Below are 72,089 nucleotides of genomic sequence, written 5' to 3' on the forward strand. Positions count from 1 at the left end.
ATAGAATTGGATTGGATCGGATTGCATTGGACTGGACTGGATTGGATTGGACTGGTTTGGATTGGATGGGATTGGATGGAGTGGATTGGATTGGATTGGATTGGTTTGGATGCCGATCCTTGGATTGGATTGGATTGGATTGGATGCCGTTTCTTGGAATGGATTGGATTGGATTGGATCGGCTTGGATTGGATTGGATTGGACGGCGTTCCTTGGATTGGATTGGATAGGTTTGGATTGCATTGGATTGGATTGCATGCCGTTCATTGGATTTGATTGGATTGGACTGGATTGGATTAGATTGGATTGGATTGAATGTCGTTCCTTAGATTGGATTGGATTAGATTGGATTGGATCGGATTGGATTGGACTGGATTGCATTGCATTGGATTGGATTGGATGCCGTTCCTTGGATTGGATTGGCTCCGATTGGATTGGATTGGATTGGATTGGATGCCGTTCATTGTATTGGATTGTATTGGGTTGGATTGGATTGGTTTGGTTTGGATTGGATTGGAATTGATTGGATGCCGTTGCTTTGATTGCATTGGGTTTCATTGGACTGGATTGGATTGGATTGGATTGAATTCCGTTCCTTGTATTTGATTGGATTGGATTGGATTGGATGCTGTTCCTAGGATTGGAATTGATTGGATTGGATAGAATTGGATTGGATCGGATTGCATTGGGTTGGATTGGATTGGATCTCGTACCTTGGATTGGACTGGACTGGACTGGACTGGACTGGACTGGATTGGATTGGATTGGTTTGGATTGGATGGGATGGGATTGGATTGGAGTGGAGTGGATTCGATTGGATAGGATAGGATTGGATGCCGATCCTTGGATTGGATTGGATTGGATTGGATTGGATGCCGTTTCTTGGATTGGATTGGATTGGATTGGATCGGATTGGATTGGAATGGATTGGATGGCGTTCCTTGGATTGGATTGGATAGGATTAGATTGGATTGGATTGGATTGGGGAGGATGCCGTTCGTTGGATTGGATTGGATTGGATTGAATTGGATGCCGTTCCTTGGATTGAATTGAATTGCATTGGATTGGATTGGATTCGATTAGATTGGTTTGGATTGTATTGGATGCCGATCCTTGGATTGGATTGGATTGGATTGGATGCCGTTTCATGGATTGGATTGGATTGGATTGGATTGGAACGAATGTGATTGAATTGGATTGGATTGGATGGCATTTCTTGTACTGAATTGGATAGGAGTGGATTGGATTGGATTGGATTGGGTTGGATGCCGTTCGGTGGATTGGATTGCATTGGATTGGATTCGATTGGATTGGATTGGATTGGATTAGATGCCGTTCCTTGGATTGAATTGGATTGGATTGGATTGGAATGGATTGCATTGGATTGGATTGGATTTGATGCCGTTCATTGGATTGGATTGGATTGGATTGGATTGGATGCCGTTCGTTGGATTGGATTGCATTGGATTGGATTGGAATGGATAGGGTTTGATTGGATTGGATTGGGGTGGATGCCGTTCTTTGGATTGGATTGGATTGGATTGGATTGGACTGGATTGGATTGGATTGGATTGGATTGAATGTCGTTCCTGAGATTGGATTGGATTTGATTGGATTGGATCGGATTGGATTGGACTGGATTGCATTGCATTGGATTGGATTGGATGTCGTTCATTGGATTGGATTGTATTGGGTTGGATTGGATTGGATTGGATGCCGTTCCTTTGATTGCATTGAGTTTCATTGGACTGGATTGGATTGGATTGTATTGAATGCCGTTCCTTGGATTGGATTGGATTGGATTGGATTGGATTGGATTGGATTGGATGCCGTTCCTAGGATTGGAATTGATTGGATTGGATAGAATTGGATTGGATCGGATTGCATTGGACTGGACTGGATTGGATTGGACTGGTTTGGATTGGATGAGATTGGATGGAGTGGATTGGATTGGATTGGATTGGTTTGGATGCCGATCCTTGGATTGGATTGGATTGGATTGGATGCCGTTTCTTGGAATGGATTGGATTGGATTGGATCGGCTTGGATTGGATTGGATTGGACGGCGTTCCTTGGATTTGATTGGATAGGTTTGGATTGCATTGGATTGGATTGCATGCCGTTCATTGGATTTGATTGGATTGGACTGGATTGGATTAGATTGGATTGGATTGAATGTCGTTCCTTAGATTGGATTGGATTAGATTGGATTGGATCGGATTGGGTTGGACTGGATTGCATTGCATTGGATTGGATTGGATGCCGTTCCTTGGATTGGATTGGCTCCGATTGGATTGGATTGGATTGGATTGGATGCCGTTCATTGTATTGGATTGTATTGGGTTGGATTGGATTGGTTTGGTTTGGATTGGATTGGAATTGATTGGATGCCGTTGCTTTGATTGCATTGGGTTTCATTGGACTGGATTGGATTGGATTGGATTGAATTCCGTTCCTTGGATTTGATTGGATTGGATTGGATTGGATGCTGTTCCTAGGATTGGAATTGATTGGATTGGATAGAATTGGATTGGATCGGATTGCATTGGATTGGATTGGATTGGATCCCGTTCCTTGGATTGGACTGGACTGGACTGGACTGGACTGGACTGGATTGGATTGGATTGGTTTGGATTGGATGGGATGGGATTGGATTGGAGTGGAGTCGATTCGATTGGATTGGATAGAATTGAATGCCGATCCTTGGATTGGATTGGATTGGATTGGATTGGATGCCGTTTCTTGGATTGGATTGGATTGGATTGGATCGGATTGGATTGGAATGGATTGGATGGCGTTCCTTGGATTGGATTGGATAGGATTAGATTGGATTGGATTTAATTGGGGAGGATGCCGTTCGTTGGATTGGATTGGATTGGATTGGATTGGATTAAATTGGATGCCGTTCCTTGGATTGAATTGGATTGCATTGGATTGGATTGGATTGGATTGGATTGGTTTGGATTGGATTGGAGTGGATTGCATTGGATGGGATTGGATTGGATTGGATGTCGTTACTTGGATTGGATTGATTGGATGCCGGTCCTTAGATTGGATTGGATTGGATTGGATTGAATGCCGTTCCTTAGATTGGATTTGTTTGGATTGGATTGGATCGGATTGGATTGCATTGGATTGGATTGCATGGCGTTCCTTGGATAGCATTGCATAGGATTGGATTGGATGCCGTTCCTTGGATTGGATTGTATTGGATTGTATTGAATTGGATTTGATGCCGTTCCTTGGATTGGATTGGCTTGGTTTGGATTGGATTGGCTTGGATTGGATTGGATGCCGTTGCTTGGATTGGATTGGATTGGATTGGATCGGATTGGATTGCATTGGATTGGACTGCATGGCGTTCCTTGGATTGCATTGCATCGGATTGGATTGGATGCCGTTCCTTGGATTAGATTGGATTGGATTGGATTGGATTGGATGCAGTTCCTTTGATTGGATTGGATTGGATTGGAATGGATTAGATGCGGTCCTTGGATTGCATTGCATAGGATTGGAGTGGATGCCGTTACTTGGATTAGATTGGATTGGATTGGATTGTATTGGATTGGATGCCGTTCCTTTGATTGGATTGGATTGGATTGGAATGGATTGAATGCCGTTCCTTCGATTGGATTTGTTTGGATTGGATTGGATTGGATTGGATGCCGTTCGTTGGATTGGATTGGATTGGATTGGATTGGATTGGATAGGATGCCGTTCCTTTGATAGATTGGATTAGATTGGATTGGATTGGAATGGATTGGATTGGATGCCGTTCCTTGGATTGGATTGGATTGGATTGCATTGAATGTCGTTCCTTAGTTTGGATTTGATTGGATTGGATTGGTTTGGGTTGGATTGGATTGGATTGGATGACGTTCATTGGATTGGATTGGATTGGATTGAATGCCGTGCCTTAGTTTGGATTTGATTGGATTGGATTGGTTTTGGTTGGATTGGATTGCATAGGATGATGTTCATTGGATTGGATTGGATTGGATGCGGTTCCTTGCATTAGATTGGATTGGATTGGATTGGATCCCGTTCCTTGGATTGGACTGGACCTGATTGAAGTGGATTGGATTGGATTGGATTGGATTGGATTGGATTGGAGTGGATTGGATTGGATTGGATTGGATTGGATTGGATTGGATGCCGTTCCTTGGTTTGGATTGAATTGCATTGGATTGGATTGGATTCGATTAGATTGGTTAGGATTGTATTGGATGCCGATCCTTGGATTGGATTGGATTGGATTGGATGCCGTTTCATGGATTGGATTGGATTGGATTGGATTGGATCGAATGTGATTGAATTGAATTGGATTGGATGGCATTTCTTGTACTGAATTGGATAGGAGTGGATTGGATTGGATTGGATTGGGTTGGATGCCGTTCGGTGGATTGGATTGCATTGGATTGGATTCGATTGGATTGGATTGGTTTGGATTAGATGCCGTTCCTTGGATTGAATTGGATTGGATTGGATTGGAATGGATTGCATTGGATTGGATTGGATTTGATGCCGTTCATTGGATTGGATTGGATTGGATTGAATTGCATTGGATTGGATGCCGTTCGTTGGATTGGATTGCATTGGATTGGATTGGAATGGATAGGAATTGATTGGATTGGATTGGATTGGGGTGGATGCCGTTCTTTGGATTGGATTGGATTGGACTGGATTGGATTGGATTGGATTGGATTGAATGTCGTTCCTGAGATTGGATTGGATTTGATTGGATTGGATCGGATTGGATTGGACTGGATTGCATTGCATTGGATTGGATTGGATGCCGTTCCTTGGATTGGATTGGCTCCGATTGGATTGGATTGGATTGGATTGGATGCCGTTCATTGGATTGGATTGTATTGGGTTGGATTGGATTGGTTTGGTTTGGATTGGATTGGAATTGATTGGATGCCGTTGCTTTGATTGCATTGGGTTTCATTGGACTGGATTGGATTGGATTGGATTGAATTCCGTTCCTTGGATTTGATTGGATTGGATTGGATTGGATGCTGTTCCTAGGATTGGAATTGATTGGATTGGATAGAATTGGATTGGATCGGATTGCATTGGATTGGATTGGATTGGATCCCGTTCCTTGGATTGGACTGGACTGGACTGGACTGGACTGGATTGGATTGGATTGGTTTGGATTGGATGGGATGGGATTGGATTGGAGTGGAGTGGATTCGATTGGATTGGATAGGATTGGATGCCGATCCTTGGATTGGATTGGATTGGATTGGATGCCGTTTCTTGGATTGGATTGCATTGGATTGGATCGGATTGGATTGGAATGGATTGGATGGCGTTCCTTGGATTGGATTGGATAGGATTAGATTGGATTGGATTGGATTGGGGAGGATGCCGTTCGTTGGATTGGATTGGATTGGTTTGGTTTAATGCCGTTCCTTGGATTGGATTCGATTGGATGTCGTTACTTGGATTGAATTGGATTGAATTGGGTTGCATTGGATGATGTTCATTGGATTGGATTGGATTGGATGCGGTTCCTTGCATTAGATTGGATTGGATTGGATTGGATCCCGTTCCTTGGATTGGACTGGACCTGATTGAAGTGGATTGGATTGGATTGGATGGGATTGGAGTGGATTGGATTGGATTGGATTGGATGCCGTTCCTTGGTTTGGATTGAATTGCACTGGATTGGATTGGATTCGATTTGATTGGTTTGGATTGTATTGGATGCCGATCCTTGGATTGGATTGGATTGGATTGGATGCCGTTTCATGGATTGGATTGGATTGGATTGGATTGGATCGAATGTGATTGAATTGGATTGGATTGGATGGCATTTCTTGTACTGAATTGGATAGGGGTGGATTGGATTGGATTGGATTGGGTTGGATGCCGTTCGGTGGATTGGATTGCATTGGATTGGATTCGATTGGATTGGATTGGATTGGATTAGATGCCGTTCCTTGGATTGAATTGGATTGGATTGGATTGGAATGGATTGCATTGGATTGGTTTGGATTTGATGCCGTTCATTGGATTGGATTGGATTGGATTGGATTGGATTGGATCGAATGTGATTGAATTGGATTGGATTGGATGGCATTTCTTGTACTGAATTCGATAGGAGTGGATTGGATTGGATTGGATTGGGTTGGATGCCGTTCGGTGGATTGGATTGCATTGGATTGGATTCGATTGGAATGGATTGGATTGGATTAGATGCCGTTCCTTGGATTGAATTGGATTGGATTGGATTGGAATGGATTGCATTGGATTGGATTGGATTTGATGCCGTTCATTGGATTGGATTGGATTGAATTGGATTGGATTGGATGCCGTTCGTTGGATTGGATTGCATTGGATTGGATTGGAATGGATAGGATTTGATTGGATTGGATTGGATTGGGGTGGATGCCGTTCTTTGGATTGGATTGGATTGGATTGGACTGGATTGGATTGGATTGGATTGGATTGAATGTCGTTCCTGAGATTGGATTGGATTTGATTGGATTGGATCGGATTGGATTGGACTGGATTGCATTGCATTGGATTGGATTGGATGCCGTTCCTTGGATTGGATTGGCTCCGATTGGATTGGATTGGATTGGATTGGATGCCGTTCATTGGATTGGATTGTCTTGGGTTGGATTGGATTGGTTTGGTTTGGATTGGATTGGAATTGATTGGATGCCGTTGCTTTGATTGCATTGGGTTTCATTGGACTGGATTGGATTGGATTGGATTGAATTCCGTTCCTTGGATTTGATTGGATTGGATTGGATTGGATACTGTTCCTAGGATTGGAATTGATTGGATTGGATAGAATTGGATTGGATCGGATTGCATTGGATTGTTTTGGATTGGATCCCGTTCCTTGGATTGGACTGGACTGGACTGGACTGGACTGGATTGGATTGGATTGGTTTGGATTGGATGGGATGGGATGGGATTGGATTGGAGTGGAGTGGATTCGATTGGATTGGATAGGATTGGATGCCGATCCTTGGATTGGATTGGATTGGATTGGATGCCGTTTCTTGGATTGGATTGGATTGGATTGGATTGGATCGGATTGGATTGGAATGGATTGGATGGCGTTCCTTGGATTGGATTGGATAGGAATAGATTGGATTGGATTGTATTGGGGAGGATGCCGTTCGTTGGATTGGATTGGATTGGTTTGGTTTAATGCCGTTCCTTGGATTGGATTCGATTGGATGTCGTTACTTGGATTGAATTGGATTGGATTGGGTTGCATTGGATGATGTTCATTGGATTGGATTGGATTGGATGCGGTTCCTTGCATTAGATTGGATTGGATTGGATTGAATCCCGTTCCTTGGATTGGACTGGACCTGATTGAAGTGGATTGGATTGGATTGGATGGGATTGGAGTGGATTGGATTGGATTGGATTGGATGCCGTTCCTTGGTTTGGATTGAATTGCACTGGATTGGATTGGATTCGATTAGATTGGTTTGGATTGTATTGGATGCCGATCCTTGGATTGGATTGGATTGGATTGGATGCCGTTTCATGGATTGGATTGGATTGGATTGGATTGGAACGAATGTGATTGAATTGGATTGGATTGGATGGCATTTCTTGTACTGAATTGGATAGGAGTGGATTGGATTGGATTGGATTGGTTTGGATGCCGTTCGGTGGATTGGATTGCATTGCATTGGATTCGATTGGATTGGATTGGATTGGAATGGATTGCATTGGATTGGATTGGATTTGATGCCGTTCATTGGATTGGATTGGATTGGATTGGATTGGATGCCGTTCGTTGGATTGGATTGCATTGGATTGGATTGGAATGGATAGGATTTGATTGGATTGGGGTGGATGCCGTTCTTTGGATTGGATTGGATTGGATTGGATTGGACTGGATTGGATTGGATTGGATTGGATTGAATGTCGTTCCTGAGATTGGATTGGATTTGATTGGATTGGATCGGATTGGATTGGACTGGATTGCATTGCATTGGATTGGATTGGATGTCGTTCATTGGATTGGATTGTATTGGGTTGGATTGGATTGGATTGGTTCGGATTGGATTGGATTGGATTGGATTCGATTGGATGCCGTTCCTTTGATTACATTGAGTTCCATTGGACTGGATTGGATTGGATTGGATTGAATGCCGTTCCTTGGATTGGATTGGATTGGATTGGATTGGATTGGATGCCGTTCCTAGGATTGGAATTGATTGGATTGGATAGAATTGGATTGGATCGGATTGCATTGGACTGGACTGGATTGGATTGGATTGGACTGGTTTGGATTGGATGGGATTGGATGGAGTGGATTGGATTGGATTGGATTGGTTTGGATGCCGATCCTTGGATTGGATTGGATTGGATTGGATGCCGTTTCTTGGAATGGATTGGATTGGATTGGATCGGCTTGGATTGGATTGGATTGGACGGCGTTCCGTGGATTGGATTGGATAGGTTTGGATTGCATTGGATTGGATTGCATGCCGTTCATTGGATTGGATTGGATTGGACTGGATTGGATTAGATTGGATTGGATTGAATGTCGTTCCTGAGATTGGATTGGATTTGATTGGATTGGATCGGATTGGATTGGACTGGATTGCATTGCATTGGATTGGATTGGATGCCGTTCCTTGGATTGGATTGGCTCCGATTGGATTGGATTGGATGCCGTTCATTGGATTGGATTGTATTGGGTTGGATTGGATTGGTTTGGTTTGGATTGGATTGGAATTGATTGGATGCCGTTGCTTTGATTGCATTGGGTTTCATTGGACTGGATTGGATTGGATTGGATTGAATTCCGTTCCTTGGATTTGATTGTATTGGATTGGATTGGATGCTGTTCCTAGAATTGGAATTGATTGGATTGGATAGAATTGGATTGGATCGGATTGCATTGGATTGGATTGGATTGGATCCCGTTCCTTGGATTGGACTGGACTGGACTGGACTGGACTGTATTGGATTGGATTGGTTTGGATTGGATGGGATGGGATTGGATTGGAGTGGAGTGGATTCGATTGGATTGGATAGGATTGGATGCCGATCCTTGGATTGGATTGGATTGGATGCCGTTTCTTGGATTGGATTGGATTGGATTGGATCGGATTGGATTGGAATGGATTGGATGGCGTTCCTTGGATTGGATTGGATAGGATGAGATTGGATTGGATTGGATTGGGGAGGATGCCGTTCGTTGGATTGGATTGGATTGGATTGGATTAAATTGGATGCTGTTCCTTGGATTGAATTGGATTGCATTGGATTGGATTGGATTGGATGCCGTTCGTTGGATTGGATTGCATTGGATTGGATTGGAATGGATAGGATTTGATTGGATTGGATTGGATTGGGGTGGATGCCGTTCTTTGGATTGGATTGGATTGGATTGGACTGGATTGGATTGGATTGGATTGGATTGAATGTCGTTCCTGAGATTGGATTGGATTTGATTGGATTGGATCGGATTGGATGTCGTTCATTGGATTGGATTGTATTGGGTTGGATTGGATTGGATTGGTTCGGATTGGATTGGATTGGATTGGATTCGATTGGATGCCGTTCCTTTGATTGCATTGAGTTTCATTGGACTGCATTGGATTGGATTGGATTGAATGCCGTTCCTTGGATTGGATTGGATTGGATTGGATTGGATTGGATGCCGTTCCTAGGATTGGAATTGATTGGATTGGATAGAATTGGATTGGATCGGATTGCATTGGACTGGACTGGATTGGATTGGACTGGTTTGGATTGGATGGGATTGGATGGAGTGGATTGGATTGGATTGGATTGGTTTGGATGCCGATCCTTGGATTGGATTGGATTGGATTGGATTGGATGCCGTTTCTTGGAATGGATTGGATTGGATTGGATTGGATCGGCTTGGATTGGATTGGATTGGACGGCGTTCCTTGGATTGGATTGGATAGGTTTGGATTGCATTGGATTGGATTGCATGCCGTTCATTGGATTGGATTGGATTGGACTGGATTGGATTAGATTGGATTGGATTGAATGTCGTTCCTGAGATTGGATTGGATTTGATTGGATTGGATCGGATTGGATTGGACTGGATTGCATTGCATTGGATTGGATTGGATGCCCTTCCTTGGATTGGATTGGCTCCGATTGGATTGGATTGGATGCCGTTCATTGGATTGGATTGGATTGGGTTGGATTGGATTGGTTTGGTTTGGATTGGATTGGAATTGATTGGATGCCGTTGCTTTGATTGCATTGGGTTTCATTGGACTGGATTGGATTGGATTGGATTGAATTCCGTTCCTTGGATTTGATTGGATTGGATTGGATTGGATGCTGTTCCTAGTATTGGAATTGATTGGATTGGATAGAATTGGATTGGATCGGATTGCATTGGATTGGATTGGATTGGATCCCGTTCCTTGGATTGGACTGGACTGGACTGGACTGGACTGGATTGGATTGGATTGGTTTGGATTGGATGGGATGGGATTGGATTGGAGTGGAGTGGATTCGATTGGATTGGATAGGATTGGATGCCGATCCTTGGATTGGATTGGATTGGATTGGATTGGATGCCGTTTCTTGGATTGGATAGGATTTGATTGGATCGGATTGGATTGGAATGGATTGGATGGCGTTCCTTGGATTGGATTGGATAGGATTAGATTGGATTGGATTGGATTGGGGAGGATGCCGTTCGTTGGATTGGATTGGATTGGATTGGATTAAATTGGATGCCGTTCCTTGGATTGAATTGGATTGCATTGGATTGGATTGGATTGGATTGGATTGGATTGGTTTGGATTGGATTGGAGTGGATTGCATTGGATGGGATTGGATTGGATTGGATTGGATGCCGTTACTTGGATTGGATTGATTGGATGCAGGTCCTTAGTTTGGATTGGATTGGATTGGATTGAATGCCGTTCCTTAGATTGGATTTGTTTGGATTTGATTGGATCGGATTGGATTGCATTGGATTGGATTGCATGGCGTTCCTTGGATAGCATTGCATAGGATTGGATTGGATGCCGTTCCTTGGATTGGATTGTATTGGATTGTATTGAATTGGATTTGATGCCGTTCCTTGGATCGGATTGGCTTGGTTTGGATTGGATTGGCTTGGATTGGATTGGATGCCGTTGCTTGGATTGGATTGGATTGGATTGGATCGGATTGGATTGCATTGGATTGGACTGCATGGCGTTCCTTGGATTGCATTGCATCGGATTGGATTGGATGCCGTTCCTTGGATTAGATTGGATTGGATTGGATTGGATGCAGTTCCTTTGATTGGATTGGATTGGATTGGAATGGATTAGATGCGGTCCTTGGATTGGATTGGATTCGATTGGATTGAATGCCGTTCCTTCGATTGGATTTGTTTGGATTGCATTGGATTGAATTGCATGGCGCTCCTTGGATTGCATTGCATAGGATTGGATTGGATGCCGTTACTTGGATTAGATTGGATTGGATTGGATTGGATTGGATTGGGTTGGATGCCGTTCCTTTGATTGGATTGGATTGGATTGGAATGGATTGAATGCCGTTCCTTAGATTGGATTTGTTTGGATTGGATTGGATTGGATTGGATGCCGTTCATTGAATTGGATTGGATTGGAGTGTATTGGATAGGATGCCGTTCCTTGGATAGATTGGATTAGATTGGATTGGATTGGAATGGATTGGATTGGATGCCGTTCCTTGGATTGGATTGGATTGGATTGCATTGAATGCCGTTCCTTAGTTTGGATTTGATTGGATTGGATTGGTTTGGGTTGGATTGGATTGGATTGGATGACGTTCATTGGATTGGATTGGATTGAATGCCGTTCCTTAGTTTGGATTTGATTTGATTGGATTGGATTGGTTTTGGTTGGATTGGATTGCATTGGATTGGATTGGAATGGATAGGATTTGATTGGATTGGATTGGATTGGGGTGGATGCCGTTCTTTGGATTGGATTGGATTGGATTGGATTGGACTGGATTGGATTGGATTGGATTGGATTGAATGTCGTTCCTGAGATTGGATTGGATTTGATTGGATTGGATCGGATTGGATTGGACTGGATTGCATTGCATTGGATTGGATTGGATGTCGTTCATTGGATTGGATTGTATTGGGTTGGATTGGATTGGATTGGTTCGGATTGGATTGGATTGGATTTGATTCGATTGGATGCCGTTCCTTTGATTACATTGAGTTTCATTGGACTGGATTGGATTGGATTGGATTGAATGCCGTTCCTTGGATTGGATTGGATTGGATTGGATTGGATTGGATGCCGTTCCTAGGATTGGAATTGATTGGATTGGATAGAATTGGATTGGATCGGATTGCATTGGACTGGACTGGATTGGATTGGATTGGACTGGTTTGGATTGGATGGGATTGGATGGAGTGGATTGGATTGGATTGGATTGGTTTGGATGCCGATCCTTGGATTGGATTGGATTGGATTGGATGCCGTTTCTTGGAATGGATTGGATTGGATTGGATCGGCTTGGATTGGATTGGATTGGACGGCGTTCCGTGGATTGGATTGGATAGGTTTGGATTGCATTGGATTGGATTGCATGCCGTTCATTGGATTGGATTGGATTGGACTGGATTGGATTAGATTGGATTGGATTGAATTTCGTTCCTGAGATTGGATTGGATTTGATTGGATTGGATCGGATTGGATTGGACTGGATTGCATTGCATTGGATTGGATTGGATGCCGTTCCTTGGATTGGATTGGCTCCGATTGGATTGGATTGGAATTGATTGGATGCCGTTGCTTTGATTGCATTGGGTTTCATTGGACTGGATTGGATTGGATTGGATTGAATTCCGTTCCTTGGATTTGATTGTATTGGATTGGATTGGATGCTGTTCCTAGAATTGGAATTGATTGGATTGGATAGAATTGGATTGGATCGGATTGCATTGGATTGGATTGGATTGGATCCCGTTTCTTGGATTGGACTGGACTGGACTGGACTGGACTGTATTGGATTGGATTGGTTTGGATTGGATGGGATGGGATTGGATTGGAGTGGAGTGGATTCGATTGGATTGGATAGGATTGGATGCCGATCCTTGGATTGGATTGGATTGGATTGGATGCCGTTTCTTGGATTGGATTGGATTGGATTGGATCGGATTGGATTGGAATGGATTGGATGGCGTTCCTTGGATTGGATTGGATAGGATTAGATTGGATTGGATTGGATTGGGGAGGATGCCGTTCGTTGGATTGGATTGGATTGGATTGGATTGGATTAAATTGGATGCTGTTCCTTGGATTGAATTGGATTGCATTGGATTGGATTGGATTGGATGCCGTTCGTTGGATTGGATTGCATTGGATTGGATTGGAATGGATAGGATTTGATTGGATTGGATTGGGGTGGATGCCGTTCTTTGGATTGGATTGGATTGGATTGGACTGGATTGGATTGGATTGGATTGGATTGAATGTCGTTCCTGAGATTGGATTGGATTTGATTGGATTGGATCGGATTGGATTGGACTGGATTGCATTGCATTGGATTGGATTGGATGTCGTTCATTGGATTGGATTGTATTGGGTTGGATTGGATTGGATTGGTTCGGATTGGATTGGATTGGATTGGATTCGATTGGATGCCGTTCCTTTGATTGCATTGAGTTTCATTGGACTGCATTGGATTGGATTGGATTGAATGCCGTTCCTTGGATTGGATTGGATTGGATTGGATTGGATGCCGTTCCTAGGATTGGAATTGATTGGATTGGATAGAATTGGATTGGATCGGATTGCATTGGACTGGACTGGATTGGATTGGACTGGTTTGGATTGGATGGGATTGGATGGAGTGGATTGGATTGGATTGGATTGGTTTGGATGCCGATCCTTGGATTGGATTGGATTGGATTGGATGCCGTTTCTTGGAATGGATTGGATTGGATTGGATTGGATCGGCTTGGATTGGATTGGATTGGACGGCGTTCCTTGGATTGGATTGGATAGGTTTGGATTGCATTGGATTGGATTGCATGCCGTTCATTGGATTGGATTGGATTGGACTGAATTGGATTAGATTGGATTGGATTGAATGTCGTTGCTGAGATTGGATTGGATTTGATTGGATTGGATCGGATTGGATTGGACTGGATTGCATTGCATTGGATTGGATTGGATGCCGTTCCTTGGATTGGATTGGCTCCGATTGGATTGGATTGGATTGGATTGGATGCCGTTCATTGGATTGGATTGTATTGGGTTGGATTGGATTGGTTTGGTTTGGATTGGATTGGAATTGATTGGATGCCGTTGCTTTGATTGCATTGGGTTTCATTGGACTGGATTGGATTGGATTGGATTGAATTCCGTTCCTTTGATTTGATTGGATTGGATTGGATTGGATGCTGTTCCTAGTATTGGAATTGATTGGATTGGATAGAATTGGATTGGATCGGATTGCATTGGATTGGATTGGATTGGATCCCGTTCCTTGGATTGGACTGGACTGGACTGGACTGGACTGGATTGGATTGGATGGGTTTGGATTGGATGGGATGGGATTGGATTGGAGTGGAGTGGATTCGATTGGATTGGATAGGATTGGATGCCGATCCTTGGATTGGATTGGATTGGATTGGATTGGATGCCGTTTCTTGGATTGGATTGGATTGGATTGGATTGGATCGGATTGGATTGGAATGGATTGGATGGCGTTCCTTGGATTGGATTGGATAGGATTAGATTGGATTGGATTGGATTGGGGAGGATGCCGTTCGTTGGATTGGATTGGATTGGATTGGATTAAATTGGATGCCGTTCCTTGGATTGAATTGGATTGCATTGGATTGGATTGGATTGGATTGGATTGGATTGGATTGGTTTGGATTGGATTGGAGTGGATTGCATTGGATGGGATTGGATTGGATTGGATTGGATGCCGTTACTTGGATTGGATTGATTGGATGCAGGTCCTTAGATTGGATTGGATTGGATTGGATTGAATGCCGTTCCTTAGATTGGATTTGTTTGGATTTGATTGGATCGGATTGGATTGCATTGGATTGGATTGCATGGCGTTCCTTGGATAGCATTGCATAGGATTGGATTGGATGCCGTTCCTTGGATTGGATTGTATTGGATTGTATTGAATTGGATTTGATGCCGTTCCTTGGATCGGATTGGCTTGGTTTGGATTGGATTGGCTTGGATTGGATTGGATGCCGTTGCTTGGATTGGATTGGATTGGATTGGATCGGATTGGATTGCATTGGATTGGACTGCATGGCGTTCCTTGGATTGCATTGCATCGGATTGGATTGGATGCCGTTCCTTGGATTAGATTGGATTGGATTGGATTGGATTGGATTGGATGCAGTTCCTTTGATTGGATTGGATTGGATTGGAATGGATTAGATGCGGTCCTTGGATTGGATTGGATTCGATTGGATTGAATGCCGTTCCTTCGATTGGATTTGTTTGGATTGCATTGGATTGAATTGCATGGCGCTCCTTGGATTGCATTGCATAGGATTGGATTGGATGCCGTTACTTGGATTAGATTGGATTGGATTGGATTGGATTGGATTGGGTTGGATGCCGTTCCTTTGATTGGATTGGATTGGATTGGAATGGATTGAATGCCGTTCCTTAGATTGGATTTGTTTGGATTGGATTGGATTGGATGCCGTTCATTGAATTGGATTGGATTGGATTGTATTGGATAGGATGCCGTTCCTTGGATAGATTGGATTAGATTGGATTGGATTGGAATGGATTGGATTGGATGCCGTTCCTTGGATTGGATTGGATTGGATTGGATTGCATTGAATGCCGTTCCTTAGTTTGGATTTGATTGGATTGGATTGGTTTGGGTTGGATTGGATTGGATTGGATGACGTTCATTGGATTGGATTGGATTGGATTGAATGCCGTTCCTTAGTTTGGATTTGATTGGATTGGATTGGTTTTGGTTGGATTGGATTGCATTGGATGATGTTCATCGGATTGAATTGGATTGGATGCGGTTCCTTGCATTAGATTGGATTGGATTGGATTGGATCCCGTTCCTTGGATTGGACTGGACCTGATTGAAGTGGATTGGATTGGATTGGATTGGAGTGGATTGGATTGAATTGCATTGGATTGGATTGGATTCGATTCGATTGGTTTGGATTGTATTGGATGCCGATCCTTGGATTGGATTGGATTGGATTGGATGCCGTTTCATGGATTGGATTGGATTGGATTGGATTGGATCGAATGTGATTGAATTGGATTGGATTGGATGGCATGTCTTGTACTGAATTGGATAGGAGTGGATTGGATTGGATTGAATTGGGTTGGATGCCGTTCCTTTGATTGGATTGGATTGGATTGGAATGGATTGAATGCCGTTCCTTAGATTGGATTTGTTTGGATTGGATTGCATTGGATTGGATGCCGTTCATTGAATTGGATTGGATTGGATTGGATTGGAATGGATTGGATTGGATGCCGTTCCTTGGATTGGATTGGATTGGATTGGATTGCAATGAATGCCGTGCCTTAGTTTGGATTTGATTGGATTGGATTGGTTTGGGTTGGATTGGATTGGATTGGATGACGTTCATTGGATTGGATTGGATTGGATTGGATTGAATGCCGTTCCTTAGTTTGGATTTGATTGGATTGGATTGGTTTTGGTTGGATTGGATTGCATTGGATGATGTTCATTGGATTGGATTGGATTGGATGCGGTTCCTTGCATTAGATTGGATTGGATTGGATTGGATCCCGTTACTTGGATTGGACTGGACCTGATTGAAGTGGATTGGATTGGATTGGATTGGATTGGAGTGGATTGGATTGGATTGGATTGGATTGGATGCCGTTCCTTGGTTTGGATTGAATTGCATTGGATTGGATTGGATTCGATTAGATTGGTTTGGATTGTATTGGATGCCGATCCTTGGATTGGATTGGATTGGATTGGATGCCGTTTCATGAATTGGATTGGATTGGATTGGATTGGATCGAATGTGATTGAATTGGATTGGATTGGATGGCATTTCTTGTACTGAATTGGATAGGAGTGGATTGCATTGGATTGGATTGGGTTGGATGCCGTTCGGTGTATTGGATTGCATTGGATTGGATTCGATTGGATTGGATTGGATTGGATTAGATGCCGTTCCTTGGATTGAATTGGATTGGATTGGATTGGAATGGATTGCATTGGATTGGATTGGATTTGATGCCGTTCATTGGATTGGATTGGATTGGATTGGATTGGGTTGGATGCCGTTCGTTGGATTGGATTGGATTGGATTGGACTGGATTGGATTGGATTGGATTGGATTTGATTGGATTGGATTGGATTGGGGTGGATGCCGTTCTTTGGATTGGATTGGATTGGATTGGACTGGATTGGATTGGATTGGATTGGATTGAATGTCGTTCCTGAGATTGGATTGGATTTGATTGGATTGGATCGGATTGGATTGGACTGGATTGCATTGCATTGGATTGGATTGGATGTCGTTCATTGGATTGGATTGTATTGGGTTGGATTGGATTGGATTGGATGCCGTTTCATGGATTGGATTGGATTGGATTGGATTGGATCGAATGTGATTGAATTGGATTGGATTGGATGGCATTTCTTGTACTGAATTGGATAGGAGTGGATTGGATTGGATTGAATTGGGTTGGATGCCGTTCCTTTGATTGGATTGGATTGGATTGGAATGGATTGAATGCCGTTCCTTCGATTGGATTTGTTTGGATTGGATTGGATTGGATTGGATGCCGTTCATTGAATTGGATTGGATTGGATTGGATTGTATAGGATGCCGTTCCTTGGATAGATTGGATTAGATTGGATTGGATTGGAATGGATTGGATTGGATGCCGTTCCTTGGATTGGATTGGATTGGATTGGATTGCAATGAATGCCGTTCCTTAGTTTGGATTTGATTGGATTGGATTGGTTTGGGTTGGATTGGATTGGATTGGATGACGTTCATTGGATTGGATTGGATTGGATTGGATTGAATGCCGTTCCTTAGTTTGGATTTGATTGGATTGGATTGGTTTTGGTTGGATTGGATTGCATTGGATGATGTTCATTGGATTGGATTGGATTGGATGCGGTTCCTTGCATTAGATTGGATTGGATTGGATTGGATCCCGTTCCTTGGATTGGACTGGACCTGATTGAAGTGGATTGGATTGGATTGGATTGGATTGGAGTGGATTGGATTGGATTGGATTGGATTGGATGCCGATCCTTGGATTGGATTGGATTGGATTGGATGCCGTTCCTTGGATTGGACTGGACCTGATTGAAGTGGATTGAATTGCATTGGATTGGATTGGATTCGATTAGATTGGTTTGGATTGTATTGGATGCCGATCCTTGGATTGGATTGGATTGGATTGGATGCCGTTTCATGAATTGGATTGGATTGGATTGGATTGGATCGAATGTGATTGAATTGGATTGGATTGGATGGCATTTCTTGTACTGAATTGGATAGGAGTGGATTGGATTGGATTGGATTGGGTTGGATGCCGTTCGGTGGATTGGATTGCATTGGATTGGATTCGATTGGATTGGATTAGATGCCGTTCCTTGGATTGAATTGGATTGGATTGGATTGGAATGGATTGCATTGGATTGGATTGGATTTGATGCCGTTCATTGGATTGGATTGGATTGGATTAGGTTGGATGCCGTTCGTTGGATTGGATTGCATTGGATTGGATTGGAATGGATTGGATTTGATTGGATTGGATTGGATTAGGGTGGATGCCGTTCTTTGGATTGGATTGGATTGGATTGGACTGGATTGGATTGGATTGGATTGGATTGAATGTCGTTCCTGAGATTGGATTGGATTTGATTGGATTGGATCGGATTGGATTGGACTGGATTGCATTGCATTGGATTGGATTGGATGTCGTTCATTGGATTGGATTGTATTGGGTTGGATTGGATTGGTTTGGTTCGGATTGGATTGGATTGCATTGGATTCGATTGGATGCCGTTCCTTTGATTGCATTGAGTTTCATTGGACTGGATTGGATTGGATTGGGTTGAATTCCGTTCCTTGGATTGGATTGGATTGGATTGGATTGGATTGGATTGGATGCCGTTCCTAGGATTGGAATTGATTGGATTGGATAGAATTGGATTGGATCGGATTGCATTGGACTGGACTGGATTGGATTGGACTGGTTTGGATTGGATGGGATTGGATGGAGTGGATTGGATTGGATTGGATTGGTTTGGATGCCGATCCTTGGATTGGATTGGATTGGATTGGATGCCGTTTCTTGGAATGGATTGGATTGGATTGGATTGGATCGGCTTGGATTGGATTGGATTGGACGGCGTTCCTTGGATTGGATTGGATAGGTTTGGATTGCATTGGATTGGATTGCATGCCGTTCATTGGATTGGATTGGATTGGATTGGATTGGATTGGATTGGATTGAATGTCGTTCCTGAGATTGGATTGGATTTGATTGGATTGGATCGGATTGGATTGGACTGGATTGGATTGGATTGGATTGGATTGAATGTCGTTCCTGAGATTGGATTGGATTTGATTGGATTGGATCGGATTGGATTGGACTGGATTGCATTGCATTGGATTGGATTGGATGCCGTTCCTTGGATTGGATTGGCTCCGATTGGATTGGATTGGATTGGATTGGATGCCGTTCATTGGATTGGATTGTATTGGGTTGGATTGGATTGGTTTGGTTTGGATTGGATTGGAATTGATTGGATGCCGTTGCTTTGATTGCATTGGGTTTCATTGGACTGGATTGGATTGGATTGGATTGAATTCCGTTCCTTGGATTTGATTGGATTGGATTGGATTGGATGCTGTTCCTAGGATTGGAATTGATTGGATTGGATAGAATTGGATTGGATCGGATTGCATTGGATTGGATTGGATTGGATCCCGTTCCTTGGATTGGACTGGACTGGACTGGACTGGACTGGATTGGATTGGATTGGTTTGGATTGGATGGGATGGGATTGGATTGGAGTGGAGTGGATTCGATTGGATTGGATAGGATTGGATGCCGATCCTTGGATTGGATTGGATTGGATTGGATGCCGTTTCTTGGATTGGATTGCATTGGATTGGATCGGATTGGATTGGAATGGATTGGATGGCGTTCCTTGGATTGGATTGGATAGGATTAGATTGGATTGGATTGGATTGGGGAGGATGCCGTTCGTTGGATTGGATTGGATTGGTTTGGTTTAATGCCGTTCCTTGGATTGGATTCGATTGGATGTCGTTACTTGGATTGAATTGGATTGAATTGGGTTGCATTGGATGATGTTCATTGGATTGGATTGGATTGGATGCGGTTCCTTGCATTAGATTGGATTGGATTGGATTGGATCCCGTTCCTTGGATTGGACTGGACCTGATTGAAGTGGATTGGATTGGATTGGATGGGATTGGAGTGGATTGGATTGGATTGGATTGGATGCCGTTCCTTGGTTTGGATTGAATTGCACTGGATTGGATTGGATTCGATTTGATTGGTTTGGATTGTATTGGATGCCGATCCTTGGATTGGATTGGATTGGATTGGATGCCGTTTCATGGATTGGATTGGATTGGATTGGATTGGATCGAATGTGATTGAATTGGATTGGATTGGATGGCATTTCTTGTACTGAATTGGATAGGGGTGGATTGGATTGGATTGGATTGGGTTGGATGCCGTTCGGTGGATTGGATTGCATTGGATTGGATTCGATTGGATTGGATTGGATTGGATTAGATGCCGTTCCTTGGATTGAATTGGATTGGATTGGATTGGAATGGATTGCATTGGATTGGTTTGGATTTGATGCCGTTCATTGGATTGGATTGGATTGGATTGGATTGGATTGGATCGAATGTGATTGAATTGGATTGGATTGGATGGCATTTCTTGTACTGAATTGGATAGGAGTGGATTGGATTGGATTGGATTGGGTTGGATGCCGTTCGGTGGATTGGATTGCATTGGATTGGATTCGATTGGAATGGATTGGATTGGATTAGATGCCGTTCCTTGGATTGAATTGGATTGGATTGGATTGGAATGGATTGCATTGGATTGGATTGGATTTGATGCCGTTCATTGGATTGGATTGGATTGAATTGGATTGGATTGGATGCCGTTCGTTGGATTGGATTGCATTGGATTGGATTGGAATGGATAGGATTTGATTGGATTGGATTGGATTGGGGTGGATGCCGTTCTTTGGATTGGATTGGATTGGATTGGACTGGATTGGATTGGATTGGATTGGATTGAATGTCGTTCCTGAGATTGGATTGGATTTGATTGGATTGGATCGGATTGGATTGGACTGGATTGCATTGCATTGGATTGGATTGGATGCCGTTCCTTGGATTGGATTGGCTCCGATTGGATTGGATTGGATTGGATTGGATGCCGTTCATTGGATTGGATTGTCTTGGGTTGGATTGGATTGGTTTGGTTTGGATTGGATTGGAATTGATTGGATGCCGTTGCTTTGATTGCATTGGGTTTCATTGGACTGGATTGGATTGGATTGGATTGAATTCCGTTCCTTGGATTTGATTGGATTGGATTGGATTGGATACTGTTCCTAGGATTGGAATTGATTGGATTGGATAGAATTGGATTGGATCGGATTGCATTGGATTGTTTTGGATTGGATCCCGTTCCTTGGATTGGACTGGACTGGACTGGACTGGACTGGATTGGATTGGATTGGTTTGGATTGGATGGGATGGGATGGGATTGGATTGGAGTGGAGTGGATTCGATTGGATTGGATAGGATTGGATGCCGATCCTTGGATTGGATTGGATTGGATTGGATGCCGTTTCTTGGATTGGATTGGATTGGATTGGATTGGATCGGATTGGATTGGAATGGATTGGATGGCGTTCCTTGGATTGGATTGGATAGGAATAGATTGGATTGGATTGTATTGGGGAGGATGCCGTTCGTTGGATTGGATTGGATTGGTTTGGTTTAATGCCGTTCCTTGGATTGGATTCGATTGGATGTCGTTACTTGGATTGAATTGGATTGGATTGGGTTGCATTGGATGATGTTCATTGGATTGGATTGGATTGGATGCGGTTCCTTGCATTAGATTGGATTGGATTGGATTGAATCCCGTTCCTTGGATTGGACTGGACCTGATTGAAGTGGATTGGATTGGATTGGATGGGATTGGAGTGGATTGGATTGGATTGGATTGGATGCCGCTCCTTGGTTTGGATTGAATTGCACTGGATTGGATTGGATTCGATTAGATTGGTTTGGATTGTATTGGATGCCGATCCTTGGATGGGATTGGATTGGATTGGATGCCGTTTCATGGATTGGATTGGATTGGATTGGATTGGAACGAATGTGATTGAATTGGATTGGATTGGATGGCATTTCTTGTACTGAATTGGATAGGAGTGGATTGGATTGGATTGGATTGGGTTGGATGCCGTTCGGTGGATTGGATTGCATTGCATTGGATTCGATTGGATTGGATTGGATTAGATGCCGTTCCTTGGATTGAATTGGATTGGATTGGATTGGAATGGATTGCATTGGATTGGATTGGATTTGATGCCGTTCATTGGATTGGATTGGATTGGATTGGATTGGATGCCGTTCGTTGGATTGGATTGCATTGGATTGGATTGGAATGGATAGGATTTGATTGGATTGGGGTGGATGCCGTTCTTTGGATTGGATTGGATTGGATTGGATTGGACTGGATTGGATTGGATTGGATTGGATTGAATGTCGTTCCTGAGATTGGATTGGATTTGATTGGATTGGATCGGATTGGATTGGACTGGATTGCATTGCATTGGATTGGATTGGATGTCGTTCATTGGATTGGATTGTATTGGGTTGGATTGGATTGGATTGGTTCGGATTGGATTGGATTGGATTGGATTCGATTGGATGCCGTTCCTTTGATTACATTGAGTTCCATTGGACTGGATTGGATTGGATTGGATTGAATGCCGTTCCTTGGATTGGATTGGATTGGATTGGATTGGATTGGATGCCGTTCCTAGGATTGGAATTGATTGGATTGGATAGAATTGGATTGGATCGGATTGCATTGGACTGGACTGGATTGGATTGGATTGGACTGGTTTGGATTGGATGGGATTGGATGGAGTGGATTGGATTGGATTGGATTGGTTTGGATGCCGATCCTTGGATTGGATTGGATTGGATTGGATGCCGTTTCTTGGAATGGATTGGATTGGATTGGATCGGCTTGGATTGGATTGGATTGGACGGCGTTCCGTGGATTGGATTGGATAGGTTTGGATTGCATTGGATTGGATTGCATGCCGTTCATTGGATTGGATTGGATTGGACTGGATTGGATTAGATTGGATTGGATTGAATGTCGTTCCTGAGATTGGATTGGATTTGATTGGATTGGATCGGATTGGATTGGACTGGATTGCATTGCATTGGATTGGATTGGATGCCGTTCCTTGGATTGGATTGGCTCCGATTGGATTGGATTGGATTGGATTGGATGCCGTTCATTGGATTGGATTGTATTGGGTTGGATTGGATTGGTTTGGTTTGGATTGGATTGGAATTGATTGGATGCCGTTGCTTTGATTGCATTGGGTTTCATTGGACTGGATTGGATTGGATTGGATTGAATTCCGTTCCTTGGATTTGATTGTATTGGATTGGATTGGATGCTGTTCCTAGAATTGGAATTGATTGGATTGGATAGAATTGGATTGGATCGGATTGCATTGGATTGGATTGGATTGGATCCCGTTCCTTGGATTGGACTGGACTGGACTGGACTGGACTGTATTGGATTGGATTGGTTTGGATTGGATGGGATGGGATTGGATTGGAGTGGAGTGGATTCGATTGGATTGGATAGGATTGGATGCCGATCCTTGGATTGGATTGGATTGGATGCCGTTTCTTGGATTGGATTGGATTGGATTGGATCGGATTGGATTGGAATGGATTGGATGGCGTTCCTTGGATTGGATTGGATAGGATGAGATTGGATTGGATTGGATTGGGGAGGATGCCGTTCGTTGGATTGGATTGGATTGGATTGGATTAAATTGGATGCTGTTCCTTGGATTGAATTGGATTGCATTGGATTGGATTGGATTGGATGCCGTTCGTTGGATTGGATTGCATTGGATTGGATTGGAATGGATAGGATTTGATTGGATTGGATTGGATTGGGGTGGATGCCGTTCTTTGGATTGGATTGGATTGGATTGGACTGGATTGGATTGGATTGGATTGGATTGAATGTCGTTCCTGAGATTGGATTGGATTTGATTGGATTGGATCGGATTGGATGTCGTTCATTGGATTGGATTGTATTGGGTTGGATTGGATTGGATTGGTTCGGATTGGATTGGATTGGATTGGATTCGATTGGATGCCGTTCCTTTGATTGCATTGAGTTTCATTGGACTGCATTGGATTGGATTGGATTGAATGCCGTTCCTTGGATTGGATTGGATTGGATTGGATTGGATTGGATGCCGTTCCTAGGATTGGAATTGATTGGATTGGATAGAATTGGATTGGATCGGATTGCATTGGACTGGACTGGATTGGATTGGACTGGTTTGGATTGGATGGGATTGGATGGAGTGGATTGGATTGGATTGGATTGGTTTGGATGCCGATCCTTGGATTGGATTGGATTGGATTGGATTGGATGCCGTTTCTTGGAATGGATTGGATTGGATTGGATTGGATCGGCTTGGATTGGATTGGATTGGACGGCGTTCCTTGGATTGGATTGGATAGGTTTGGATTGCATTGGATTGGATTGCATGCCGTTCATTGGATTGGATTGGATTGGACTGGATTGGATTAGATTGGATTGGATTGAATGTCGTTCCTGAGATTGGATTGGATTTGATTGGATTGGATCGGATTGGATTGGACTGGATTGCATTGCATTGGATTGGATTGGATGCCCTTCCTTGGATTGGATTGGCTCCGATTGGATTGGATTGGATGCCGTTCATTGGATTGGATTGGATTGGGTTGGATTGGATTGGTTTGGTTTGGATTGGATTGGAATTGATTGGATGCCGTTGCTTTGATTGCATTGGGTTTCATTGGACTGGATTGGATTGGATTGGATTGAATTCCGTTCCTTGGATTTGATTGGATTGGATTGGATTGGATGCTGTTCCTAGTATTGGAATTGATTGGATTGGATAGAATTGGATTGGATCGGATTGCATTGGATTGGATTGGATTGGATCCCGTTCCTTGGATTGGACTGGACTGGACTGGACTGGACTGGATTGGATTGGATTGGTTTGGATTGGATGGGATGGGATTGGATTGGAGTGGAGTGGATTCGATTGGATTGGATAGGATTGGATGCCGATCCTTGGATTGGATTGGATTGGATTGGATTGGATGCCGTTTCTTGGATTGGATTGGATTGGATTGGATCGGATTGGATTGGAATGGATTGGATGGCGTTCCTTGGATTGGATTGGATAGGATTAGATTGGATTGGATTGGATTGGGGAGGATGCCGTTCGTTGGATTGGATTGGATTGGATTGGATTAAATTGGATGCCGTTCCTTGGATTGAATTGGATTGCATTGGATTGGATTGGATTGGATTGGATTGGATTGGTTTGGATTGGATTGGAGTGGATTGCATTGGATGGGATTGGATTGGATTGGATTGGATTGGATGCCGTTACTTGGATTGGATTGATTGGATGCAGGTCCTTAGTTTGGATTGGATTGGATTGGATTGAATGCCGTTCCTTAGATTGGATTTGTTTGGATTTGATTGGATCGGATTGGATTGCATTGGATTGGATTGCATGGCGTTCCTTGGATAGCATTGCATAGGATTGGATTGGATGCCGTTCCTTGGATTGGATTGTATTGGATTGTATTGAATTGGATTTGATGCCGTTCCTTGGATCGGATTGGCTTGGTTTGGATTGGATTGGCTTGGATTGGATTGGATGCCGTTGCTTGGATTGGATTGGATTGGATTGGATCGGATTGGATTGCATTGGATTGGACTGCATGGCGTTCCTTGGATTGCATTGCATCGGATTGGATTGGATGCCGTTCCTTGGATTAGATTGGATTGGATTGGATTGGATGCAGTTCCTTTGATTGGATTGGATTGGATTGGAATGGATTAGATGCGGTCCTTGGATTGGATTGGATTCGATTGGATTGAATGCCGTTCCTTCGATTGGATTTGTTTGGATTGCATTGGATTGAATTGCATGGCGCTCCTTGGATTGCATTGCATAGGATTGGATTGGATGCCGTTACTTGGATTAGATTGGATTGGATTGGATTGGATTGGATTGGGTTGGATGCCGTTCCTTTGATTGGATTGGATTGGATTGGAATGGATTGAATGCCGTTCCTTAGATTGGATTTGTTTGGATTGGATTGGATTGGATTGGATGCCGTTCATTGAATTGGATTGGATTGGAGTGTATTGGATAGGATGCCGTTCCTTGGATAGATTGGATTAGATTGGATTGGATTGGAATGGATTGGATTGGATGCCGTTCCTTGGATTGGATTGGATTGGATTGCATTGAATGCCGTTCCTTAGTTTGGATTTGATTGGATTGGATTGGTTTGGGTTGGATTGGATTGGATTGGATGACGTTCATTGGATTGGATTGGATTGAATGCCGTTCCTTAGTTTGGATTTGATTTGATTGGATTGGATTGGTTTTGGTTGGATTGGATTGCATTGGATTGGATTGGAATGGATAGGATTTGATTGGATTGGATTGGATTGGGGTGGATGCCGTTCTTTGGATTGGATTGGATTGGATTGGATTGGACTGGATTGGATTGGATTGGATTGGATTGAATGTCGTTCCTGAGATTGGATTGGATTTGATTGGATTGGATCGGATTGGATTGGACTGGATTGCATTGCATTGGATTGGATTGGATGTCGTTCATTGGATTGGATTGTATTGGGTTGGATTGGATTGGATTGGTTCGGATTGGATTGGATTGGATTTGATTCGATTGGATGCCGTTCCTTTGATTACATTGAGTTTCATTGGACTGGATTGGATTGGATTGGATTGAATGCCGTTCCTTGGATTGGATTGGATTGGATTGGATTGGATTGGATGCCGTTCCTAGGATTGGAATTGATTGGATTGGATAGAATTGGATTGGATCGGATTGCATTGGACTGGACTGGATTGGATTGGATTGGACTGGTTTGGATTGGATGGGATTGGATGGAGTGGATTGGATTGGATTGGATTGGTTTGGATGCCGATCCTTGGATTGGATTGGATTGGATTGGATGCCGTTTCTTGGAATGGATTGGATTGGATTGGATCGGCTTGGATTGGATTGGATTGGACGGCGTTCCGTGGATTGGATTGGATAGGTTTGGATTGCATTGGATTGGATTGCATGCCGTTCATTGGATTGGATTGGATTGGACTGGATTGGATTAGATTGGATTGGATTGAATGTCGTTCCTGAGATTGGATTGGATTTGATTGGATTGGATCGGATTGGATTGGACTGGATTGCATTGCATTGGATTGGATTGGATGCCGTTCCTTGGATTGGATTGGCTCCGATTGGATTGGATTGGAATTGATTGGATGCCGTTGCTTTGATTGCATTGGGTTTCATTGGACTGGATTGGATTGGATTGGATTGAATTCCGTTCCTTGGATTTGATTGTATTGGATTGGATTGGATGCTGTTCCTAGAATTGGAATTGATTGGATTGGATAGAATTGGATTGGATCGGATTGCATTGGATTGGATTGGATTGGATCCCGTTTCTTGGATTGGACTGGACTGGACTGGACTGGACTGTATTGGATTGGATTGGTTTGGATTGGATGGGATGGGATTGGATTGGAGTGGAGTGGATTCGATTGGATTGGATAGGATTGGATGCCGATCCTTGGATTGGATTGGATTGGATTGGATGCCGTTTCTTGGATTGGATTGGATTGGATTGGATCGGATTGGATTGGAATGGATTGGATGGCGTTCCTTGGATTGGATTGGATAGGATTAGATTGGATTGGATTGGATTGGGGAGGATGCCGTTCGTTGGATTGGATTGGATTGGATTAAATTGGATGCTGTTCCTTGGATTGAATTGGATTGCATTGGATTGGATTGGATTGGATGCCGTTCGTTGGATTGGATTGCATTGGATTGGATTGGAATGGATAGGATTTGATTGGATTGGATTGGGGTGGATGCCGTTCTTTGGATTGGATTGGATTGGATTGGACTGGATTGGATTGGATTGGATTGGATTGAATGTCGTTCCTGAGATTGGATTGGATTTGATTGGATTGGATCGGATTGGATTGGACTGGATTGCATTGCATTGGATTGGATTGGATGTCGTTCATTGGATTGGATTGTATTGGGTTGGATTGGATTGGATTGGTTCGGATTGGATTGGATTGGATTGGATTCGATTGGATGCCGTTCCTTTGATTGCATTGAGTTTCATTGGACTGCATTGGATTGGATTGGATTGAATGCCGTTCCTTGGATTGGATTGTATTGGATTGGATTGGATTGGATGCCGTTCCTAGGATTGGAATTGATTGGATTGGATAGAATTGGATTGGATCGGATTGCATTGGACTGGACTGGATTGGATTGGACTGGTTTGGATTGGATGGGATTGGATGGAGTGGATTGGATTGGATTGGATTGGTTTGGATGCCGATCCTTGGATTGGATTGGATTGGATTGGATGCCGTTTCTTGGAATGGATTGGATTGGATTGGATTGGATCGGCTTGGATTGGATTGGATTGGACGGCGTTCCTTGGATTGGATTGGATAGGTTTGGATTGCATTGGATTGGATTGCATGCCGTTCATTGGATTGGATTGGATTGGACTGAATTGGATTAGATTGGATTGGATTGAATGTCGTTGCTGAGATTGGATTGGATTTGATTGGATTGGATCGGATTGGATTGGACTGGATTGCATTGCATTGGATTGGATTGGATGCCGTTCCTTGGATTGGATTGGCTCCGATTGGATTGGACTGGATTGGATTGGATGCCGTTCATTGGATTGGATTGTATTGGGTTGGATTGGATTGGTTTGGTTTGGATTGGATTGGAATTGATTGGATGCCGTTGCTTTGATTGCATTGGGTTTCATTGGACTGGATTGGATTGGATTGGATTGAATTCCGTTCCTTGGATTTGATTGGATTGGATTGGATTGGATGCTGTTCCTAGTATTGGAATTGATTGGATTGGATAGAATTGGATTGGATCGGATTGCATTGGATTGGATTGGATTGGATCCCGTTCCTTGGATTGGACTGGACTGGACTGGACTGGACTGGATTGGATTGGATTGGTTTGGATTGGATGGGATGGGATTGGATTGGAGTGGAGTGGATTCGATTGGATTGGATAGGATTGGATGCCGATCCTTGGATTGGATTGGATTGGATTGGATTGGATGCCGTTTCTTGGATTGGATTGGATTGGATTGGATTGGATCGGATTGGATTGGAATGGATTGGATGGCGTTCCTTGGATTGGACTGGATAGGATTAGATTGGATTGGATTGGATTGGGGAGGATGCCGTTCGTTGGATTGGATTGGATTGGATTGGATTAAATTGGATGCCGTTCCTTGGATTGAATTGGATTGCATTGGATTGGATTGGATTGGATTGGATTGGATTGGATTGGTTTGGATTGGATTGGAGTGGATTGCATTGGATGGGATTGGATTGGATTGAATTGGATGCCGTTACTTGGATTGGATTGATTGGATGCAGGTCCTTAGATAGGATTGGATTGGATTGGATTGAATGCCGTTCCTTAGATTGGATTTGTTTGGATTTGATTGGATCGGATTGGATTGCATTGGATTGGATTGCATGGCGTTCCTTGGATAGCATTGCATAGGATTGGATTGGATGCCGTTCCTTGGATTGGATTGTATTGGATTGTATTGAATTGGATTTGATGCCGTTCCTTGGATCGGATTGGCTTGGTTTGGATTGGATTGGCTTGGATTGGATTGGATGCCGTTGCTTGGATTGGATTGGATTGGATTGGATCGGATTGGATTGCATTGGATTGGACTGCATGGCGTTCCTTGGATTGCATTGCATCGGATTGGATTGGATGCCGTTCCTTGGATTAGATTGGATTGGATTGGATTGGATTGGATTGGATGCAGTTCCTTTGATTGGATTGGATTGGATTGGAATGGATTAGATGCGGTCCTTGGATTGGATTGGATTCGATTGGATTGAATGCCGTTCCTTCGATTGGATTTGTTTGGATTGCATTGGATTGAATTGCATGGCGCTCCTTGGATTGCATTGCATAGGATTGGATTGGATGCCGTTACTTGGATTAGATTGGATTGGATTGGATTGGATTGGATTGGGTTGGATGCCGTTCCTTTGATTGGATTGGATTGAATTGGAATGGATTGAATGCCGTTCCTTAGATTGGATTTGTTTGGATTGGATTGGATTGGATTGGATGCCGTTCATTGAATTGGATTGGATTGGATTGTATTGGATAGGATGCCGTTCCTTGGATAGATTGGATTAGATTGGATTGGATTGGAATGGATTGGATTGGATGCCGTTCCTTGGATTGGATTGGATTGGATTGGATTGCATTGAATGCCGTTCCTTAGTTTGGATTTGATTGGATTGGATTGGTTTGGGTTGGATTGGATTGGATTGGATGACGTTCATTGGATTGGATTGGATTGGATTGAATGCCGTTCCTTAGTTTGGATTTGATTGGATTGGATTGGTTTTGGTTGGATTGGATTGCATTGGATGATGTTCATCGGATTGAATTGGATTGGATGCGGTTCCTTGCATTAGATTGGATTGGATTGGATCCCGTTCCTTGGATTGGACTGGACCTGATTGAAGTGGATTGGATTGGATTGGATTGGAGTGGATTGGATTGAATTGCATTGGATTGGATTGGATTCGATTCGATTGGTTTGGATTGTATTGGATGCCGATCCTTGGATTGGATTGGATTGGATTGGATGCCGTTTCATGGATTGGATTGGATTGGATTGGATTGGATCGAATGTGATTGAATTGGATTGGATTGGATGGCATTTCTTGTACTGAATTGGATAGGAGTGGATTGGATTGGATTGAATTGGGTTGGATGCCGTTCCTTTGATTGGATTGGATTGGATTGGAATGGATTGAATGCCGTTCCTTAGATTGGATTTGTTTGGATTGGATTGCATTGGATTGGATGCCGTTCATTGAATTGGATTGGATTGGATTGGATTGGAATGGATTGGATTGGATGCCGTTCCTTGGATTGGATTGGATTGGATTGGATTGCAATGAATGCCGTGCCTTAGTTTGGATTTGATTGGATTGGATTGGTTTGGGTTGGATTGGATTGGATTGGATGACGTTCATTGGATTGGATTGGATTGGATTGGATTGAATGCCGTTCCTTAGTTTGGATTTGATTGGATTGGATTGGTTTTGGTTGGATTGGATTGCATTGGATGATGTTCATTGGATTGGATTGGATTGGATGCGGTTCCTTGCATTAGATTGGATTGGATTGGATTGGATCCCGTTACTTGGATTGGACTGGACCTGATTGAAGTGGATTGGATTGGATTGGATTGGATTGGAGTGGATTGGATTGGATTGGATTGGATTGGATGCCGTTCCTTGGTTTGGATTGAATTGCATTGGATTGGATTGGATTCGATTAGATTGGTTTGGATTGTATTGGATGCCGATCCTTGGATTGGATTGGATTGGATTGGATGCCGTTTCATGAATTGGATTGGATTGGATTGGATTGGATCGAATGTGATTGAATTGGATTGGATTGGATGGCATTTCTTGTACTGAATTGGATAGGAGTGGATTGCATTGGATTGGATTGGGTTGGATGCCGTTCGGTGTATTGGATTGCATTGGATTGGATTCGATTGGATTGGATTGGATTGGATTAGATGCCGTTCCTTGGATTGAATTGGATTGGATTGGATTGGAATGGATTGCATTGGATTGGATTGGATTTGATGCCGTTCATTGGATTGGATTGGATTGGATTGGATTGGGTTGGATGCCGTTCGTTGGATTGGATTGGATTGGATTGGACTGGATTGGATTGGATTGGATTGGATTTGATTGGATTGGATTGGATTGGGGTGGATGCCGTTCTTTGGATTGGATTGGATTGGATTGGACTGGATTGGATTGGATTGGATTGGATTGAATGTCGTTCCTGAGATTGGATTGGATTTGATTGGATTGGATCGGATTGGATTGGACTGGATTGCATTGCATTGGATTGGATTGGATGTCGTTCATTGGATTGGATTGTATTGGGTTGGATTGGATTGGATTGGATGCCGTTTCATGGATTGGATTGGATTGGATTGGATTGGATCGAATGTGATTGAATTGGATTGGATTGGATGGCATTTCTTGTACTGAATTGGATAGGAGTGGATTGGATTGGATTGAATTGGGTTGGATGCCGTTCCTTTGATTGGATTGGATTGGATTGGAATGGATTGAATGCCGTTCCTTCGATTGGATTTGTTTGGATTGGATTGGATTGGATTGGATGCCGTTCATTGAATTGGATTGGATTGGATTGGATTGTATAGGATGCCGTTCCTTGGATAGATTGGATTAGATTGGATTGGATTGGAATGGATTGGATTGGATGCCGTTCCTTGGATTGGATTGGATTGGATTGGATTGCAATGAATGCCGTTCCTTAGTTTGGATTTGATTGGATTGGATTGGTTTGGGTTGGATTGGATTGGATTGGATGACGTTCATTGGATTGGATTGGATTGGATTGGATTGAATGCCGTTCCTTAGTTTGGATTTGATTGGATTGGATTGGTTTTGGTTGGATTGGATTGCATTGGATGATGTTCATTGGATTGGATTGGATTGGATGCGGTTCCTTGCATTAGATTGGATTGGATTGGATTGGATCCCGTTCCTTGGATTGGACTGGACCTGATTGAAGTGGATTGGATTGGATTGGATTGGATTGGAGTGGATTGGATTGGATTGGATTGGATTGGATGCCGATCCTTGGATTGGATTGGATTGGATTGGATGCCGTTCCTTGGATTGGACTGGACCTGATTGAAGTGGATTGAATTGCATTGGATTGGATTGGATTCGATTAGATTGGTTTGGATTGTATTGGATGCCGATCCTTGGATTGGATTGGATTGGATTGGATGCCGTTTCATGAATTGGATTGGATTGGATTGGATTGGATCGAATGTGATTGAATTGGATTGGATTGGATGGCATTTCTTGTACTGAATTGGATAGGAGTGGATTGGATTGGATTGGATTGGGTTGGATGCCGTTCGGTGGATTGGATTGCATTGGATTGGATTCGATTGGATTGGATTAGATGCCGTTCCTTGGATTGAATTGGATTGGATTGGATTGGAATGGATTGCATTGGATTGGATTGGATTTGATGCCGTTCATTGGATTGGATTGGATTGGATTAGGTTGGATGCCGTTCGTTGGATTGGATTGCATTGGATTGGATTGGAATGGATTGGATTTGATTGGATTGGATTGGATTAGGGTGGATGCCGTTCTTTGGATTGGATTGGATTGGATTGGACTGGATTGGATTGGATTGGATTGGATTGAATGTCGTTCCTGAGATTGGATTGGATTTGATTGGATTGGATCGGATTGGATTGGACTGGATTGCATTGCATTGGATTGGATTGGATGTCGTTCATTGGATTGGATTGTATTGGGTTGGATTGGATTGGATGCCGTTCCTTTGATTGCATTGAGTTTCATTGGACTGGATTGGATTGGATTGGGTTGAATTCCGTTCCTTGGATTGGATTGGATTGGATTGGATTGGATTGGATTGGATGCCGTTCCTAGGATTGGAATTGATTGGATTGGATAGAATTGGATTGGATCGGATTGCATTGGACTGGACTGGATTGGATTGGACTGGTTTGGATTGGATGGGATTGGATGGAGTGGATTGGATTGGATTGGATTGGTTTGGATGCCGATCCTTGGATTGGATTGGATTGGATTGGATGCCGTTTCTTGGAATGGATTGGATTGGATTGGATTGGATCGGCTTGGATTGGATTGGATTGGACGGCGTTCCTTGGATTGGATTGGATAGGTTTGGATTGCATTGGATTGGATTGCATGCCGTTCATTGGATTGGATTGGATTGGATTGGATTGGATTGGATTGAATGTCGTTCCTTAGATTGGATTGGATTAGATTGGATTGGATCGGATTGGATTGGACTGGATTGCATTGCATAGGATTGGATTGGATGCCGTTCCTTGGATTGGATTGGCTCCGATTGGATTGGATTGGATTGGTTTGGATGCCGTTCATTGGATTGGATTGTATTAGGTTGGATTGGATTGGTTTGGTTTGGATTGGATTGGAATTGATTGGATGCCGTTGCTTTGATTGCATTGGGTTTCATTGGACTGGATTGGATTGGATTGGATTGAATTCCGTTCCTTGGATTTGATTGGATTGGATTGGATTGGATGCTGTTCCTAGGATTGGAATTGATTGGATTGGATAGAATTGGATTGGATCGGATTGCATTGGATTGGATTGGATTGGATCCCGTTCCTTGGATTGGACTGGACTGGACTGGACTGGACTGGATTGGATTGGATTGGTTTGGATTGGATGGGATGGGATTGGATTGGAGTGGAGTGGATTCGATTGGATTGGATAGGATTGGATGCCGATCCTTGGATTGGATTGGATTGGATTGGATTGGATGCCGTTTTTTGGATTGGATTGGATTGGATTGGATCGGATTGGATTGGAATGGATTGGATGGCGTTCCTTGGATTGGATTGGATAGGATTAGATTGGATTGGATTGGATTGGGGAGGATGCCGTTCGTTGGATTGGATTGGATTGGTTTGGTTTCATGCCGTTCCTTGGATTGGATTCGATTGGATGCCGTTCCTTGGATTGAATTGGATTGGATTGGGTTGCATTGGTTTGGATGGCATGCCGTTCATTGGATGGATTGGATTGGATTGGATTGGATGCAGTTCCTTTGATTGGATTGGATTGGATTGGATTGGATTGGATTGGAATGGATTAGATGCGGTCCTTGGATTGGACTGGATTCGATTGGATTGAATGCCGTTCCTTCGATTGGATTTGTTTGGATTGCATTGGATTGAATTGCATGGCGCTCCTTGGATTGCATTGCAAAGGATTGGATTGGATGCCGTTACTTGGATTAGATTGGATTGGATTAGATTGGATTGGATTGGATGCCGTTCCTTTGATTGGATTGGATTGGATTGGAATGGATTGAATGCCGTTCCTTAGATTGGATATGTTTGAATTGGATTGGATTGGATTGGATGCCGTTCGTTGGATTGGATTGGATTGGATTGGATAGGATGCCGTTCCTTGGATAGATTGAATTAGATTGGATTGGATTGGAATGGATTGGATTGGATGCCGTTCCCTGAATTGGATTGGATTGGATTGCATTGAATGCCGTTCTTAGTTTGGATTTGATTGGATTGGATTGGTTTGGGTTGGATTGGATTGGATTGGATGACGTTCATTGGATTGGATTGGATTGGATTGAATGCCGTTCCTTAGTTTGGATTTGATTGGATTGGATTGGTTTTGGTTGGATTGGATTGCATTGGATGATGTTCATTGGATTGGATTGGATTGGATGCGGTTCCTTGCATTAGATTGGATTGGATTGGATTGGATCCCGTTCCTTGGATTGGACTGGACCTGATTGAAGTGGATTGGATTGGATTGGATTGGATTGGATTGGAGTGGATTGGATTGGATTGGATTGGATTGGATGCCGTTCCTTGGTTTGGATTGAATTGCATTGGATTGGATTGGATTCGATTAGATTGGTTTGGATTGTATTGGATGCCGATCCTTGGATTGGATTGGATTGGATTGGATGCCGGTTCATGGATTGGATTGGATTGGATTGGATTGGATCGAATGTGATTGAATTGGATTGGATTGGATGGCATTTCTTGTACTGAATTGGATAGGAGTGGATTGGATTGGATTGAATTGGGTTGGATGCCGTTCCTTTGATTGGATTGGATTGGATTGGAATGGATTGAATGCCGTTCCTTAGATTGGATTTGTTTGGATTGGATTGGATTGGATGCCGTTCATTGAATTGGATTGGATTGGATTGGATTGTATAGGATGCCGCTCCTTGGATAGATTGGATTAGATTGGATTGGACTGGAATGGATTGGATTGGATGCCGTTCCTTGGATTGGATTGGATTGGATTGCAATGAATGCCGTTCCTTAGTTTGGATTTGATTGGATTGGATTGGTTTGGGTTGGATTGGATTGGATTGGATGACGTTCATTGGATTGGATTGGATTGGATTGGATTGAATGCCGTTCCTTAGTTTGGATTTGATTGGATTGGATTGGTTTTGGTTGGATTGGATTGCATTGGATGATGTTCATTGGATTGTATTGGATTGGATGCGGTTCCTTGCATTAGATTGGATTGGATTGGATTGGATCCCGTTCCTTGGATTGGACTGGACCTGATTGAAGTGGATTGGATTGGATTGGATTGGATTGGAGTGGATTGCATTGGATTGGATTGCATTGGATGCCGTTCCTTGGTTTGGATGGAATTGCATTGGATTGGATTGGATTCGATTAGATTGGTTTGGATTGTATTGGATGCCGATCCTTGGATTGGATTGGATTGGATTGGATGCCGTTTCATGAATTGGATTGGATTGGATTGGATTGGATCGAATGTGATTGAATTGGATTGGATTGGATGGCATTTCTTGTACTGAATTGGATAGGATTAGGTTGGATTGGATTGGATTGGGGAGGATGCCGTTCGTTGGATTGGATTGGATTGGTTTGGTTTAATGCCGTTCCTTGGATTGGATTCGATTGGATGCCGTTCCTTGGATTGAATTGGATTGGATTGGGTTGCATTGGTTTGGATGGCATGCCGTTCATTGGATGGATTGGATTGGATTGGATTCCGTTCCTTGGATTTGATTGGATTGGATTGGATTGGATGCTGTTCCTAGGATTGGAATTGATTGGATTGGATAGAATTGGATTGGATCGGATTGCATTGGATTGGATTGGATTGGATCCCGTTCCTTGGATTGGACTGGACTGGACTGGACTGGACTGGATTGGATTGGATTGGTTTGGATTGGATGGGATGGGATTGGATTGGAGTGGAGTGGATTCGATTGGATTGGATAGGATTGGATGGCGATCCTTGGATTGGATTGGATTGGATTGGATTGGATGCCGTTTTTTGGATTGGATTGGATTGGATTGGATCGGATTGGATTGGAATGGATTGGATGGCGTTCCTTGGATTGGATTGGATAGGATTAGATTGGATTGGATTGTATTGGGGAGGATGCCGTTCGTTGGATTGGATTGGATTGGTTTGGTTTAATGCCGTTCCTTGGATTGGATTCGATATGATGCCGTTCCTTGGATTGAATTGGATTGGATTGGGGTGCATTGGTTTGGATGGCATGCCGTTCATTGGATGGATTGGATTGGATTGGATTGGATGCAGTTCCTTTGATTGGATTGGATTGGATTGGATTGGATTGGAATGGATTAGATGCGGTCCTTGGATTGGACTGGATTCGATTGGATTGAATGCCGTTCCTTCGATTGGATTTGTTTGGATTGCATTGGATTGAATTGCATGGCGCTCCTTGGATTGCATTGCAAAGGATTGGATTGGATGCCGTTACTTGGATTAGATTGGGTTGGATTAGATTGGATTGGATTGGATGCCGTTCCTTTGATTGGATTGGATTGGATTGGAATGGATTGAATGCCGTTCCTTAGATTGGATTTGTTTGGATTGGATTGGATTGGGTTGGATGCCGTTCATTGAATTGGATTGGATTGGATTGGAGTGCATTGAATGCCGTTCCTTAGTTTGGATTTGATTGGATTGGATTGGTTTGGGTTGGATTGGATTGGATTGAATGCCGTTCCTTAGTTTGGATTTGATTGGATTGGATTGGTTTTGGTTGGATTGGATTGCATTGGATGATGTTCATTGGATTGGATTGGATTGGATGCGGTTCCTTGCATTAGACTGGATTGGATTGGATTGGATCCCGTTCCTTGGATTGGACTGGACCTGATTGAAGTGGATTGGATTGGATTGGATTGGATTGGAGTGGATTGGATTGGATTGGATTGGATGCCGTTCCTTGGTTTGGATTGAATTGCATTGGATTGGATTGGATTCGATTAGATTGGTTTGGATTGTATTGGATGCCGATCCTTGGATTGGATTGGATTGGATTGGATGCCGTTTCATGGATTGGATTGGATTGGATTGGATTGGATCGAATGTGATTGAATTGGATTGGATTGGATGGCATTTCTTGTACTGAATTGGATAGGAGTGGATTGGATTGGATTGGATTGGGTTGGATGCCGTTCGGTGGATTGGATTGCATTGGATTGGATTCGATTGGATTGGATTGGATTGGATTAGATGCCGTTCCTTGGATTGAATTTGATTGGATTGGATTGGAATGGATTGCATTGGATTGGATTGGATTTGATGCCGTTCATTGGATTGGATTGGATTGGATTGGGTTGGATGCCGTTCGTTGGATTGGATTGCATTGGATTGGATTGGATTGGATGCCGTTCCTTGGATTGGATTGGCTCCGATTGTATTGGATTGGATTGGATTGGATGCCGTTCATTGGATTGGATTGTATTGGGTTGGATTGGATTGGTTTCGTTTGGATTGGATTGGAATTTATTGGATGCCGTTGCTTTGATTGCATTGGGTTTCATTGGACTGGATTGGATTGGATTGGATTGAATTCCGTTACTTGGATTTGATTGGATTGGATTGGATTGGATGCTGTTCCTAGGATTGGAATTGATTGGATTGGATAGAATTGGATTGGATCGGATTGCATTGGATTGGATTGGATTGGATCCCGTTCCTTGGATTGGACTGGACTGGACTGGACTGGACTGGATTGGATTGGATTGGTTTGGATTGGATGGGATGGGATGGGATTGGATTGGAGTGGAGTGGATTCGATTGAATTGGATAGGATTGGATGCCGATCCTTGGATTGGATTGGATTGGATTGGATTGGATGCCGTTTCTTGGATTGGATTGGATTGGATTGGATCGGATTGGATTGGAATGGATTGGATGGCGTTCCTTGGATTGGATTGGATAGGATTAGATTGGATTGGATTGGATTGGGGAGGATGCCGTTCGTTGGATTGGATTGGATTTGTTTGGTTTAATGCCGTTCCTTGGATTGGATTCGATTGGATGCCGTTACTTGGATTGAATTGGATTGGATTGGGTTGCATTGGATGATGTTCATTGGATTGGATTGGATTGGATCCCGTTCCTTGGATTGGACTGGACCTGATTGAAGTGGATTGGATTGGATTGGATTGGATTGGATTGGAGTGGATTGGATTGGATTGGATTGGATTGGATGCCGTTCCTTGGTTTGGATTGAATTGCATTGGATTGGATTGGATTCGATTAGATTGGTTTGGATTGTATTGGATGCCGATCCTTGGATTGGATTGGATTGGATTGGATGCCGTTTCATGGATTGGATTGGATTGGATTGGATTGGATCGAATGTGATTGAATTGGATTGGATTGGATGGCATTTCTTGTACTGAATTGGATAGGAGTGGATTGGATTGGATTGGATTGGGTTGGATGCCGTTCCTTTGATTGGATTGGATTGGATTGGAATGGATTGAATGCCGTTCCTTCGATTGGATTTGTTTGGATTGGATTGGATTGGATTGGATGCCGTTCATTGAATTGGATTGGATTGGATTGGATTGGATTGGATAGGATGCCGTTCCTTGGATAGATTGGATTAGATTGGATTGGATTGGAATGGATTGGATTGGATGCCGTTCCTTGGATTGGATTGGATTGGATTGGATTGCATTGAATGCCGTTCCTTAGTTTGGATTTGATTGGATTGGATTGGTTTGGGTTGGATTGGATTGGATTGGATGACGTTCATTGGATTGGATTGGATTGGATTGAATGCCGTTCCTTAGTTTGGATTTGATTGGATTGGATTGGTTTTGGTTGGATTGGATTGCATTGGATGATGTTCATTGGATTGGATTGGATTGGATGCGGTTCCTTGCATTAGACTGGATTGGATTGGATTGGATCCCGTTCCTTGGATTGGACTGGACCTGATTGAAGTGGATTGGATTGGATTGGATTGGATTGGAGTGGATTGGATTGGATTGGATTGGATTGGATGCCGTTCCTTGGTTTGGATTGAATTGCATTGGATTGGATTGGATTCGATTAGATTGGTTTGGATTGTATTGGATGCCGATCCTTGGATTGGATTGGATTGGATTGGATGCCGTTTCATGGATTGGATTGGATTGGATTGGATTGGATCGAATGTGATTGAATTGGATTGGATTGGATGGCATTTCCTGTACTGAATTGGATAGGAGTGGATTGGATTGGATTGGATTGGGTTGGATGCCGTTCGGTGGATTGGATTGCATTGGATTGGATTCGATTGGATTGGATTGGATTGGATTAGATGCCGTTCCTTGGATTGAATTTGATTGGATTGGATTGGAATGGATTGCATTGGATTGGATTGGATTTGATGCCGTTCATTGGATTGGATTGGATTGGATTGGGTTGGATGCCGTTCGTTGGATTGGATTGCATTGGATTGGATTGGATTGGATGCCGTTCCTTGGATTGGATTGGCTCCGATTGTATTGGATTGGATTGGATTGGATGCCGTTCATTGGATTGGATTGTATTGGGTTGGATTGGATTGGTTTCGTTTGGATTGGATTGGAATTTATTGGATGCCGTTGCTTTGATTGCATTGGGTTTCATTGGACTGGATTGGATTGGATTGGATTGGATTGAATTCCGTTCCTTGGATTGGATTGGATTGGATTGGATTGGATGCTGTTCCTAGGATTGGAATTGATTGGATTGGATAGAATTGGATTGGATCGGATTGCATTGGATTGGATTGGATTGGATCCCGTTCCTTGGATTGGACTGGACTGGACTGGACTGGACTGGATTGGATTGGATTGGTTTGGATTGGATGGGATGGGATGGGATTGGATTGGAGTGGAGTGGATTCGATTGAATTGGATAGGATTGGATGCCGATCCTTGGATTGGATTGGATTGGATTGGATTGGATGCCGTTTCTTGGATTGGATTGGATTGGATTGGATCGGATTGGATTGGAATGGATTGGATGGCGTTCCTTGGATTGGATTGGATAGGATTAGATTGGATTGGATTGGATTGGGGAGGATGCCGTTCGTTGGATTGGATTGGATTGGTTTGGTTTAATGCCGTTCCTTGGATTGGATTCGATTGGATGCCGTTACTTGGATTGAATTGGATTGGATTGGGTTGCATTGGATGATGTTCATTGGATTGGATTGGATGCGGTTCCTTGCATTAGATTGGATTGGATTGGATTGGATCCCGTTCCTTGGATTGGACTGGACCTGATTGAAGTGGATTGGATTGGATTGGATTGGATTGGAGTGGATTGGATTGGATTGGATTGGATGCCGTTCCTTGGTTTGGATTGAATTGCATTGGATTGGATTGGATTCGATTAGATTGGTTTGGATTGTATTGGATGCCGATCCTTGGATTGGATTGGATTGGATTGGATGCCGTTTCATGGATTGGATTGGATTGGATTGGATTGGATCGAATGTGATTGAATTGGATTGGATTGGATGGCATTTCTTGTACTGAATTGGATAGGAGTGGATTGGATTGTATTGGATTGGGTTGGATGCCGTTCGGTGGATTGGATTGCATTGGATTGGTTTCGATTGGATTGGATTGGATTGGATTAGATGCCGTTCCTTGGATTGAATTGGATTGGATTGGATTGGAATGGATTGCATTGGATTGGATTGGATTTGATTCCGTTCATTGGATTGGATTGGATTGGATTGGGTTGGATGCCGTTCGTTGGATTGGATTGCATTGGATTGGATTGGAATGGATAGGATTTGATTGGATTGGATTGGATTGGGGTGGATGCCGTTCTTTGGATTGTATTGGATTGGATTGGACTGGATTGGATTGGATTGGATTGGATTGAATGTCGTTCCTGAGATTGGATTGGATTTGATTGGATTGGATCGGATTGGATTGGACTGGATTGCATTGCATTGGATTGGATTGGATGTCGTTCATTGGATTGGATTGTATTGGGTTGGATTGGATTGGATTGGTTCGGATTGGATTGGATTGGATTGGATTCAATTGGATGCCGTTCCTTTGATTGCGTTGAGTTTCATTGGACTGGATTTGATTGGATTGGATTGGATTGGATGCCGTTCCTAGGATTGGAATTGATTGGATTGGATAGAATTGGATTGGATCGGATTGCATTGGACTGGACTGGATTGGATTGGACTGGTTTGGATTGGATGGGATTGGATGGAGTGGATTGGATTGGATTGGTTTGGATGCCGATCCTTGGATTGGATTGGATTGGATTGGAATCCGTTCCTTGGATTGGATTCGATTGGATTGGATTCGATTGGATTGGATGCCGTACCTTGGATTGGATTGGATTGCATTTGATTGGATGGGATAGGATTGGATTGGATTGGATTGCATTGGATTGGATGGGATTGTATCCCGTTCCTTGGATTGGACTGGACTGGATTGGATTGGATTGGTTTGGATTGGATTGGATTGGGTTGGAGTGGATTGGAGTGGATTGGATTGGATGAGGTTGAAGTGGATGCCGTTTGTTGGATGGGATTGGATTGGGTTGGATTGGATTGGATGCCGTTCCTAGGATTAGCTTGGATTGGATTGGATTGGATTAGATGCCGTTCCTTGGATTGGATTGGATTGGATTGAATTGGATGCCGTTCCTTGGATTGAATTGGATTGCATTGGATTGGTTTGGATTGGATTGGATTCGATTCGGTTCGATTGGATTGGTTTGGATTGGATTGGAGTGGATTGCATTGGATGGGATTGGATTGGATTGGATTGGATTGGATGCCATTACTTGGATTGGATTGATTGGATGCCGGTTCTTAGATTGGATTGGATTGGTTTGGATATGATGCCGTTCCTTGGATTGGATTGCATTCGATTGGATTGCATCGATTGGATTGGATTGGATTGGATTGGAATGGATTGGATTGGATTGGATGCCGATCCTTGGATTGGATTGGATTGGATTGAAATGGATTGGATGCCGTTCCTTAGCTTGGAGTGGATTGGCTTGCATTGTATTGGATTGGATTGCATTGGATTGGATGGGATTGGATTCCGTTCCTTGGATTGGACTGGACTGGACTGGATTGGATTGGATTGGTTTGGATTGGATTGGATTGGGTTGGAGTGGATTGGAGTGGATTGGATTGGATGAGATTGAAGTGGATGCCGTTTGTTGGATGGGATTGGATTGGGTAGGATTGGATTGGATGGGATTGGATTGGATTGGATGCCGTTCCTTGGATTGGATTGGATTGGATTGGATTGGGTTGGATTTGATTGGATGCCGTTCCTTGGATTGGATTGGATTGGATTGGAATCCGTTCCTTGGATTGGATTCGATTGGATTGGATTCGATTGGATTGGATGCCGTACCTTGGATTGCATTTGATTGGATTGGATTGGATAGGATAGGATTGGATTGGATTGGATTGCATTGGATTGGATGGGATTGTATCCCGTTCCTTGCATTGGACTGGACTGGACTGGATTGGATTGGATTGGTTTGGATTGGATTGGATTGGGTTGGAGTGGATTGGAGTGGATTGGATTGGATGAGATTGAAGTGGATGCCGTTTGTTCGATGGGATTGGATTGGGTTGGATTGGGTTGGATGCCGTTCCTAGGATTAGCTTGGATTGGATTGGATTGGATTAGATGCCGTTCCTTGGATTGGATTGGATTGGATTGAATTGGATGCCGTTCCTTGGATTGAATTGGATTGCATTGGATTGGTTTGGATTGGATTGGATTCGATTCGATTCGATTGGATTGGTTTGGATTGGATTGGAGTGGATTGCATTGGATGGGATTGGATTGGATTGGATTGGATTGGATGCCGTTACTTGGATTGGATTGATTGGATGCCGGTTCTTAGATTGGATTGGATTGATTTGGATGTGATGCCGTTCCTTGGATTGGATTGGATTCGATTGGATTGCATCGATTGGATTGGATTGGATTGGATTGGAATGGATTGGATTGGATTGGATGCCGATCCTTGGATTGGATTGGATTGGATTGGATTGAAATGGATTGGATGCCGTTCCTTAGCTTGGAGTGGATTGGCTTGCATTGTATTGGATTGGATTGCATTGGATTGGATGGGATTGGATCCCGTTCCTTGGATTGGACTGGACTGGACTGGATTGGATTGGATTGGTTTGGATTGGATTGGATTGGGTTGGAGTGGATTGGAGTGGATTGGATTGGATGAGATTAAAGTGGATGCCGTTTGTTGGATGGGATTGGATTGGGTAGGATTGGATTGGATTGGATGGGATTGGATTGGATTGGATGCCGTTCCTTGGATTGGATTGGATTGGATTGGGTTGGATTTGATTGGATGCCGTTCCTTTGATTGGAATTAATTGGATTGGATTGGATTGGCTTGGATTGGATTCGATTCGATTGGATTGGATTGGTTTTGGTTGGATTGGATTGCATTGGATGATGTTCATTGGATTGGATTGGATTGGATGCGGTTCCTTGCATTAGATTGGATTGGATTGGATTGGATCCCGTTCCTTGAATTGGACTGGACCTGATTGAAGTGGATTGGATTGGATTGGATTGGATTGGATTGGAGTGGATTGGATTGGATTGGATTGGATTGGATGCCGTTCCTTGGTTTGGATTGAATTGCATTGGATTGGATTGGATTCGATTAGATTGGTTTGGATTGTATTGGATGCCGATCCTTGGATTGGATTGGATTGGATTGGATGCCGTTTCATGAATTGGATTGGATTGGATTGGATTGGATCGAATGTGATTGAATTGGATTGGATTGGATGGCATTTCTTGTACTGAATTGGATAGGAGTGGATTGGATTGGATTGGATTGGGTTGGATGCCGTTCGGTGGATTGGATTGCATTGGATTGGATTCGATTGGATTCGATTCGATTGTATTGGATGCCGATCCTTGGATTGGATTGGATTGGATTGGATGCCGTTTCATGGATTGGATTGGATTGGATTGGATTGGATCGAATGTGATTGAATTGGATTGGATTGGATGGCATTTCTTGTACTGAATTGGATAGGAGTGGATTGGATTGGATTGGATTGGGTTGGATGCCGTTCCTTTGATTGGATTGGATTGGATTGGAATGGATTGAATGCCGTTCCTTAGATTGGATTTGTTTGGATTGGATTGGATTGAATTGCATGGCGCTCCTTGGATTGCATTGCATAGGATTGGATTGGATGCCGTTACTTGGATTAGATTGGATTGGATTAGATTGGATTGGATTGGATGCCGTTCCTTTGATTGGATTGGATTGGATTGGAATGTATTGAATGCCGTTCCTTAGATTGGATTTGTTTGGATTGGATTGGATTGGATTGGATGCCGTTCGTTGGATTGGATTGGATTGGATTGGATTGGACAGGATGCCGTTCCTTGGATAGATTGAATTAGATTGGATTGGATTGGAATGGATTGGATTGGATGCCGTTCCTTGAATTGGATTGGATTGGATTGGATTGCATTGAATGCCGTTCCTTAGTTTGGATTTGATTGGATTGGATTGGTTTGGGTTGGATTGGATTGGATTGGATGACGTTCATTGGATTGGATTGGATTGGATTGAATGCCGTTCCTTAGTTTGGATTTGATTGGATTGGATTGGTTTTGGTTGGATTGGATTGCATTGGATGATGTTCATTGGATTGGATTGGATTGGATGCGGTTCCTTGCATTAGATTGGATTGGATTGGATTGGATCCCGTTTCATGGATTGGATTGGATTGGATTGGATTGGATCGAATGTGATTGAATTGGATTGGATTGGATGGCATTTCTTGTACTGAATTGGATAGGAGTGGATTGGATTGGATTGGATTGGGTTGGATGCCGTTCCTTTGATTGGATTGGATTGGATTGGAATGGATTGAATGCCGTTCCTTAGATTGGATTTGTTTGGATTGGATTGGATTGGATTGGATGCCGTTCATTGAATTGGATTGGATTGGATTGGATTGGATAGGATGCCGTTCCTTGGATAGATTGGATTAGATTGGATTGGATTGGAATGGATTGGATTGGATGCCGTTCCTTGGATTGGATTGGGTTGGATTGGATTGCATTGAATGCCGTTCCTTAGTTTGGATTTGATTGGATTGGATTGGTTTGGGTTGGATTGGATTGGATTGGATGACGTTCATTGGATTGGATTGGATTGGATTGAATGCCGTTCCTTTGTTTGGATTTGATTGGATTGGATTGGTTTTGGTTGGATTGGATTGCATTGGATGATGTTCATTGGATTGGATTGGATTGGATGCGGTTCCTTGCATTAGACTGGATTTGATTGGATTGGTTCCCGTTCCTTGGATTAGACTGGACCTGATTGAAGTGGATTGGATTGGATTGGATTGGATTGGATTGGAGTGGATTCGATTGGATTGGATTGGATTGGATGCCGTTCCTTGGTTTGGATTGAATTGCATTGGATTGGATTGGATTCGATTAGATTGGTTTGGATTGTATTGGATGCCGATCCTTGGATTGGATTGGAATGGATTGGATGCCGTTTCATGGATTGGATTGGATTGGATTGGATTGGATCGAATGTGATTGAATTGGATTGGATTGGATGGCATTTCTTGTACTGAATTGGATAGGAGTGGATTGGATTGGATTGGATTGGGTTGGATGCCGTTCGGTGGATTGGATTGCATTGGATTGGATTCGATTGGATTGGATTGGATTGGATTAGATGCCGTTCCTTGGATTGAATTGGATTGGATTGGATTGGAATGGATTGCATTGGATTGGATTGGATTTGATGCCGTTCATTGGATTGGATTGGATTGGATTGGATTGGGTTGGATGCCGTTCGTTGGATTGGATTGCATTGGATTGGATTGGATTGGATGCCGTTCCTTGGATTGGATTGGCTCCGATTGGATTGGATTGGATTGGATTGGATGCCGTTCATTGGATTGGATTGTATTGGGTTGGATTGGATTGGTTTCGTTTGGATTGGATTGGAATTGATTGGATGCCGTTGCTTTGATTGCATTGGGTTTCATTGGACTGGATTGGATTGGATTGGATTGAATTCCGTTCCTTGGATTTGATTGGATTGGATTGGATTGGATGCTGTTCCTAGGGTTGGAATTGATTGGATTGGATAGAATTGGATTGGATCGGATTGCATTGGATTGGATTGGATTGGATCCCGTTCCTTGGATTGGACTGGACTGGACTGGACTGGACTGGATTGGATTGGATTGGTTTGGATTGGATGGGATGGGATGGGATTGGATTGGAGTGGAGTGGATTCGATTGGATTGGATAGGATTGGATGCCGATCCTTGGATTGGTTTGGATTGGATTGGATGCCGTTTCTTGGATTGGATTGGATTGGATTGGATCGGATTGGATTGGAATGGATTGGATGGCGTTCCTTGGATTACATTGGATTGGATAGGATTAGATTGGATTGGATTGGATTGGGGAGGATGCCGTTCGTTGGATTGGATTGGATTGGTTTTGTTTAATGCCGTTCCTTGGATTGGATTCGAATGGATGCCGTTACTTGGATTGAATTGGATTGGATTGGGTTGCATTGGATGATGTTCATTGGATTGGATTGGATTGGATGCGGTTCCTTGCATTAGATTGGATTGGATTGGATTGGATCCCGTTCCTTGGATTGGACTGGACCTGATTGAAGTGGATTGGATTGGATTGGATTGGATTGGAGTGGATTGGATTGGATTGGATTGGATTGGATGCCGTTCCTTGGTTTGGATTGAATTGCATTGGATTGGATTGGATTCGATTAGATTGGTTTGGATTGTATTGGATGCCGATCCTTGGATTGGATTGGATTGGATTGGATGCCGTTTCATGGATTGGATTGGATTGGATTGGATTGGATCGAATGTGATTGAATTGGATTGGATTGGATGGCATTTCTTGTACTGAATTGGATAGGAGTGGATTGGATTGGATTGGATTGGGTTCGATGCCGTTCGGTGGATTGGATTGCATTGGATTGGTTTCGATTGGATTGGATTGGATTGGATTAGATGCCGTTCCTTGGATTGAATTGGATTGGATTGAATTGGAATGGATTGCATTGGATTGGATTGGATTTGATGCCGTTCATTGGATTGGATTGGATTGGATTGGGTTGGATGCCGTTCGTTGGATTGGATTGGATTGCATTGGATTGGATTGGAATGGATAGGATTTGATTGGATTGGATTGGATTGGGGTGGATGCCGTTCTTTGGATTGGATTGGATTGGATTGGACTGGATTGGATTGGATTGGATTGGATTGAATGTCGTTCCTGAGATTTGATTGGATTTGATTGGATTGGATCGGATTGGATTGGACTGGATTGCATTGCATTGGATTGGATTGGATTGGATGTCGTTCATTGGATTGGATTGTATTGGGTTGGATTGGATTGGATTGGTTCGGATTGGATTGGATTGGATTGGATTCGATTGGATGCCGTTCCTTTGATTGCGTTGAGTTTCATTGGACTGGATTGGATTGGATTGGATTGAATGCCGTTCCTTGGATTGGATTGGATTGGATTGGATTGGATGCCGTTCCTAGGATTGGAATTGATTGGATTGGATAGAATTGGATTGGATCGGATTGCATTGGACTGGACTGGATTGGATTGGACTGGTTTGGATTGGATGGGATTGGATGGAGTGGATTGGATTGGATTGGTTTGGATGCCGATCCTTGGATTGGATTGGATTGGATTGGAATCCGTTCCTTGGATTGGATTCGATTGGATTGGATTCGATTGGATTGGATGCCGTACCTTGGATTGGATTGGATTGCTTTTGATTGGATTGGATTGGATAGGATAGGATTGGATTGGATTGGATTGCATTGGATTGGATGGGATTGTATCCCGTTCCTTGGATTAGACTGGACTGGATTGGATTGGATTGGTTTGGATTGGATTGGATTGGGTTGGAGTGGAGTGGAGTGGATTGGATTGGATGAGGTTGAAGTGGATGCCGTTTGTTGGATGGGATTGGATTGGGTTGGATTGGATTGGATGCCGTTCCTAGGATTAGCTTGGATTGGATTGGATTGGATTAGATGCCGTTCCTTGGATTGGATTGGATTGGATTGAATTGGATGCCGTTCCTTGGATTGAATTGGATTGCATTGGATTGGTTTGGATTGGATTGGATTCGATTCGATTCGATTGGATTGGTTTGGATTGGATTGGAGTGGATTGCATTGGATGGGATTGGATTGGATTGGATTGGATTGGATGCCATTACTTGGATTGGATTGATTGGATGCCGGTTCTTAGATTGGATTGGATTGGTTTGGATATGATGCCGTTCCTTGGATTGGATTGCATTCGATTGGATTGCATCGATTGGATTGGATTGGATTGGATTGGAATGGATTGGATTGGATTGGATGCCGATCCTTGGATTGGATTGGATTGGATTGAAATGGATTGGATGCCGTTCCTTAGCTTGGAGTGGATTGGCTTGCATTGTATTGGATTGGATTGCATTGGATTGGATGGTATTGGATCCCGTTCCTTGGATTGGTCTGGACTGGACTGGATTGGATTGGATTGGTTTGGATTAGATTGGATTGGGTTGGAGTGGATTGGAGTGGATTGGATTGGATGAGATTGAAGTGGATGCCGTTTGTTGGATGGGATTGGATTGGGTAGGATTGGATTGGATGGGATTGGATTGGATTGGATGCCGTTCCTTGGATTGGATTGGATTGGATTGGATTGGATTGGGTTGGATTTGATTGGATGCCGTTCCTTGGATTGGATTGGATTGGATTGGAATCCGTTCCTTGGATTGGATTCGATTGGATTGGATTCGATTGGATTGGATGCCGTACCTTGGATTGGATTGGATTGCATTTGATTGGATTGGATTGGATAGGATAGGATTGGATTGGATTGGATTGCATTGGATTGGATGGGATTGTATCCCGTTCCTTGCATTGGACTGGACTGGACTGGACTGGATTGGATTGGATTGGTTTGGATTGGATTGGATTGGGTTGGAGTGGATTGGAGTGGATTGGATTGGATGAGATTGAAGTGGATGCCGTTTGTTGGATGGGATTGGATTGGGTTGGATTGGGTTGGATGCCGTTCCTAGGATTAGCTTGGATTGGATTGGATTGGATTAGATGCCGTTCCTTGGATTGGATTGGATTGGATTGAATTGGATGCCGTTCCTTGGATTGAATTGGATTGCATTGGATTGGTTTGGATTGGATTGGATTCGATTCGATTCGATTGGATGGGTTTGGATTGGATTGGAGTGGATTGCATTGGATGGGATTGGATTGGATTGGATTGGATTGGATTGGATTGGATGCCGTTAATTGGATTGGATTGATTGGATGCCGGTTCTTAGATTGGATTGGATTGGTTTGGATGTGATGCCGTTCCTTGGATTGGATTGTATTCGATTGGATTGCATCGATTGGATTGGATTGGATTGGATTGGAATGGATTGGATTGGATTGGATGCCGATCCTTGGATTGGATTGGATTGGATTGGATTGAAATGGATTGGATGCCGTTCCTTAGCTTGGAGTGGATTGGCTTGCATTGTATTGGATTGGATTGCATTGGATTGGATGGGATTGGATCAAGTTCCTTGGATTGGACTGGACTGGACTGGACTGGATTGGATTGGATTGGTTTGGATTGGATTGGATTGGGTTGGAGTGGATTGGAGTGGATTGGATTGGATGAGATTAAAGTGGATGCCGTTTGTTGGATGGGATTGGATTGGGTAGGATTGGATTGGATTGGATGGGATTGGATTGGATTGGATGCCGTTCCTTGGATTGGATTGGATTGGATTGGGTTGGATTTGATTGGATGCCGTTCCTTTGATTGGAATTAATTGGATTGGATTGGCTTGGCTTGGATTGGATTCGATTCGATTGGATTGGATTGGATAGGATCCCGTACCTTGGACTGGATTGGATTGCATTGGATTGGATTGTATTGGATTTGATGCCTTTACTTGGATTGGATGGGATTGGATTGCATTGGAAGCGGTTCCTTAGATTGGATAGGATTGGATTGGATTGGATTGGATTGGATTGGATTGGATTGGATTGGAATGGATTGGATTGGTTTGGATGCCGTTCCTTGTATTGGATTGGATTGGATTGGATTGTATTGGATCGGATTGCATTGGATTGGATTGGGTTGGATCCCGATCCTTGGATTGGACTGGACTGGATTGGATTGGTTTGGATTGGATTGTAATCGTTGGAGTGGATGGGATTGGATTGGATTGGATGCCGATCCTTAGATTGGAATTGATTGCATTGGATTGGATTGGATTGAATCGGATTGCATTGGATTGGATAGGATTGGATCCCGTTCCTTGGAATGGACTGGACTGGACTGGATTGGATTGGATTGGATGGGTTTTGTTGGAGTGTATTGGATTTGATTGGATTAGATTGGATTGGATGCCGATCCTTGGATTGGATTGGATTGGATTGGATTGGATTGGATTGGAATCCGTTCCTTGGATTGGATTCGATTGGATTGGATTCGATTGGATTGGATGCCGTACCTCGGATTGGATTGGATTGCATTTGATTGGATTGGATTGGATTTGATGCCGTTAATTGGATTGGATTGGATTGGATTGCATTGGAAGCCGTTCCTTAGATTGGATAAGATTGGATTGGATTGGATTGGATTGCACTGGATTGGATTGGAATGAATTGGATTGGTTTGGATGCCGTTCCTTGTATTGGATTGGATTGGATTGGATTGGATTTGATCCGGATCCTTGGATTGGACTGGACTGGATTGGATTGGTTTGGATTGGATTGGAATCGTTGGAGTGGATGGGATTGGATTGGATTGGATGCCGATCCTTAGATTGGAATTGATTGGATTGGATTGGATTGGATTGAATCGGATTGCATTGGATTGGATAGGATTGGATCCCGTTCCTTGGATTGGACTGGACTGGACTGGATTTAATTGGATTGGATTGGTTGGGGTGTATTGGATTTGTTGGATTGGATTGGATTGGATGCCGATCCTTGGATTGGATTGGATTGGATTGGAATCCGTTCCTTGGATTGGATTCGATTGGATTGGATTCGATTGGATTGGATGCCGTACCTTGGATTGGATCGGATTGCATTTGATTGGATTGGATTGGATAGGATAGGATAGGATTGGATTGGATTGGATTGCATTGGATTGGATGGGATTGTATCCCGTTCCTTGGATTGGACTGGACTGGATTGGATTGGATTGGTTTGGATTGGATTGGATTGGGTTGGAGTGGATTGGAGTGGATTGGATTGGATGAGATTGAAGTGGATGCCGTTTGTTGGATGGGATTGGATTGGGTTGGATTGGATTGGATGCCGTTCCTAGGATTAGCTTGGATTGGATTGGATTGGATTAGATGCCGTTCCTTGGATTGGATTGGATTGGATTGAATTGGATTGCATTGGATTGGTTTGGATTGGATTGGATTCGATTCGATTGGATTGGTTTGGATTGGATTGGAGTGGATTGCATTGGATGGGATTGGATTGGATTGGATTGGATTGGATGCCGTTACTTGGATTGGATTGATTGGATGCCGGTTCTAAGATTGGATTGGATTGGTTTGGATATGATGCCGTTCCTTGGATTGGATTGGATTCGATTGGATTGCATCGATTGGATTGGATTGGATTGGAATGGATTGGATTGGATTGGATGCCGATCCTTGGATTGGATTGGATTGGATTGAAATGGATTGGATGCCGTTCCTTAGCTTGGATTGGATTGGCATGCATTGTATTGGATTGGATTGCATTGGATTGGATGGGATTGGATCCCGTTCCTTGGATTGGACTGGACTGGACTGGATTGGATTGGATTGGTTTGGATTGGATTGGATTGGGTTGGAGTGGATTGGAGTGGATTGGATTGGATGAGATTGAAGTGGATGCCGTTTGTTGGATGGGATTGGATTGGGTAGGATTGGATTGGATGGGATTGGATTGGATTGGATGCCGTTCCTTGGATTGGATTGGATTGGATTGGATTGGGTTGGATTTGATTGGATGCCGTTCCTTGGATTGGATTGAATTGGATTGGATTGGCTTGGATTGGATTGGATTCGATTCGATTGGATTGGATTGGATAGGATCCCGTACCTTGGACTGGATTGGATTGCATTGGATTGGATTCGATTGGATTTGATGCCTTTAATTGGATTGGATTGGATTGGATGGGTTTGGTTGGAGTGTATTGGATTTGATTGGATTGGATTGGATTGGATGCCGATCCTTGGATTGGATTGGATTGGATTGGATTGGATTGGATTGGAATCCGTTCCTTGGATTGGATTCGATTGGATTGGATTCGATTGGATTGGATGCCGTACCTCGGATTGGATTGGATTGCATTTGATTGGATTGGATTGGATTTGATGCCGTTAATTGGATTGGATTGGATTGGATTGCATTGGAAGCCGTTCCTTAGATTGGATAAGATTGGATTGGATTGCACTGGATTGGATTGGAATGAATTGGATTGGTTTGGATGCCGTTCCTTGTATTGGATTGGATTGGATTGGATTTGATCCGGATCCTTGGATTGGACTGGACTGGATTGGATTGGTTTGGATTGGATTGGAATCGTTGGAGTGGATGGGATTGGATTGGATTGGATGCCGATCCTTAGATTGGAATTGATTGGATTGGATTGGATTGAATCGGTTTGCATTGAATTGGATAGGATTGGATCCCGTTCCTTGGATTGGACTGGACTGGACTGGATTTAATTGGATTGGATTGGTTGGGGTGTATTGGTTTTGTTGGATTGGATTGGATTGGATGCCGATCCTTGGATTGGATTGGATTGGATTGGAATCCGTTCCTTTTATTGGATTCGATTGGATTGGATTCGATTGGATTGGATGCCGTACCTTGGATTGGATTGGATTGCATTTGATTGGATTGGATTGGATAGGATAGGATTGGATTGGATTGGATTGGATTGCATTGGATTGGATGGGATTGTATCCCGTTCCTTGGATTGGACTGGACTGGATTGGATTGGATTGGTTTGGATTGGATTGGATTGGGTTGGAGTGGATTGGAGTGGATTGGATTGGATGAGATTGAAGTGGATGCCGTTTGTTGGATGGGATTGGATTGGGTTGGATTGGATTGGATGCCGTTCCTAGGATTAGCTTGGATTGGATTGGATTGGATTAGATGACGTTCCTTGGATTGGATTGGATTGGATTGAATTGGATTGCATTGGATTGGTTTGGATTGGATTGGATTCGATTCGATTGGATTGGTTTGGATTGGATTGGAGTGGATTGCATTGGATGGGATTGGATTGGATTGGATTAGATGCCGTTCCTTGGATTGGATTGGATTGGATTGAATTGGATTGCATTGGATTGGTTTGGATTGGATTGGATTCGATTCGATTGGATTGGTTTGGATTGGATTGGAGTGGATTGCATTGGATGGGATTGGATTGGATTGGATTGGATTGGATGCCGTTACTTGGATTGGATTGATTGGAAGCCGGTTCTAAGATTGGATTGGATTGGTTTGGATATGATGCCGTTCCTTGGATTGGATTGGATTCGATTGGATTGCATCGATTGGATTGGATTGGATTGGAATGGATTGGATTGGATTGGATGCCGATCCTTGGATTGGATTGGATTGGATTGAAATGGATTGGATGCCGTTCCTTAGCTTGGATTGGATTGGCATGCATTGTATTGGATTGGATTGCATTGGATTGGATGGGATTGGATCCCGTTCCTTGGATTGGACTGGACTGGACTGGATTGGATTGGATTGGTTTGGATTGGATTGGATTGGGTTGGAGTGGATTGGAGTGGATTGGATTGGATGAGATTGAAGTGGATGCCGTTTGTTGGATGGGATTGGATTGGGTAGGATTGGATTGGATGGGATTGGATTGGATTGGATGCCGTTCCTTGGATTGGATTGGATTGGATTGGATTGGGTTGGATTTGATTGGATGCCGTTCCTTGGATTGGATTGAATTGGATTGGATTGGCTTGGATTGGATTGGATTGGATTCGATTGGATTGGATTGGATAGGATCCCGTACCTTGGACTGGATTGGATTGCATTGGATTGGATTCGATTGGATTTGATGCCTTTAATTGGATTGGATTGGATTGGATGGGATTGGTTGGAGTGTATTGGATTTGATTGGATTGGATTGGATTGGATGCCGATCCTTGGATTGGATTGGATTGGATTGGATTGGATGGGAATCCGTTCCTTGGATTGGATTCGATTGGATTGGATTCGATTGGATTGGATGCCGTACCTCGGATTGGATTGGATTGCATTTGATTGGATTGGATTGGATTTGATGCCGTTAATTGGATTGGATTGGATTGGATTGCATTGGAAGCCGTTCCTTAGATTGGATAAGATTGGATTGGATTGGATTGGATTGCACTGGATTGGATTGGAATGAATTGGATTGGTTTGGATGCCGTTCCTTGTATTGGATTGGATTGGATTGGATTTGATCCGGATCCTTGGATTGGACTGGACTGGATTGGATTGGTTTGGATTGGATTGGAATCGTTGGAGTGGATGGGATTGGATTGGATTGGATGCCGATCCTTAGATTGGAATTGATTGGATTGGATTGGATTGAATCGGTTTGCATTGGATTGGATAGGATTGGATCCCGTTCCTTGGATTGGACTGGACTGGACTGGATTTAATTAGATTGGATTGGTTGGGGTGTATTGGATTTGTTGGATTGGATTGGATTGGATGCCGATCCTTGGATTGGATTGGATTGGATTGGAATCCGTTCCTTTTATTGGATTCGATTGGATTGGATTCGATTGGATTGGATGCCGTACCTTGGATTGGATTGGATTGCATTTGATTGGATTGGATTGGATAGGATAGGATTGGATTGGATTGGATTGCATTGGATTGGATGGGATTGTATCCCGTTCCTTGGATTGGACTGGACTGGATTGGATTGGATTGGTTTGGATTGGATTGGATTGGGTTGGAGTGGATTGGAGTGGATTGGATTGGATGAGATTGAAGTGGATGCCGTTTGTTGGATGGGATTGGATTGGGTTGGATTGGATTGGATGCCGTTCCTAGGATTAGCTTGGATTGGATTGGATTGGATTAGATGACGTTCCTTGGATTGGATTGGATTGGATTGAATTGGATTGCATTGGATTGGTTTGGATTGGATTGGATTCGATTCGATTGGATTGGTTTGGATTGGATTGGAGTGGATTGCATTGGATGGGATTGGATTGGATTGGATTAGATGCCGTTCCTTGGATTGGATTGGATTGGATTGAATTGGATTGCATTGGATTGGTTTGGATTGGATTCGATTCGATTGGATTGGTTTGGATTGGATTGGAGTGGATTGCATTGGATGGGATTGGATTGGATTGGATTGGATTGGATGCCGTTACTTGGATTGGATTGATTGGATGCCGGTTCTAAGATTGGATTGGATTGGTTTGGATATGATGCCGTTCCTTGGATTGGATTGGATTCGATTGGATTGCATCGATTGGATTGGATTGGATTGGATTGGAATGGATTGGATTGGATTGGATGCCGATCCTTGGATTGGATTGGATTGGATTGAAATGGATTGGATGCCGTTCCTTAGCTTGGATTGGATTGGCATGCATTGTATTGGATTGGATTGCATTGGATTGGATGGGATTGGATCCCGTTCCTTGGATTGGACTGGACTGGACTGGATTGGATTGGATTGGTTTGGATTGGATTGGATTGGGTTGGAGTGGATTGGAGTGGATTGGATTGGATGAGATTGAAGTGGATGCCGTTTGTTGGATGGGATTGGATTGGGTAGGATTGAATTGGATGGGATTGGATTGGATTGGATTGGGTTGGATTTGATTGGATGCCGTTCCTTGGATTGGATTGAATTGGATTGGATTGGCTTGGATTGGATTGGATTCGATTCGATTGGATTGGATTGGATAGGATCCCGTACCTTGGACTGGATTGGATTGCATTGGATTGGATTCGATTGGATTTGATGCCTTTAATTGGATTGGATTGGATTGGATGGGTTTGGTTGGAGTGTATTGGATTTGATTGGATTGGATTGGATTGGATGCCGATCCTTGGATTGGATTGGATTGGATTGGATTGGATTGGAATCCGTTCCTTGGATTGGATTCGATTGGATTGGATTCGATTGGATTGGATGCCGTACCTCGGATTGGATTGGATTGCATTTGATTGGATTGGATTGGATTTGATGCCGTTAATTGGATTGGATTGGATTGGATTGCATTGGAAGCCGTTCCTTAGATTGGATAGGATTGGATTGGATTGGATTGGATTGCATTGGATTGGATTGGAATGAATTGGATTGGTTTGGATGCCGTTCCTTGTATTGGATTGGATTGGATTGGATTGGATTGGATTGGATGCCGATCCTTGGATTGGATTGGATTGGATTGGATTGAAATGGATTGGATGCCGTTCCTTAGCTTGGAGTGGATTGGCTTGCATTGTATTGGATTGGATTGCATTGGATTGGATGGGATTGGATCCCGTTCCTTGGATTGGACTGGACTGGACTGGATTGGATTGGATTGGTTTCGATTGGATTGGATTGGGTTGGAGTGGATTGGAGTGGATTGGATTGGATGAGATTGAAGTGGATGCCGTTTGTTGGATGGGATTGGATTGGGTAGGATTGGATTGGATGGGATTGGATTGGATTGGATGCCGTTCCTTGGATTGGATTGGATTGGATTGGGTTGGATTTGATTGGATGCCGTTCCTTGGATTGGATTGAATTGGATTGGATTGGCTTGGATTGGATTGGATTCTATTCGATTCGATTGGATTGGATTGGATAGGATCCCGTACCTTGGACTGGATTGGATTGCATTGGATTGCATTGGAAGCCGTTCCTTAGATTGGATAGGATTGGATTGGATTGGATTGGATTGGATAGGATTGCATTGGATTGGATTGGAATGGATTGGATTGGTTTGGATGCCGTTCCCTGTATTGGATTGGATTGGATTGGATTGGATTGGATCCCGATCCTTGGATTGGACTGGTCTGGATTGGATTGGTTTGGATTGGATTGTAATCGTTGGAGTGGATGGGATTGGATTGGATTGGATGCCGATCCTTAGATTGGAATTGATTGAATTGGATTGGATTGGATTGAATCGGATTGCATTGGATTGGATAGGATTGGATCCCGTTCCTTGGATTGGACTGGACTGGACTGGATTGGATTGGATTGGATGAGTTTGTTTGGAGTGTATTGGATTTGATTGGATTGCATTGGATTGGATGCCGATCCTTGGATTGGATTGGATTGGATTGGATTGGAATCCGTTCCTTGGATTGGATTCGATTGGATTGGATTCGATTGGATTGGATGCCGTACCTCGGATTGGATTGGATTGCATTTGATTGGATTGGATTGGATTTGATGTCGTTAATTGGATTGGATTGGATTGGATTGCATTGGAAGCCGTTCCTTAGATTGGATAGGATTGGATTGGATTGGATTGCATTGGATTGGATTGGAATGAATTGGATTGGTTTGGATGCCGTTCCTTGTATTGGATTGGATTGGATTGGATTGGATTGGATGCCGATCCTTGGATTGGATTGGATTGGATTGGATTGGATTGGAATCCGTTCCTTGGATTTGATTCGATTGGATTGGATTCGATTGGATTGGATGCCGTACCTCGGATTGGATTGGATTGCATTTGATTGGATTGGATTGGATTTGATGCCGTTAATTGGATTGGATTGGATTGGATTGCATTGGAAGCCGTTCCTTAGATTGGATAAGATTGGATTGGATTGGATTGGATTGCACTGGATTGGATTGGAATGAATTGGATTGGTTTGGATGCCGTTCCTTGTATTGGATTGGATTGGATTGGATTTGATCCGGATCCTTGGATTGGACTGGACTGGATTGGATTGGTTTGGATTGGATTGGAATCGTTGGAGTGGATGGGATTGGATTGGATTGGATGCCGATCCTTAGATTGGAATTGATTGGATTGGATTGGATTGAATCGGTTTGCATTGGATTGGATAGGATTGGATCCCGTTCCTTGGATTGGACTGGACTGGACTGGATTTAATTGGATTGGATTGGTTGGGGTGTATTGGATTTGTTGGATTGGATTGGATTGGATGCCGATCCTTGGATTGGATTGGATTGGATTGGAATCCGTTCCTTTTATTGGATTCGATTGGATTGGATTCGATTGGATTGGATGCCGTACCTTGGATTGGATTGGATTGCATTTGATTGGATTGGATTGGATAGGATAGGATTGGATTGGATTGGATTGCATTGGATTGGATGGGATTGTATCCCGTTCCTTGGATTGGACTGGACTGGATTGGATTGGATTGGTTTGGATTGGATTGGATTGGGTTGGAGTGGATTGGAGTGGATTGGATTGGATGAGATTGAAGTGGATGCCGTTTGTTGGATGGGATTGGATTGGGTTGGATTGGATTGGATGCCGTTCCTAGGATTAGCTTGGATTGGATTGGATTGGATTAGATGACGTTCCTTGGATTGGATTGGATTGGATTGAATTGGATTGCATTGGATTGGTTTGGATTGGATTGGATTCGATTCGATTGGATTGGTTTGGATTGGATTGGAGTGGATTGCATTGGATGGGATTGGATTGGATTGGATTAGATGCCGTTCCTTGGATTGGATTGGATTGGATTGAATTGGATTGCATTGGATTGGTTTGGATTGGATTGGATTCGATTCGATTGGATTGGTTTGGATTGGATTGGAGTGGATTGCATTGGATGGGATTGGATTGGATTGGATTGGATTGGATGCCGTTACTTGGATTGGATTGATTGGATGCCGGTTCTAAGATTGGATTGGATTGGTTTGGATATGATGCCGTTCCTTGGATTGGATTGGATTCGATTGGATTGCATCGATTGGATTGGATTGGATTGGATTGGAATGGATTGGATTGGATTGGATGCCGATCCTTGGATTGGATTGGATTGGATTGAAATGGATTGGATGCCGTTCCTTAGCTTGGATTGGATTGGCATGCATTGTATTGGATTGGATTGCATTGGATTGGATGGGATTGGATCCCGTTCCTTGGATTGGACTGGACTGGACTGGATTGGATTGGATTGGTTTGGATTGGATTGGATTGGGTTGGAGTGGATTGGAGTGGATTGGATTGGATGAGATTGAAGTGGATGCCGTTTGTTGGATGGGATTGGATTGGGTAGGATTGGATTGGATGGGATTGGATTGGATTGGATTGGGTTGGATTTGATTGGATGCCGTTCCTTGGATTGGATTGAATTGGATTGGATTGGCTTGGATTGGATTGGATTCGATTCGATTGGATTGGATTGGATAGGATCCCGTACCTTGGACTGGATTGGATTGCATTGGATTGGATTCGATTGGATTTGATGCCTTTAATTGGATTGGATTGGATTGGATTGGATGGGTTTGGTTGGAGTGTATTGGATTTGATTGGATTGGATTGGATTGGATGCCGATCCTTGGATTGGATTGGATTGGATTGGATTGGATTGGAATCCGTTCCTTGGATTGGATTCGATTGGATTGGATTCGATTGGATTGGATGCCGTACCTCGGATTGGATTGGATTGCATTTGATTGGATTGGATTGGATTTGATGCCGTTAATTGGATTGGATTGGATTGGATTGCATTGGAAGCCGTTCCTTAGATTGGATAAGATTGGATTGGATTGGATTGGATTGCACTGGATTGGATTGGAATGAATTGGATTGGTTTGGATGCCGTTCCTTGTATTGGATTGGATTGGATTGGATTTGATCCGGATCCTTGGATTGGACTGGACTGGATTGGATTGGTTTGGATTGGATTGGAATCGTTGGAGTGGATGGGATTGGATTGGATTGGATGCCGATCCTTAGATTGGAATTGATTGGATTGGATTGGATTGAATCGGTTTGCATTGGATTGGATAGGATTGGATCCCGTTCCTTGGATTGGACTGGACTGGACTGGATTTAATTGGATTGGATTGGTTGGGGTGTATTGGATTTGTTGGATTGGATTGGATTGGATGCCGATCCTTGGATTGGATTGGATTGGATTGGAATCCGTTCCTTTTATTGGATTCGATTGGATTGGATTCGATTGGATTGGATGCCGTACCTTGGATTGGATTGGATTGCATTTGATTGGATTGGATAGGATAGGATTGGATTGGATTGGATTGCATTGGATTGGATGGGATTGTATCCCGTTCCTTGGATTGGACTGGACTGGATTGGATTGGATTGGTTTGGATTGGATTGGATTGGGTTGGAGTGGATTGGAGTGGATTGGATTGGATGAGATTGAAGTGGATGCCGTTTGTTGGATGGGATTGGATTGGGTTGGATTGGATTGGATGCCGTTCCTAGGATTAGCTTGGATTGGATTGGATTGGATTAGATGACGTTCCTTGGATTGGATTGGATTGGATTGAATTGGATTGGTTTGGATTGGATTGGATTCGATTCGATTGGATTGGTTTGGATTGGATTGGAGTGGATTGCATTGGATGGGATTGGATTGGATTGGATTGGATTGGATGCCGTTACTTGGATTGGATTGATTGGATGCCGGTTTTAAGATTGGATTGGATTGGTTTGGATATGATGCCGTTCCATGGATTGGATTGGATTCGTTTGGATTGCATCGATTGGATTGGATTGGATTGGAATGGATTGGATTGGAATGGATGCCGATCCTTGGATTGGATTGGATTGGATTGAAATGGATTGGATGCCGTTCCTTAGCTTGGAGTGGATTGGCTTGCATTGTATTGGATTGGATTGCATTGGATTGGATGGGATTGGATCCCGTTCCTTGGATTGGACTGGACTGGACTGGATTGGATTGGATTGGTTTGGATTGGATTGGATTGGGTTGGAGTGGATTGGAGTGGATTGGATTGGATGAGATTGAAGTGGATGCCGTTTGTTGGATGGGATTGGATTGGGTAGGATTGGATTGGATGGGATTGGATTGGATTGGATGCCGTTCCTTGGATTGGATTGGATTGGATTGGATTGGGTTGGATTTGATTGGATGCCGTTCCTTGGATTGGATTGAATTGGATTGGATTGGCTTGGATTGGATTGGATTCGATTCGATTGGATTGGATTGGATAGGATCCCGTACCTTGGACTGGATTGGATTGCATTGGATTGGATTGGATTGGATTTGATGCCTTTAATTGGATTGGATTGGATTGGATTGGATTGCATTGGAAGCCGTTCCTTATATTGGATCGGATTGGATTGGATTGTATTGGATAGGATTGCATTGGATTGGATTGGAATGGATTGGATTGGTTTGGATGCCGTTCCTAGTATTGGATTGGATTGGATTGGATTGGATTGGATCGGATTGCATTGGATTGGATTGGATTGGATCCCGATCCTTCGATTGGACTGGACTGGATTGGATTGGTTTGGATTGGATTGTAATCGTTGGAGTGGATGGGATTGGATTGGATTGGATGCCGATCCTTAGATTGGATTTGATTGAATTGGATTGGATTGGATTGAATCGGATTGCATTGGATTGGATAGGATTGGATCCCGTTCCTTGGATTGGACTGGACTGGACTGGATTGGATTGGATTGGATGAGTTTGTTTGGAGTGTATTGGATTTGATTGGATTGGATTGGATTGGATGCCGATCCTTGGATTGGATTGGATTGGATTGGATTGGAATCCGTTCCTTGGATTGGATTCGATTGGATTGGATTCGATTGGATTGGATGCCGTACCTCGGATTGGATTGGATTGCATTTGATTGGATTGGATTGGATTTGATGCCGTTAATTGGATTGGATTGGATTGGATTGGATTGCATTGGAAGCCGTTCCTTAGATTGGATAGGATTGGATTGGATTGGATTGGATTGCATTGGATTGGATTGGAATGAATTGGATTGGTTTGGATGCCGTTCCTTGTATTGGATTGGATTGGATTGGATTGGATTGGATTGGATGCCGATCCTTGGATTGGATTGGATTGGATTGGATTGAAATGGATTGGATGCCGTTCCTTAGCTTGGAGTGGATTGGCTTGCATTGTATTGGATTGGATTGCATTGGATTGGATGGGATTGGATCCCGTTCCTTGGATTGGACTGGACTGGACTGGATTGGATTGGATTGGTTTCGATTGGATTGGATTGGGTTGGAGTGGATTGGAGTGGATTGGATTGGATGAGATTGAAGTGGATGCCGTTTGTTGGATGGGATTGGATTGGGTAGGATTGGATTGGATGGGATTGGATTGGATTGGATGCCGTTCCTTGGATTGGATTGGATTGGATTGGGTTGGATTTGATTGGATGCCGTTCCTTGGATTGGATTGAATTGGATTGGATTGGCTTGGATTGGATTGGATTCTATTCGATTCGATTGGATTGGATTGGATAGGATCCCGTACCTTGGACTGGATTGGATTGCATTGGATTGCATTGGAAGCCGTTCCTTAGATTGGATAGGATTGGATTGGATTGGATTGGATTGGATAGGATTGCATTGGATTGGATTGGAATGGATTGGATTGGTTTGGATGCCGTTCCCTGTATTGGATTGGATTGGATTGGATTGGATTGGATCCCGATCCTTGGATTGGACTGGTCTGGATTGGATTGGTTTGGATTGGATTGTAATCGTTGGAGTGGATGGGATTGGATTGGATTGGATGCCGATCCTTAGATTGGAATTGATTGAATTGGATTGGATTGGATTGAATCGGATTGCATTGGATTGGATAGGATTGGATCCCGTTCCTTGGATTGGACTGGACTGGACTGGATTGGATTGGATTGGATGAGTTTGTTTGGAGTGTATTGGATTTGATTGGATTGCATTGGATTGGATGCCGATCCTTGGATTGGATTGGATTGGATTGGATTGGAATCCGTTCCTTGGATTGGATTCGATTGGATTGGATTCGATTGGATTGGATGCCGTACCTCGGATTGGATTGGATTGCATTTGATTGGATTGGATTGGATTTGATGTCGTTAATTGGATTGGATTGGATTGGATTGCATTGGAAGCCGTTCCTTAGATTGGATAGGATTGGATTGGATTGGATTGCATTGGATTGGATTGGAATGAATTGGATTGGTTTGGATGCCGTTCCTTGTATTGGATTGGATTGGATTGGATTGGATTGGATGCCGATCCTTGGATTGGATTGGATTGGATTGGATTGGATTGGAATCCGTTCCTTGGATTTGATTCGATTGGATTGGATTCGATTGGATTGGATGCCGTACCTTGGATTGGATTGGATTGCATTGCATTTGATTGGATTGGATAGGATAGGATTGGATTGGATTGGATTGGATTGCATTGCATTGGATGGGATTGGATCCCGTTCCTTGGATTGGACTGGACTGGATTGGATTGGATTGGTTTGGATTGGATTGGATTGGGTTGGAGTGGATTGGAGTGGATTGGATTGGATGAGATTGAAGTGGATGCCGTTAGTTGGATGGGATTGGATTGGGTTGGATTGGATTGGATTGGATTGGATTGCATTGGATTGGATTGGAATGTATTGGATTGGTTTGGATGCCGTTCCTTGTATTGGATTGGATTGGATTGGATTGGATCGGATTGCATTGGATTGGATTGGATTTGATCCGGATCCTTGTATTGGACTGGACTGGACTGGATTGGATTGGTTTGGATTGGATTGGAATCGTTGGAGTGGATGGGATTGGATTGGAATGGATGCCGATCCTTAGATTGGAATTGATTGGATTGGATTGGATTGGATTGAATCGGATTGCATTGGATTGGATAGGATTGGATCCCGTTCCTTGGATTGGACTGGACTGGACTGGATTTAATTGGATTGGATTGGTTGGAGTGTATTGGAGTTGATTGGATTGGATTGGATTGGATGCCGATCCTTGGATTGGATTGGATTGGATTGGATTGGATTGGAATCCGTTCCTTGGATTGGATTCGATTGGATTGGATTCGATTGGATTGGATGCCGTACCTTGGATTGGATTGGATTGGATTGCATTTGATTGGATTGGATTGGATAGGATAGGATAGGATTGGATTGGATTGGATTGCATTGGATTGGATTGGACTGGATGCCGTTACTTGGATTGGATTGGATTGGATGCCGTTCCTTGAATTGGATTAGATTGAATTGGATTGGATTGGATTGGATTGGAATGGATTGGATTGGATTGGATTGGATTGGATTGGAATGGATTGGTTTGGATTGGATACCGATCCTTGGATTGGATTGGGTTGGATTGGATTGGATTTGAATGGATTGGGTGCCGTTCCTTATGTTGGAATGGATTGGCTTGGATTGGAATGGGTTTGATTGCATTGGGTTGGTTGGGATTGGATCCCGTTCCATGGATTGGGCAGGACTGGATTGGATTGGATTGGATTGGATTGGAGTGCATTGGATTGGATTGCATTGGATTGGATTGGTGGCCGTTCGTATGATAGGATTGGTATGGATTGGATTGGATTGGATTGCATTGGATTGGATTGGATGCCGTTCCTTGGATTGGACTGGTTTGGATTGGATTGGATTGGATGCCGTTCCTTAGATTGGATTGGATTGGATTGGATTGGATTGGAATGGATTGGATTGGATTGGATTGGATTGGAATGGATTGATTTGGATTGGATACCGATCCTTGGATTGGATTGGGTTGGATTGGATTGGATTTGAATGGATTGGGTGCCGTTCCTTATGTTGGAATGGATTGGCTTGGATTGGAATGGGTTTGATTGCATTGGGTTGGTTGGGATTGGATCCCGTTCCATGGATTGGGCAGGACTGGATTGGATTGGATTGGATTGGATTGGAGTGCATTGGATTGGATTGCATTGGATTGGATTGGTGGCCGTTCGTATGATAGGATTGGTATGGATTGGATTGGATTGGATTGGAATGGATTGGATTGGATGCCGTTCCTTGGATTGGACTGGTTTGGATTGGATTGGATTGGATGCCGTTCCTTAGATTGGATTGGATTGGATTGGATTGGATTGAATTGGAATGGAGTGAATTGGATTGGATTGGATTGGAAGCCGTTCCTTGGATTGGATTGGATTATATTGTATTGTATTGGATTGGATTGGATTGGATTGGATTGGATTCGTTGGAGTGGATAGGATTGGATTGGATTGGGTGCCGATCCTTAGATTCGAATTGATTGGATTGGATTGGATTGGATTGAATCAGATTGCATTGGATGGGATTGGATTGGATTGGATGCCGTTACTTGGATTGGATTGATTGGATGCCGGTTCTTAGATTGGATTGGATTGGTTTGGATATGATGCCGTTCCTTGGATTGGATTGGATTCGATTGGATTGCATCGATTGGATTGGATTGGATTGGAATGGATTGGATTGGATTGGATGCCGATCCTTGGATTGGATTGGATTGGATTGAAATGGATTGGATGCCGTTCCTTAGCTTGGACTGGATTGGCTTGCATTGTATTGGATTGGATTGCATTGAATTGGATGGGATTGGATCCCGTTCCTTGGATTGGACTGGACTGGACTGGATTGGATTGGATTGGTTTGGATTGGATTGGATTGGGTTGGAGTGGATTGGAGTGGATTGGATTGGATGAGATTGAAGTGGATGCCGTTTGTTGGATGGGATTGGATTGGGTAGGATTGGATTGGATGGGATTGGATTGGGTTGGGTGCCGTTCCTTGGATTGGATTGGATTGGATTGGATTGGATTGGATTGGCTTGGATTGGATTCGATTCGATTCGATTCGAGTCGATTGGATTGGATTGGATAGGATCCGGTACCTTGGACTGGATTGGATTGCATTGGATTGGATTGGATTGGATTTGATGCCTTTAATTGGATTGGATTGCATTGGATTGCATTGGAAGCCGTTCCTTATATTGGATAGGATTGGATTGGATTGGATTGGATTGCATTGGATTGGATTGGAATGGATTGGAGTGGTTTGGATGCCGTTCCTTGTATTGGATTGGATTGGATTGGATTGGATCGGATTGCATTGGATTGGATTGGATTGGATCCCAATCCTTGGATTGGACTGGACTGGATTGGATTGGTTTGGATTGGATTGGAATCGTTGGAGTGGATGGGATTGGATTGGATTGGATGCCGATCCTTAGATTGGAATTGATTGGATTGGATTGGATAGGATTGAATCGGATTGCATTGGATTGGATAGGATTGGATCCCGTTCCTTGGATTGGACTGGACTGGACTGGATTGGATTGGATTGGATGGGTTTGGTTGGAGTGTATTGGATTTGATTGGATTGGATTGGATGCCGATCCTTGGAATGGATTGGATTGGATTGGATTGGATTGGAATCCGTTCCTTGGATTGGATTCGATTGGATTGGATTCGATTGGATTGGATGCCGTACCTCGGATTGGATTGGATTGCATTTGATTGGATTGGATTGGATTTGATGCCGTTAATTGGATTGGATTGGATTGGATTGGATTGCATTGGAAGCCGTTCCTTAGATTGGATAGGATTGGATTGGATTGGATTGGATTGCATTGGATTGCATTGGAATGTATTGGATTGGTTTGGATGCCGTTCCTTGTATTGGATTGGATTGGATTGGATTGGATCGGATTGCATTGGATTGGATTGGATTTGATCCGGATCTTTGGATTGGACTGGACTGGACTGGATTGGATTGGTTTGGATTGGATTGGAATCGTTGGAGTGGATGGGATTGGATTGGAATGGATGCCGATCCTTAGATTGGAATTGATTGGATTGGATTGGATTGGATTGAATCGGATTGCATTGGATTGGATAGGATTGGATCCCGTTCCTTGGATTGGACTGGACTGGACTGGATTTAATTGGATTGGATTGGTTGGAGTGTATTGGAGTTGATTGGATTGGATTGGATTGGATGCCGATCCTTGGATTGGTTTGGATTGGATTGGATTGGATTGGAATCCGTTCCTTGGATTGGATTCGATTGGATTGGATTCGATTGGATTGGATGCCGTACCTTGGATTGGATTGGATTGGATTGCATTTGATTGGATTGGATTGGATAGGATAGGATTGGATTGGATTGGATTGCATTGGATTGGATTGGACTGGATGCCGTTACTTGGATTGGTTTGGATTGGATGCCGTTCCTTGGATTGGATTAGATTGAATTGGATTGGATTGGATTGGATTGGAATGGATTGGATTGGATTGGATTGGATTGGAATGGATTGGTTTGGATTGGATACCGATCCTTGGATTGGATTGGGTTGGATTGGATTGGATTTGAATGGATTGGGTGCCGTTCCTTATGTTGGAATGGATTGGCTTGGATTGGATTGGGTTTGATTGCATTGGGTTGGTTGGGATTGGATCCCGTTCCATGGATTGGGCAGGACTGGATTGGATTGGATTGGATTGGAGTGCATTGGATTGGATTGCATTGGATTGGATTGGTGGCCGTTCGTATGATAGGATTGGTATGGATTGGATTGGATTGGATTGGAATGGATTGGATTGGATGCCGTTCCTTGGATTGGACTGGTTTGGATTGGATTGGATTGGATGCCGTTCCTTAGATTGGATTGGATTGGATTGGATTGGATTGGAATGGATTGAATTGGATTGGATTGGATTGGAAGCCGTTTCTTGGATTGGATTGGATTATATTGTATTGTTTTGGATTGGATTGGATTGGATTCGTTGGAGTGGATAGGATTGGATTGGATTGGGTGCCGATCCTTAGATTCGAATTGATTGGATTGGATTGAATTGGGTTGAATCAGATTGCATTGGATTGGATAGGATTGGATCCCGTTCCTTGGATTGGACTGGACTGAACTGGACTGGATTGGATTGGATTGGATTTGATTGGTTGGAGTGTATTGCATTTGATTGGATTGGATTGGATGCCGTACCTTGTATTGGATTGGATTGCATTGGATTCGATTGGATTGGATTGGATTGGATAGGATAGGATTGGATTGGATTGGATTGCATTGGATTGGATTGTATTGGATGCCGTTACTTGGATTGGATTGGATTGGATGCCGTTCCTTGGATTGGATTAGGTTGAATTGGATTGGATTGGATTGGAATGGATTGGATTGGATTGGATTGGATTGGATTGGATTGGATTGGATTGGATTGGATTGGATTGGATTGGATTGGATTGGATTGGATTGGATTGGATTGGAATGGATTGGTTTGGATTGGATACCGATCCTTGGATTGGATTGGGTTGGATTGGATTGGATTTGAATGGATTGGATGCCGTTCCTTAACTTGGAGTGGATTGGCTTGGATTGGATTGGATTTGATTGCATTGGATTGGATGGGATTGGATCCCGTTCCATGGATTGGACAGGACTGGATTGGATTGGATTGGTTTGGATTGGATTGGATTGGATTGGAGTGCATTTGATTAGAACCATAGAACCATAGAAAATTGGATTGGATTGGATTGGATTGGTGGCCGTTCGAATGATAGGATAGGATTGGATTGGATTGGATTGGATTGGATTGGATGCCGTTCCTTGGATTGGACTGGATTGGATTGGATTGGATTGCATTGGATGCCGTTCCTTCGATTGGATTGGATAGGTTTGGATTGGATTGGAATGGAGTGAATTGGATTGGATTGGATTGGATGCCGTTCCTTGGATTGTATTGGATTATATTGTATTGGATTGTATTGTATTGTATTGGATTGGATTGGATTTGATGCCGTTCCTTGGATTAGATTGGATTGGATTGGATTGGATGCCGTTCCTTGGCTTGGAGAGGGTTGGCTTGGATTGGATTGGATTGGAGTGCATTGGATTGGATGGGATTGGATCCCGTTCCTTGGATTGGACTGGACTGGATTTGATTGGGTTGGATAGGATTGGATTGGCTTGGATTGGATTGCATTGGATGGCGTTCGTTGGATAGGATTGGATTGGATTTGATTGGATTGGATGCCGTTCCTAGGATTAGCTTGGATTGGATTGGATTGGATTGGAAGCCGTTCCTTGGATTGGATTGGATTATATTGTATTGTATTGTATTGGATTGGATTGGATTGGATTGGATTCGTTGGAGTGGATAGGATTGGATTGGATTGGGTGCCGATCCTTAGATTCGAATTGATTGGATTGGATTGGATTGGATTGAATCAGATTGCATTGGATGGGATTGGATTGGATTGGATTGGATGCCGTTACTTGGATTGGATTGATTGGATGCCGGTTCTTAGATTGGATTGGATTGGTTTGGATATGATGCCGTTCCTTGGATTGGATTGGATTCGATTGGATTGCATCGATTGGATTGGATTGGATTGGAATGGATTGGATTGGATTGGATGCCGATCCTTGGATTGGATTGGATTGGATTGAAATGGATTGGATGCCGTTCCTTAGCTTGGAGTGGATTGGCTTGCATTGTATTGGATTGGATTGCATTGAATTGGATGGGATTGGATCCCGTTCCTTGGATTGGACTGGACTGGGCTGGATTGGATTGGATTGGTTTGGATTGGATTGGATTGGGTTGGAGTGGATTGGAGTGGATTGGATTGGATGAGATTGAAGTGGATGCCGTTTGTTGGATGGGATTGGATTGGGTAGGATTGGATTGGATGGGATTGGATTGGATTGGGTGCCGTTCCTTGGATTGGATTGGATTGGATTGGATTGGGTTGGATTTGATTGGATGCCGTTCCCTGGATTGGATTGAATTGGATTGGATTGGCTTGGATTGGATTGGATTCGATTCGAGTCGATTGGATTGGATTGCATAGGATCCGGTACCTTGGACTGGATTGGATAGCATTGGATTGGATTGGATTGGATTTGATGCCTTTAATTGGATTGGATTGCATTGGATTGCATTGGAAGCCGTTCCTTATATTGGATAGGATTGGATTGGATTGGATTGGATTGCATTGGATTGGATTGGAATGGATTGGAGTGGTTTGGATGCCGTTCCTTGTATTGGATTGGATTGGATTGGATTGGATCGGATTGCATTGGATTGGATTGGATTGGATCCCAATCCTTGGATTGGACTGGACTGGATTGGATTGGTTTGGATTGGATTGGAATCGTTGGAGTGGATGGGATTGGATTGGATTGGATGCCGATCCTTAGATTGGAATTGATTGGATTGGATTGGATTGGATTGAATCGGATTGCATTGGATTGGATCCCGTTCCTTGGATTGGACTGGACTGGACTGGATTGGATTGGATTGGATGGGTTTGGTTGGAGTGTATTGGATTTGATTGGATTGGATTGGATTGGATGCCGATCCTTGGATTGGATTGGATTGGATTGGATTAGATTGGATTGGAATCCGTTCCTTGGATTGGATTCGATTGGATTGGATTCGATTGGATTGGATGCCGTACCTCGGATTGGATTGGATTGCATTTGATTGGATTGGATTGGATTTGATGCCGTTAATTGGATTGGATTGGATTGGATTGGATTGCATTGGAAGCCGTTCCTTAGATTGGATAGGATTGGATTGGATTGGATTGGATTGCATTGGATTGCATTGGAATGTATTGG

The sequence above is a fragment of the Mustelus asterias genome, chromosome 23 (assembly GCF_964213995.1).
Source record: "Mustelus asterias chromosome 23, sMusAst1.hap1.1, whole genome shotgun sequence".
Classification (NCBI taxonomy): domain Eukaryota; kingdom Metazoa; phylum Chordata; class Chondrichthyes; order Carcharhiniformes; family Triakidae; genus Mustelus; species Mustelus asterias.